The 72,089-nt window shown below is 42.5% G+C and overlaps 3 long non-coding RNA genes across 5 annotated transcripts; 1 reads left to right on the top strand and 2 right to left on the bottom strand.

Moving 5' to 3' along the window:
• The first annotated feature begins 27,158 nt into the window (after nt 1-27,158).
• On the top strand, nt 27,159-59,627 carry LOC139678203 (uncharacterized). 2 transcript variants are annotated; one of them, XR_011698983.1, is made up of 8 exons: nt 27,229-27,243; nt 37,667-37,736; nt 45,992-46,115; nt 46,671-46,819; nt 56,211-56,311; nt 57,816-58,006; nt 58,144-58,301; nt 58,406-59,627. It is a non-coding gene; the product is annotated as an uncharacterized lncRNA (long non-coding RNA). The 2 variants fall into 2 exon arrangements; XR_011698982.1 differs by lacking the exon at nt 37,667-37,736 and having other exon boundaries at nt 27,159-27,243.
• Nucleotides 37,054-40,013, bottom strand: LOC139678205 (uncharacterized). The gene is made up of 2 exons (XR_011698986.1): nt 39,771-40,013; nt 37,054-37,332 (listed from the first exon to the last, which is right to left on the bottom strand). It is a non-coding gene; the product is annotated as an uncharacterized lncRNA (long non-coding RNA).
• LOC139678204 (uncharacterized) lies at nt 50,944-57,935 on the bottom strand. Of its 2 annotated transcripts, none has more exons than XR_011698984.1 (3): nt 57,787-57,935; nt 57,186-57,234; nt 50,944-51,295 (listed from the first exon to the last, which is right to left on the bottom strand). It is a non-coding gene; the product is annotated as an uncharacterized lncRNA (long non-coding RNA). The 2 variants fall into 2 exon arrangements; XR_011698985.1 differs by lacking the exon at nt 50,944-51,295 and adding an exon at nt 55,143-55,515.
• Nucleotides 59,628-72,089: the final 12,462 nt, after the last annotated feature.

Below are 72,089 nucleotides of genomic sequence, written 5' to 3'. Positions count from 1 at the left end.
TATATAGAGCATCACTCAGAGGAGCAACACTAGAAATATTTAAATGTTCTGCAAAAGCTGAATTTTAGTACTGCGTTATTGTGTTTTTTGCTTTTTCTTTTTTTCTTAAACCCCATTTGGGGCCAGTCTCCTTGCTGGTGTGCATCTCTGGCTTTGTGAAGCTGCACTAATTGAGAACAGCAGAGGATCTGTCTCTCTTGTGCTACATTTAAAATATTCATACAATTAAACAGCGCTTTGAAGTGCTCTGGAGCAAGATGCACTCTGCTTTACTTTGGGTGGTCAGGAGATGAAAATGGAAATGTTTTAATTGGATTTGGTCCTAAGAAACTGTGCCATGTCCTTGTTGGAATTTCCTTGCTAAGCAATACTATACCTTCTCCTTGCAGCTCAGAGCAGTTGGCCCTGTGCTGAGGGGACCATGATAAATGGTTAATTTTAATCATCTCTACTTTGGAGTGAATTAGGAAGGAGGGGCATGTTTTATTCACTGAGCCGTATTACTCCTCAGAGAGGATTTGAACCAAGGAAAGGACTCAAATGCATCTTGGCTGTAGAACAGGTTTGGATTTGTTTGTTTGTTTTGGGGGTTTTATTTTTGTTCTGTTTTTTTACAGAGCAAAAAGCCCATTTGCTCCAACTTCTCGCAGCTACTGCATAATGAGGTGCCATTTTCTGTTATGCACTATCTAAAGGTCAGAGAAAGCCTTGCTGCTATAAAGTAATGGCTTTTATGCACTTCCAGAGTGTGTGTGCATAAGAATTTCCTCTCTTCAACCTGAGCTGCAGCCCAGGTGCAGCAGGAGCTGTGTGCAGGGAGCTGGGGCTACAGCACATCCCTGCCACGACTGCACCTCTCAAAAAAACTGCCAGCACTAGTGACATAGCGTTGAATTTTAAAATTCACTGTGCTTGTGGATGAGTCTTTTTGACATACTCATCTCATTTCAGATTAATTTACAAATCATTCAGTCTGTTTTCACAAAGCTTTCACTCAGTTATCACATTCCCAAGTTTTGTTGGGTAACATTTGTTGGCAATATACCTCCAGCACGGCAAGGAAATAGCAGATGAAACGTATGTAGATTTCCCTCTTTGACAACAGCAAACACTGATGCTTTTAACAAAAGGCTTTTTTCTTCTGGAGTCCAAAAAAATTACATCTCTGTGTGTATATGTTGAAATAGTATGTGTGTGTGTATACATAAGCAAAATTACATATTATGTGCATATATATATGTTAACCACTTGGTGATGTTTCTGAAAGGTTAGCGGAGACTGTAATCACAAGAAGTTTACTTCCTCAAAAGTTTAAACTGAAAATATGCAGGCAATATTAAATCCACTGACTTTAGTCACCAAATGAACTTGCCCCTTAAATGTCTATTTCTGTGACATTCTCCCCTTCCATTGCAGCTCTGTTTTCTGATTTTACTTCCATCTTTCATCTTCCAGCTGCTTATCTGTCCTTCCAGATTCATTACCTCTCCTTTCCTTTCTCCTTACTTCCTTTCTTCTCCTGCTCTGTTCCCATTTCTAATGATTTATTTTATGCTTTATTTTATAATGTTTATATCTGCAGAATGAACTGGTTTTATAACCCCCCCAAAATGAATACTATAATTTATTTTCCTTGCAAAGTTAGTGCTCATTGCTGCTGAGCAGCCTCTTGCTGGTAGTGATGCACACCCTGATACTGATGCCAGGTGACTCCACTGTGGTTCAAGCCACAGGTTTTGGCTGTATCAGAGTCAGGAGTGGATGTTGCCTGAGGCAAAGTGACCAGAGTGGGGGAGGAACTTAAATAATAGCTATTCTGAATCAGACTGGACAAGCTCTGTCCCCAGCTCGTCTCTTAAAGAAGATGCTTAAACAAGAGTATGAGCTGGGGAGCATGCAGAGCAGCACTTCACTAAGCATTCAGCTCTCTTCTTCTTGCTGTAGTTTACAGCAATCAGAATTTGGTGACTTCCTAAGCAGAAATTACGTCTTGATATCCAATTTAATAGCAGTTACTTGGTCCCGTCTTTCATAGATTTGTCTAATCTGTCCATGAATTTATTCATCTGATGATCTCCATAATCCCATGGCAGAGTCCCTGACTTAGGCATGGAAGGGGAAAAAATATTTCATCCTGTTTGTTGTAAACCTGGTCCTGATCATTTTGCTGGGTACCTCTAAGTTCTCAAAGTGTGGAATAAATCCAGGAACATGCAGAGCTGGGTTTTATAGTGGGTTATGAGTCTCAGTTCAATGTCAGGATTCTTTCTTCTCAAGGCAGAAACACCTCGCTGCCAGCCGAAAACTGAAGTCCATAAATGCATAAGCATTAGTGAGGGGGTGCATGAGGACTGCAGAAGGTGCATAAATCATTCAGAATATTTTTAAATAATAGCGTGTCTCACTACATTCATCTCCCCAGAGTTTATTCCTCAACCCCTCGGTACATTTTGACATTCAGAGTTAATCATACCTTCCAGTCAAAACACGCAGCACAGAACTGTCTTGGAAGAAAGCTGCAGCTCCCTGGAGCCCAGACTGTGGATCGATAGGGCCCAGGCAGAGCCAAGGCTGGGCTGATGTTGAAGATTATGGCACTTAAATGGTACCACCTTCGCAGCAACCCTGGGAAATCCCGGCAGCAACACGGCTGCTTGCCTGGTTATCCCTGCCCCTGATGGGACCAGCTTGATGCTGGCTGTGTGTTTCTGCTTTTCTCTCCCTCTGTTTCAGCACAGTTACTCTGGTCACTGAGCAGAGGATAGGAAGTGGGTGTGCATGGTGATCCAGTGGACTTGAGTGACCACTCCACCCTGACTACTGGCCTGGGATTTTTGGGATTGCTTTCTTAACTGGGTGTGTGCAGTGAGAACTGTTATCTAAATGCAAATGCAGAAACATTTAGAAGCCAGAAGGAAGGGATGCTGGATCCAGATACTGCCTTCAGGAACACCATGTGATTCCCAGTGGTCTTCACGTGGTTTTTATCAGAGGACAAGTTTACCCAGTTTGACCAGCCACCTCCCAGCCACTGTGACATGGTTTGATGGCAGAGGCATAATGTGCATCTCCCACTTGATTATCCATCAACACTGAGCTTTGCTGCCAGTGGCATGAAAGAGAGACAGTGGGAAGAGCAGCAGGAGGCAAACAGTGCACTCGTTTTCAATTTAGCCATAAAGAAGAAACAGAAAGAGAGGGATGATGAGGGGCCCTGCCGTGCTTTGTGGAAAGGAACATCTTTTTCAATTATCCATGTCTGTTTTGTGTAAAGTGTCAGGAGTCCCAGTACATGCTCCCCAATATCCCACTTATGTCATCAACATAGATCAGCTTAATGCACAGAAATGTTTCCTGATAGGAACAGCTTATTCAACACAGTAGATAATTGCTAGGTGCTCCATCCAACCCACAAACCAAACTCTGGGAAGTCTTAATACTTTGACTGTGACCCTTGGGAGTGATTTTAAAACTCAAAATCTCCTTTATCTCCTCCTACAATTTAGGAATAAGAATTACTTTCAGGAGTGATTATGGCTAGAGATCCACTCTGTGAAGAGACTTACAAGGAAAACACCAAAGGTGGATGACCACCTGAGAAATCTGAGATTACAAAAGAAAAAGCTGTGTGTGTGACAGCATTTAAAAACATTTTAATTAGAATTGCTCTCTGCCCTCTGTAGTCCTACTCTGACACAAACCTGCAGGTTTGACAGACAGCAATATCCTTCTGGCAAAGAAAGCCCTGCAGAGAAGAGCACGCTGAAAGCTTCATAATATAGCAGTCTCTGGCAGAGACAAACCCTTCTTTCCCAGTGTTGCCTCTCAATTATATTGGTATATACTGCAAAATAAGATAAAAAGTCCTCTTAGCATCAAGGACACTATCTCCCTAGCAATTCAGTACTTACCAGCCTGAGAAGCAAGACCAGATGTGCTTTGTTGCTCTTGAAGTACCAAAAAAAGCACTGACTGCAGGGTTATTAGCTTAGGAAAGTTGTCCATCCACTGAGAACCATAAATAATCCACGACAGCCTCTCTGCCTGACTCCACATCCGATCTTCCCTCCCTATGCTGATTCTCAGCCAGATGAGATTCTCCTCCTCACAGCTGTCCAGCAGATTATTTTGGGCAAAGATGTGATGAACTCAGCTGGAACCACCTGCTGCCTCTTTGGTCCTTGTTAGCTCCACACAGCTCTTGGAACAAGACTGGGCCATTGTTCCTGGGAGCAAGTAAGGTTGGAGGGACCTGATTATCGACAGAGAGTACTACCATCTTCCTGAGGATGACAGCCAGAGATGTGGGCACTGATGCATGTTGGTATAAGAGCTCAGCTTTGCATCAGTGTGGGTACAGGCTGGCTGTAGTTGTGAAGTTGCAGCAAATGGGGTAAATATCCCTAGGTATGTGTACTTTGGTACTCAGGAAGAAGTTCCTGCCAGCTGATGACTCAGGTTTTGGGTGGTTTTTCACTGCCTGGTGGGCCTGGAGATGGGCATCTCCCACCTGCTGCAGGAATATTGGTCCCACTCCATGCTGCATCTCCAGCTCTGGTTTCTGGGTGCTTACTTATTGAACTCAAAGAGGTGAATGATGCAGAAGGGGGAAAAAGGGAAATATCATGGTTTGATAAGAGGATGTACCCACATGAATTTCTGCTCAACTCTGGTAAAACTGTGATAACTAGAAATGGCCTGATTGTTTCTGTCTGGATTTCAATTCTTTTTTCATGCCTCATGCTCAGACCTGGCCTTTTCTTTCCTATATACATATGGATCTGTCCAGATGGCAGAAAGGCTGCTTGCATGTTAGCAACATGCCTGTTGCACTGGGAGAAAGTACCTCTTTACACTTAATTGCCTTCAATGAAGAGAACTGGCCAAATGGGTAGAAACAGCTTCAGCCTTTACTTCAGCCTTTGCTGTGTGTCCCTGATCTTCTACTTAATGTGAGAGACTTATAAAGATAGCTGTGTAAAGGAAGAAAATAATCTTTTCTTCTCTCCAGGATAAAGTAATGGCTTAAACTTCAGCAAGGAAGATTCAGAGTAAATAGGAGGTAAAACCTTCTAATGGCAAGGATGAGGGCTTCCTGGGGAGGCTGTAGGGATTCCACAGCTGGAGGCTTTCAAGAAGAGGCTGGATAAATATTTATCAAAAGTGCCATAGCCATGGTTGAGCTTTCACAAGAGAAAGAACTAGAGAGAGTAAATTGCTGAGATCCTAATGTTCTTTCGAGCCTTTTGATTTTATGAAGCAGATATTAAAATTGTCATTCTAATAAATAAATAAATAGAATCTTCCACTTCTGCTATTCATGCTGCTGCTGTAGGGTGCAGAGTCAGGATAGGAATTGCCTGTGCAAGGAAATGTGAACCGAGCAGAACAGAACAGGACAGAATATGCTTTTCCAGCTGGTAAAAGTCAGAGTTGTGATGTTACATGTTGGATCAGCTGCAGTTTCTTAATGTATTTACTGTCAGTTCTAAACCCAGCAATAGGACACTAAAAGGGAACAGAAGTTCTGATCTTTGTGTTTATGCATATCTTTTTCTGATGTTATCTTAACTTTCTGAGATGTTTAAAGCCATCCTGAGAAAACACAGTTGGCAGTTATTTATTGAATTTACCTTTTGCTGCTCTTTGCATTCAAAACCTCCTGCTTTGGTTATTTTAAGTCCTACATGCACCCCTTGGTCTGCTCACAATGTACTCGTCACCACTGCCCCATTTTTTATTTTGCATGGGCAGTTCATGTGCTTTGCCTGGCCAATAAATCTGAGGCTGATGACAGTATCAAAGGCACAAAACATTCTTCTGTTATCATCATGGAGAGATGGCTGCTAGCTGGAAACAAGAGAGGGGAACCCATTGAGCTGCCTCAGGAGCAGCCAGAGATGTACCCTTGACATCTCTGTCAGTCTCTCTGTTCTGTGAGGGCACAGCCTGCAGCTGGCCCAGCACATGTTTCTGGAGCTCTCTGAGACAGCTGGATCAACTGCAGCCTGTGGGGGAAGGAGATAAACCTCTGCTACTTACAGGGAGAGCAATCACCGGAGCAGGAGGGAGATAGTTATTTTCCTCCACAACCTGGTATCTGGCAGGATAACAATGCACCCCACAGTACAGGCAGCCCAAATTCCATACTCCCTGAGGACTTCTACCTATGAATATATGAGGTGTTTTATTTTTAGAGAGTTGGCACAAAAGGAGTCTGTGGAAATTCACTTAGCAATCAGCACTTGTTTTTGGCCATGGCTGTTACCATAGCAGGTGAGGCTGCTATGACCCTAAGACCATCCATCTTCTTGAACAGAGAGGGTGCTGTGAGCACAGGGTGAGGTAGAGTTTTTTTTCCATTATTTTCCCATGGTCCCAGCTGCTCACCAACGTTTGTCTCTCATCTCAGTTGATTTGGAGCCAACTGCCTCTCATCTGGATCTTATTTCACCTGGAGAATGGCACTTTCTGGGTAAATTTGTGTTACTCACAGGTCTGAGGAGAAGAGAGGAGCACTTTGTGGTCAGCAGAGTGCTGGAAACCTGTAAGGCTTTGCAAATTTTTCTTTAAACTGACAGACCACTCATGCAGATGCTGTCATTGCTGTAGGTCATGAATGGATCACGTTTCAGATTAGGTGTAAGTCTGCCAGGGATCCTGATTTGGGACTGAAATAAGGGTAGTTTTCTGGACTTGACTGTGTACCTGTGTGCAGAATACATCAACAGGGAAAAATTGGTTGTGCAAAATAATTGAGGGCAATGAACTGCTGCTTTCTGAGGAGAGACTGGAGCTCCCTGTTGGGAGAGAAGAGAGCATGGGGGAATACAACTGACTTACACAAAATAATAGATGCAGATGCTGGTGGACTTAGAACACTGATTCCCCACATTGTGCAGCATGAGGGAACAGTTGATGTGGAGATGGGTTCCAGGGAGATGTTCTCATGCTTTTGTGACCAGGAGTGGTAGTGCTGTGCTTGCCTGCACGGTGGCAGCCACTGAAGCTTTGCTGAGAGAGGGAAAGAAATTGCCTACTTTGTCAGTGAAACAGGAAAATCCCAAGTTGTACAGTACTGGCCCAGATGGGAACACTGGGCCAGCACCTGACAAAACCAGTATGGTTTGCACTGTGTGGATGTGGAAAAGAAAAAAAAAAGAGAGAACAAAAATTTCTAGGAGAGAAGCCTCCAAACTTTGTTGTGTTCATCTGATAGCTAGTGCTGGAGGATAAATGTGTATAAACATAATTAATGAGGTAGGTGGATGCCATACCTGATGTGACAGGAATGCAAGCTGAAACCTTTGACTGTGGCCATGTATGGTAAGTCTGTGCCAACATAGCCAGTGATCAGTGTTCATCAGTGTCCTGAATCTGTTCTTAATTTCACAGTGTAGACAGACAAGGAGACCATCAGCTTTCCTTCAGCACTCATCGAATTAATGTGCCACCAGTACCATATTACTGCCAGTGAATGAGTTCCACATAGGCAGCAGCACCATCACTTCAGTGGAAAAACCTACAGCTTCAGGGTGGGGATGTGTTGCATAGTTGTCCTGCTTTAATATTCACTCCCTGAATTGCTCTCTTGGTTGTGTTAATTCCACAAGCTTTTGTCTGCTGTTCTGCTTTCCTCTCACAAAGCCAGGAAAGAATAAATAGCAGTGTAATGCAATGTGAGACAGTATAAATGCCCTCCAAAGAACAACTGCTGAGACTGTTGACATGAGAGTTTGTAAAAGAAACAAAGGAAAATATGCTGATTCTGCTGGTTTGCTGCCTAACTCGTGCTGTGCCTGACTAAATGTTATGTCAGAGCTCCATTGCTCATGGTTTTTCAATGTTTTGCTGAGGAATAAGTGTCATTGTTTAAGTTATGCTGTTAAATCTCAGGTTGCAGGGTAGGAGGACTCACCCTCTTCTACCAACCATCTGTCTAAACACAGTTTTATGAAGTACAGGTATTAGGTGAGAAATCTTATTTTGTTTCACAATATTCTGTAATTATTAAGCAAAGGAGAGAGACACACAAACCACCCCTGACTGCAGCACAGGGGCACCACCACCCACCTGCCTGTCAGTCCTGCTCAGCTTCGCCTGGAGTGGGGGACTGGGAGGTGCTGCCAGCTGGGGACACCAGCAGAGCTGGATTGTCACCTGGTCAGAACTAGCCTGGGACCACTGAGAGCTGGTTCACAGCCAGGTCAAAATCCAAGAGGAGGTTGGTTTCAGAAAATAACATGAAGATACTTGACATTTATGGGGAGTTCTCTATCCTCCCAACCATCATCATCAAATGGATGAAATGGACGTACAGGAAGCTGTTCAATGTCACAGCGTAGGCTGGTATCGAGAACAAACTTGGAGCCAGGGTCTGAGCACGGCTTGCTAAAACAAAACAAGGATGCTCCCTAATTTCTCAAATACATAAGGAACCCATAATGTTACAGGGGTCCTTCTTGTCTGTCCTACTCACAATGGCTTGTTCATCCAGACTATTGCATTTCTCATTCCTATTGCACTGCAGAGGAAAAATAGCAGTGTCCTGAGTGCAAAATCCCAGATGACGTGTTTAAAAGATGGGCTGTTAGAAGGGTTAACTTATTAATCCACTTTAGAAGTGCACTCTAATGACAACCCTGACTTTTCTTGTCTCTGAACCAGTTCCTGTCTGGAGAGTTGGTGATATTCGATAAGTGTACTACAGCAGAAGAAATTCCCTTGCAATTAATGACAGAAGATTAATAAAGGCAAGGATTTTAAGGTGGTCGGCAATCCATGTTTTCAGCTCTGGTGACAGCCAGTGCCATAACATCTGGGAGTCTCTGTGGAAACTTGATCCTGGATGGACTGCAAGCAGCAGAAGATGTTCCTACAGGAATCCATGGAGAAGATGAGTCACCTCCACACTGAGCAGCAAATAGTAATTGAAGGTCAGTGACCAAGTCTTGGAGCCACCTTTCCTGTTTCAACCAGGTGTTTGCTTAAGACCCACAGTCTCTCTCATTACATTTTTTTATCTTCCCATGTAATTATCTAAGGCTTTAAAAAGTGGAGCAAGGCTTAACTCCAGAGACAGTGACGATAATAATAACTTAGCATTTATCCGGTAATGTCCCGTGGTGAGAAGAGCTGTGCTGATCCTTAGTGCTTATTGATACTGGTTTCCCTCATGTATCAATCTGGGCATTTATCAGTCTGAGAAAGCATTTGGTCAATAACCTCCATTTAAAACTACCAAGGAGCAGCACATTAATTGGATGCAGGCAGGCAGACCAAGGGTGTTTGGCAGAGCTAAACAGGGTCTGGACTGGCAATCTTACCAAAGCAGAGGGACACAAAGCAGCAGAAACTTCAGGTGAGTCAAACTGGCCCTGAAGATTTACTGCAGAAAGGATTTTGTAGTCTGTCTGCCCGGGAAGGTGTATCCAGTGGCATCTTTGCAAACCTGGATGCCTTTCTTTGAGTGGGATGTGCAGAGGTTTCATGTTACGTGATCTGAATCCACAGCAAAATGCTTGATGATGTGTTGTAAACTTTGAGTAACTCTCCAAGTAAGGCTGAGCATTACTGCCCTGGGACAGTTTTATCCCAGCCTCTGACTAGGAAAGGAAATTCTTCCAGCCTTTCGAGCAGCTGCTTTCCTTCCCTCAAACTGGTTGTTCTGGCCACAGTTCTTGGGGAAAAAAGGGAGCACTCCTTGTGTTTGGAAGTGGGCTGGGATTTAATTCCTATGTGGTCCATCTAGGGATTACCTTTGGCTGGGGAGGATTCTTGATCAGGCCTAAAATAGACCGATACAATCTGATCCACAACAGGCTTCCAAAGTCTCTGTGACAGCTGAATTAATTGCACAAAGCTGCTCACAACAGCAGCACCTGCACATATAAAACTGACTGGCAACTCCAGTTAACAGCATCTGGCAGTTTCAATAAAAGTGTCAACAATCCATGCAAAGGTTATTGGAATTAAAGGGAATTACAGAATTGGTTTTAAAAACTTAATAAGCTCATGGACTCCAAAGATGGGATACACAGGCCCTGGTTTTCAAACCTGTTCTAGTGCATCCTTCTAACAGAGGATATTTCTTCAACCATCTGTGAATGTCGAGCACAGAAATAAGGCTCTGGGTAAACTTTCCTTTCACTCTCTCCTAGAGTAACATTGTTCACAAACTTCATAGGAACAGAAGCAATTCATTAGAGAGAAAAAGGGTATAATTTGGTATGGGTGATGCAAAAGTCCAGATCCCTTCATTTTATAGGAAATTTGTCATCACTTTCAGACTTGAACACCATTTCATTTGTGTAGTCTGCTTATGAACACAGTGCAGCACAGCATCAGTAAAAAAGACATTTTCAATGGGTTCTGTTGGACTTTGGTTCAGGTCCTGGACAAGAAGCCTAGCACCCCTGAAATCAACGGAATTTTTACTGATGATATTAGTAGGTTTTCATCTACTGACCACTGCCTGGCTCTGAACTGGATTCTGCAAACTTTTTATCAGCCAAGCTCATTTTAGTGACAAAGGGACTGTCCTTCCTTCAGAGGATGTTTTCTTTAAGAGAGACAGCAGAGATGACTAAGGGCTAGTCACTGATGGAGAAATTCTCTGACTCTTCCTATCTCTGCTATATTACTCACCATGCAAAAGGTAATACCTTCAGAGGAAGTGTTGATGCTTCTGTGTAAATCAAGCTACTGAAGATTCACCAGCAGGGTAAATATGAAAAACATCCTTTCTAATGCAATGACAACAATGCATCCTCATACCTGTGCATCTCACCTCTGAGCCAGAATCCCTCTTCCTACTGAAAGTTCTGCTGTCTACTGCAAAACTGGACTGAATTACCTACAGTGTATTCACAGGCTTGAAGCCCGTGGAAATGAGAAACAACATTGTTCTCCAAAAACCTTCACAAACTGCAAACCTTTCTTAATTAGAAGCAGAAGAGATGCCAGTTCTATAGCAAGTTACTCCCTGGCAATGAAGGAGTGCATGTTCAGCCTCCTCCTCATCAGCTCATCAATCTCTCATATCTAAAGCTGCCATCCTAAGTGTTTCTATTTTTTATGTTAAACAAAGAACAGATTTATGGGTAAATAGGCAAAAATAAGTGAAAGGAATGGAAATGAATTGCCATCCTTCATTAGGCCACTCCCTTGGTCCTTCATGCAGACATGAAATATGCCAGTGCAAAGTCTTTGTTGTTTTGCATGTTTGCTTCAGGAAATGGCTTTCAAACATTCCCTTTAGTGTTTTTCTTCATAAACTGCATAACTGAAACTTAAATTAGTATTTCTAGCAGAGGCTGCAGACAAGGAAATGCCAGCTTCCTGGCCTGGGGAAGCAATGCCTCTTTCAACTGGGCAACAATGTTAAGTGAAGGGAGGGGAACACGGGCTGCTAGTTTCCACATGCACTTTGACACTCCTGGACTGTGTAGCTTTGGGCATGTCATTTAAACTTCCCATTTTGGTTTCTTCTTTTGTAAAGCTGCAGGAAGAATATCTGCCTTCCCTGCCTCTCTCTGCTGTCAGAGTTTTTTACAGCATAATAGAAATGGGTTCAATTTTATAGAAAAATGAGTTAAATACCCAGGCAGAATCACTCTCCTTTTAGCACTGAGTTATGTGTACATTGAGCACAGCTTTGGGCAACAAGGTGAATAAAGTAGTAATGTCATATTGCTTAGACACCTGGTAACTGCACCATTTGTAAAGTTTGCCCAGTATTAGCAGAGTGAGAGAGGAAGACAGGCAAAAAGTTTGGTATATCTGAAATTCATGTTTCAGCTGCTTTCATTGCAAATTCTTCCTAAAGCAGCTGAAGGTCAAGCTGGCCTTGAATATTAGGGGGAAAAGGGAAATCTGCTGCTTCCCTTTGATACATGTTTCTTCTCTGAAAAAGTGCAGGGACAAGACAAACATTTGGAATGTTCCTGTAATCTGTGTCTTTCCTCTCACCAACTGGCACCAGAAAAACTATATACACAACTGACAGTATTTAAATGAGTTTTTGAATTTTCAGAGTTGGAATAATGTCATCACTGTGTAACATTGCCAGATTCTCTGATCTCCACAAAAAACATAAACTGTATACATAATGGTAGAGAACATTTCTCATTTGCAAAAATTTGCATCCCTAAGATGTGCATTAGAAAGGCAGAAGCTGGTGTTCGGAGTGTGCTGCCCAATGCAAGGACGTGCTCATGAATGCTATATTCCTAAAGGAGAAGGGAACAAATAAGGGGAAAAATAGTTTCTAGAGACCCTTGGAGAAAATTTCAAGGACATGTCAGTGTTCAAGGGTGAGGTGGTTGTACAGTAGGTTCTTTGGGCCCCTGGAGGATGTCAGTGTAGAGTCATGACCAGCAGCAGGGATTTGCTGCCTGCTGGGTAACTTTGGGAGCTGCTGTGGATATGGAGCTCAGACTGTCTGAGGAAATGATCCCACCAGGACCAGCCTAGGAATGACATGGTGAGTCTTAGGCGTCATTGTCATCTTCTGCTATGAGTGATCCTCACTGACCCTCATCTGGCCCCAAAGCAGAGAGAGGAGACTGTTGTAGCTGGATGAAGAATAATTAGGCATTTTCTCTTGTTACCTCGACAGGAGCTGCTTGTCTCTGCTTTGGTGCATAAGGGCTGAGGGACACCTCTGGCCTGGGTCAGTGTTTTCATTCTGTACTCATGTTTTGAGGCTGTTGTGACACTGGGAAACTTATCTGGATTCCAGCTTGACATATCTCTAGCAAAAAATAAGTTTTCCAGCTGCACTGCTGCAAAATATGTGTCTTTTCTTTAAAGACAAGGCTAATAAATGCAAAGCAGATGGGAAGGTGTCCTCTTCACCCCAGAGAGGCAATTCCACCAGCTGCTGGCATGCACAGCAAGTCACAGCTTGAGTAGAAACACTGTTGTCCTCTCACACCTTTTGGGCTGGTGGGCAAGGACAAAAATCTTATTTATTTATTTATTTGTGGATAACAATTTAGGGATGAAAAAGTGCAAAGTAGTGTCTGAAATGAGTTGTAGTTATTCCATTCCCTAGGAAGAAACAAACTAATTTTACTTTCAGGCTCAGACTCTGCGCCTGTTTCTAGCATAGACAACAATTTTTAAGGAAACTTCTTGAAGATTTTAATGAGTTCTCAACACCATATCGCATCCCTTGGATTTGCATCATTTGAACCATATTTCCAGAGGTAATTTTTCAAAGTGTTGCACAGCACTTTATCTGCACGAATGCCTCTGCATGAGTGATTCATACTTCTAAGCTGTGGATGTACAAAAGGGGTCCAGGCATTTGAACAAAAAAGTATGGCAATTTTTGTCTGTTTCCAGCGGCTTATCCAAGGAAGGTCAGTTTATCATTTGTTCAGGAGAAAATTACACAGCTGTTTTCACCCTCCCCTGGGGCAAAGACTGTCTCAGACTGGAGTCTTGTGCCCTGCAAACAGTCAGGCTGGGGAGGCTGCAGCCCATATCTCTTGTCCATTCTGGAGAGCAATGCTCTGGGATTGCATGGCATCCATGCACTGATTTGCCTGATGAATCTGTAGCTAGTCAGATTCCCAGCTTGCACACTGCTCAGGGACAGTGGAGCTGCCTTAAAGGCATTCATTAAATTATTGCTTTGCAGGAGGTTATCAGAGAGTCTGGGGTTGCAGATCTGATCTTCCCTGTGCCTTCATCTCCCTTGTCTCTGGGGTATATCCACAAAATGGAGTTTGCTCTGACAGCTCCAAACAAAAGGGAAACCAAGGAGAGCACGGGAAAGTTTCATTCACTGATATAATCACGTCCTAGAAGAAAATAGCCCTCTTGTCCTGCAAATGGATCCATTAAATAACTCTCCAATGTTCTCAGCTCAGAGTTCAGCCTGAGCATTTAAACTCTTTAAAACAACTAGTAAAGCCATCTGATTTCACTGTGTCAGTAATGATGCCGCAGCTTTGAGAAATTAATTTCTTCCCCACTGCATGCTCTGTTTGAGAAATTATATCACATTGTGAGATACTGCAGCAAGCTTCACTGATCACATTGCATAACAGGATGCTGGCTAATGATCCAAGATAATAGAAGGCAAAGCTGAATACATTTTTAAAAATCATCACATGATACAAAATAATGCCAGTACTTGGTACTGTGCAGGAGAGGAGAAACTCTTCTAAATGTGCTGTCCAGATGCTCCATCAGAAAGAACATATTTTCATAATCTAAACTGGAATGATTCTATGATTTATTATTTTAATGGTAGAATAAATGAAACACCTGAGGCTGGATGCTTTGCAGGTGTAAATCAGTTGTGCTCCACTGGAGTTGATGGATCGTTATTTTCTGCTGCTGGAAGAGGAAACTAAGAATAGACACATTCAGCAGTTAAAAGTCCTCTCGTCCCAAGCAAGTGCCTGCAACTTTGGCATCATTAACATCAAGCAGGAACCTTCCCTCATTGTAGATTAATAGCAATATTCCCATCAAAGCTTTGGAACACCTACAGCAGGGGCCCCGTGTGGAATCCAGCCGGCATCACTTAGTGTTGGTGAAATCGAGCTGCTGGTGCTTATTAAGAAGGTTAAACTTCGCAACAAGGACACTGCAGCTTACGCAAGTGATGACTCGCCTCGCCTGACCTTGTGTTGCAGTGGGTGCTGCACGTGTCTCACCAACATCACTGACAAACTCCAGCCCAAATCCAAAATTACATGGAAATCATGGGATCTCCCACTTTGCAGAGCTTGGATCTCATTTTTACATGTGAACATGTGAAAATCAAGAGTAGAGGACAAGGAGAGGAGAAAAGAGAGAGGAGCGGAGCTGAATCATTCTTCCCAGTAAAGCAGCTCAGTCTGCTTTTTGGCCCCTTGCAGTCAATTACTCACAGCTCCTTGGGTGAATGGATTTTTTTTTCCTATTCAGAATAATTCTCAGATCTTCTATCAAAAAATCCAATCAAACAGGAGTTTGCTTGTTCAGTTTTCCCCTGGAAAAAATTCAGAGTAATTAGGAAGCAGAAAGAATACATATGGCCAGCCATATAGCTGGAATAATAATCAAGAGCAGCAGGGGGAGGGGGTCGGGAAAGAGTCAGACAGCACTGCCTGTGAGACAGCCTGGGCTGTTTGGAAACTCTGTGCCCAAACAGCATCTGGTCAATTATAAGAAATGCATCAAATGAAATTCAAACTCATTCAGAAATGAATTAAGACAAGATGAAAAGGGAAACATTTGCAAAGTATCTAATTGGGATGAATAATTTAGTCCTACCTTACTGCTCCAGATTGCTGTACAAATATTTACTCATTTCCCAGGCACGGAACTGTGGTGGTGCCCACCTCGCTGCTGCCACCATGGAAGGGTATGCTGGCCTTTGGCTCAGGGTTGTTCTTGCAACCTGATGCACTGTGTGCAGCAAAGTCCCTCACTCAGACTTAGTAGTTTGAGTATTAATACATATACAACATGCAACAGGAGGGAAACCTACCTTGCGGTCCTATGCAGGAAAAAATATCCTGTGATAATGATGACCAGTGCTGGAGGGTCTCACTGGTGGGATGCCCTCTGTGTTCCTGGGTTGGGATTACTGCTTGAGCATTCAATCCTGCTCGCTTTGGAAAGCTTCTCTCCATGAAAGCCCACAGGTGTTCATCACCTGCAATACCCATTAGATGTGATGGGTGGCATTTGTGTACTAAATGGGGTACTTGAGGTCAACAGAGAAAGAAATGCCTGGACAGTGACACTCTTCAGTGAGATTCTGACTCATATGACATAGACGCTTCTCTTTCTCCTACACCCCTTACAGTGTGTTGTTATTCAGGATGGTGCTTACCCATATATTTGGACCCTGCAAAACCAGCTTTATTTTAGACACATGCTTAAGTACCATTCTGAACCAGTTCTGTGCTGAGCAAAAGAGTGGTTATAGAACAAAGACACTCTGCAAACAAGTGTTTAGTTACAATATTTCCTCTAGTGCCTGTTTCTCTGTCCCTCCAGGGTCAGGCACAGAACCACATCTCCTGCACCGCAAGCTCATTAGACTTTTTTCATCTATTGAAGGGGTGGACGTGGATTCTGACATTTACCATGAAAGGCAGAACTTCAGCACCAATCAAGATTAATTGTTGACATTTCTCTTCCTTTTCCCCTTTGTTGTATGTGGAAAAAAATTAACATATATGTAGATTTAAAAAGAGGAGGGTGAGAGAAGAGCAGCCCAGAGAGAGGACAGCCTGGTGCTGCAGAGCAGAGGCCACCATGCTCCCCTGAGGTAGGAACAGTCTACTGATTGGTCCTAATGAGAGAGCAACAGCAGTGATGAGAGAGGTGAGATTCACAGAGCCTGACTGAATGGAGGAGGTGTCAGAAAAATCATTCAGCTTGCATTTCCCACCACTTCACTCCAGCATATGGCTCAGCTATCTAGAAGTCCTTGCACCAGCACTGCACACATGGAGCCAGCACAAACATGTGTTGCAAGTACAGCTTTCCTAAATGTTTGACGTTATTTTCTTGCCTCCTGATATTTTTCTGTAGGGCAAAAGGGAGCACCAGATCTCTTTAGGCTATTTTTGATGTTTGTATCAGGCTGGATGAGTGTTTGTGTGGTTTGGTAACAATAATTAACAGCAAATTGCTATTCAAAAACCAAAGAGCATCTAAAATGGTTTCATCACTTCAGTTACCTGCACAGTACTCAGGCAAGCAAAGGCAAAAGAAACTAATGAACAAACATAGCTTGAAATCCTGAACCTGCTGAAATCAGTAATAAACAACCTAATTTCAGTAGCTGCAGTATTTCCAAGGAAATAAGGTCCATCTGCCTGCTCAATGGCAGCTCCAGGACTCAAAGCCCTACCCCTGGAAGGCTGCGATGGGGCAGCACTCCTTCAGCCCTGAACCCAAGTGCCAAGTCAGGGTTCTGACATGGAACAGCTTTAAAGTCCTGTCTTGGTGCAGCGAATGAATACCTGAACCTGGGTTCCTAAAATTTTCTCCATTTTGGACCCTCCTCCAAGGTAGCAGAAGGAGAAAATGTATTGCTTTATTGTGGGTCCATCACTAAGATTTTTTCTTACTGCATGCCCTGCTGATTTTCCACCAGCAACAGTGATGTCAGAGCCTCTCCTTCCCTCTAGCCATAACTTCTTTCAGTATCAAAGCTGAACCTTTCCCAGGAAACATCAGATGTTTGCCAAGTGTGTCCTCCCAGAGCATCCCCCATCTGCCCATGAGTTGCTGCCCTGTGACAATGACAGCATGAAAGTCAAATGGTGCCTTCAAACACAGAATCACTCCCAGGCAAAACCTGCCCCATGCAGTAAAATCACACTAGGTGTGATCTTTTCCTGATAAAACACTGTGGGTAAGGATTTGATCTTCCCAGGAACAGGAAAATTCAAAAAGCTGCTAAAGGGACTAAGTATCTAAATCTTTTAATGAGGAAAAAATTTATCATTACTGTTACTGTAGCAGACGGGGAGACATTGCCAGACAGTAAATCTGTTGTGGTGGTTATTGCCATTTAATATTGAGTCAATATAAGTAATGTCTTGGAGTCTTTCCACATAAACTGATAAAGCAGCCAGGACATGGGCTGCTCTCCAAGTAGCAAGTAGTTTGAACTTGAGATTTCTGTAATAATTTTTCTCACTCTATGCTGAGGAAGAAAGGATAGACTTAAAGGCTAAGGCATTTGCTGGAGAACTGGATTGAAGTCTTGGCTTTGGCTTCCTATGTGACCTTGGGCAAGTCATTTAATCTCTCTGGATTGCTATACAAAGGACATGCTACTTCTGCCACCCTGAGTAACTTATTAAGAGTATCTCAGATACAAGTTGTCCCTTATCATAGTTTGTAATACCTCAGCTAGATCCAAGATCTGGTGTATTCTTGAATTTGGAAGATAGAAAACATCTGTGAAAAAGTACATATTCCATAACATTCAGTTCACAAGAATCTTTTAGCAGAGACTCTAAATTTTTAACTAATTCAGAAAAATCTGGTAGTAAACCTGGTAATATCATCGTTTTATTTAGTTATGCACACACTCTTGTGAAACTCATCAACATGCCTTGTCTTGGGTTCAAACTGTGTAGCACATCACTACTGAATGGCATTGTTCATGCTGCAGCTGTTAAAAGGACTTTTTGCTGTAAATAGTATTCTAAAGTAATTTCCAAGAAAAGACCATATGCAGAGATCACTTTGCCAGTGACTGTCCCAAGAGAATTAAGTAGAAGTATGTCTTCAAAGCATGAGGATGGAAGGAACCATGAGTGAGTCTGAGTATGGGTGTCAGGCACAAAGCCTAAATTTAGAAAATGATCCAAGGGACCAACTAAGACAGATAGTCAGTGATGACAAACAGGGCTTAAATACTGTAGCATGTGGTAATCCACATCCCCATCTTCACTCCCCTTCATTCCAGCAAAACCCATCTTGATGTTCCAAAGCCCCTGTGGCCATATTGATGTGGGGCACAGTCACCCTTCCTCCACTCTCCATATGTATATTTAGTTGACTACTTTGCTGTTTTCCCTTCACTTTTCCCAGCCATCTGCACCACTGTGGTTCTCTGTAGGTCTGGAGGGAGGGCAGACATTGTTTATTGCTAAAACCACTTGCCCTCAGCTGCCAAATTGCCCTCCTGTTCCCTGCTCATGCCTGTGACTGGTGGTCACTGAGCTGGGATGCTGCACTCAAGCCCAGCCACCTCCTGCAGCTCAGGCTGAGCAGTAACAGGGGCATGATTAGACTAAGATTTGTCTTTGTTGCCTTAAGAAATCTTTGCACTTTCCTCTGTTCAACATGTACACAAGCTTGACTCAGCCAAGAGCTCTAATGTGGTAAACTTGGCACTACACTTAGATAAAACTGTCCCAAAGGTAAAACAGCCTAAATCTTGCTAATATGAAAAAGCCTCAGTCAAAGGTTTTTGTCAAGATATTGAATTGATATAGCAGTTTAACCATTATTTAATATTTATATATTCATGTCTAGCATCCAAATAGGTCAGGAACCTATTGTGCTCCATAAGGCACAGACACATTCACATGCACCAAGTCTCCAGCATATTTCAAAAGCTTCACGGATACCTCCAGGCTGTTGCTGCATCCTCAGTACTTGCCTAATGGGAAAAATGGTTTTGAAGGTGTTTCTTAATGCAATGAAAACCCTTTGTGGAAGCATTCAGATTACCCAGACAATTGAGTTTTCTCTGTAATTTTATTTTTGAGAGCTTCATTCCAGACAAGGAAGTCTTCTAAATTGGTGGCTTTTAACTCCTGTCTCAGTGCAAGGATATTCTGTTGATTAAGGATCCAGCCATTCTGTAATGAGCTCTGGTTCAGGGTTGCTCCAGAATCCATGCAACAAAGTTTGGAAGAGTTTGCATTTCTCCTTTCCCTTCCTTCTGATTCTCTCTACTGCCAAACATGTGCTCAGGTTGTTTACATGCTCTTCTATGTGACTGCATGCAGGCACTCCTATATTTATATACAATGGATATATACATACATACATGATATAAATATATATAGGATGATTCTGAGTTCTGGCTAGCTTGATGTTAGAATTTCTGCATGTTTATTCAGCAGGCCAGATCCTTGTGACTCTTAAATTGGTGAAGATAGAATACACCCAAAAAGAGCTGTGAGTATTCAAAATCCTGGCAGAGGGGAAAGGGAAAAAGAAGGAAGACAAAGCATCTCTGGCCATGGCTCCCTTTTGACAGCAGCATGGCAGATGGCAGAGGGTTGCTAGACAGCAGTTTCTTGAGGCTTAGCATAAGCCAAGAAACAATAAAAGAGAGGGGGGAAAAAAGAAAATAGAAAAAGGAATTTAAACAGATTGTCGTGTCACTGTTCTATTCCTGCCACCTCAGCGGGAAATTAATCACATAATGTCACATAAAAAAGCTAGTCCTGAAGGTCCAGTGTGAAAATGGCTCTGCCTGAGGGCAGAAGTGAATCAAACCTCAGGGGAGGACAAGGGGAAATGGGAATGGGTGGGAGGGCAGCACAGGCTGTGCTGGGATGGGGGAGCAGCCCACACAGTCAAAACTCAGGCTCAGATAAGTCCCACTGATATGTCCACTGAGAAGTGGGAGAAAAGAGCTGCAAAGTCAGATAGGGGAGATGCAGCTGCCCTGTGAAAGACTTTTTTTTGCCCTGGGTGGATGTGGCAGGCTGTGGGGCTGCAGCAGGGCCGGGGGAAGGGACTTGTTGGCTGGAGGAACCAGCCACGATATAGCAGCGTCTCGGCATCATAGAGAAGTAAATGGACCATTCTCTTAATTGCAGATTTACAGCCAAGATGGATACTGAGGAGTCCATATTTCTTCAGAGGAGTTGGATGGCTGTGGAGAGAAGGTTCCCTGGAGAGATATCCAGGATATGGATGGACGTTATCCATAAATACAGTGAAATAAGTTTCCCATTAGACTTAAATCCAGTGAGGCAGCATGAATCACCTTAAACATGCATATAACTCTTCCTTATGTATCACTTCTGTTGAAGCATTAATTAACCCATAACACCCATTCCTAGACACTCTAAAAGATCTCATTCTTCACTCTATCCCAGCACAGCAGCTGGAGAAACAAAATGACGGTTTCTGAGTCAGACCACAACCCGTGTGTTTGGCACTGCAAAAAGCTGCCCTAAGTCCTCCACCCTTCATCTGGGAGGTAGCTAAGGACGCACGGGACTACATGACCCAGGTGAAGGACAGCATCTGAGGGATCTTCTTAGTTCTTTGAGGCACTCATATGCTCAGGAGCTTTGCCTGGATGATGCTACTTCTACTGGCAGAATGTGGTAAGCCTGAGACCTGCCTGGAACATGGTTATTTTCCTTCTTCATATACTGCCTTCATACAACTCTACCATAAAAAATCATGTTGGCTTGCATTAAGTTGCACAGATTGGTTTGAACTGGGCTTCCAATGACAGAGAGGCATTGGAAAGAGCAGAGCAAGGCAAATAAAGAAAAGGCAATAAGCAAATAAAAGGGCTGTTTAAGGTGGCTGCATTCCCAACTGGAGCTCCTAGTATTTGTGTTGGTGCCAAAAAGAGAAGCCAAAAACAGAGAAAGAAAGGGAACTAAGTGGAAAAAAGAAATTAATCCTCAAGTAACTGAGAACAGGTGCTTCATTTGGGCTCTTGGATGTGAATGTGCTGCAGTTGGTTGCTCTATTGACAGGGGAATTCAATAAGTGAGGCTGGTGCACTGATGACAGAGCTCAGAGAATAAAAACCCATGTAAATTAACTCCCTTCCACCAGACTGTGCTTTATTAAAAAGCACAAGTTGTCAAGGCAATACCTTGAAGGTCACAGCTCCAGCAGCTTGAGCAAAAAACCCTCAAACCTGAACCTCTTAAATGCCTTGTGTAACTAAAGGGACTTGGGTTGCAACCCTTTATTCCTCCCTCTGCTGACAGGAGACTTGTACCTGCCTGAGTTCCGTGCTGAGAATGTGCTTGCTCAGATTCCCAGGCCACAAAAAAGGAAGAGGGAAGGTCTGTACAGCTTCCCACACCACTGGGAGGGCAGCAGAGGAAAGCAAGTCCTTGCCTGGGGTGGTTTAGCTCCAGAGGCATATTGCTCAGGCCAGGACACCCAAACCACTGCTGGAAGTCTTGTAAGGAGCTGCTGGAATGGGCCAACAACAAATTGCTTCTTCTGCTCCCAGTGCAAGGAAGAAGGAGGGTGAGAATCACACCTTTCAGGGAGGTCTCCAAGCAGCAATCCTAAGGAGCATTTCTTTATTTAAGTTTAACTCTATTTGATGCAGGATAATGTTTCAGAAAAGAGTTAAGAGCATCATGTCAAATATAATTATGAGACAATAACAGCCTATTAGTTCCAGGACTAATTTTAAACCTCAGACTGTCTAAAACCCCTCAGTCTGCTTTTAGAAGAGCTGTCAGCTTCTCAAGTTATAAATAAGCAGCATAGAGAACAGATAATCCCCGTCGGTCTTAGGGTCAAAAACCATCTTCCAGAAAAGGTAAAATTTCTGTTTCATCATTTACTCATTGAGATTTTTATTTCTGGCTAAATGTGACCAATTTCCCTTGGGATGAGCAGGCTAAGACAGACTTTATCTTCTTTGACTCCGAGCCATCGCACTTCCTTGAAAAGGCAAAGGCATAGAAGAGAAGCACCATCCTCTGAGCAGCTCAGTCCATCCCTCTGCTATCCCAAATCTGATAAGTTCCTCTTTCCCTTGAAGCATCCCCTTTCTCCTCTCACCCCTCTGTGCACTCCTGCAGCCTGGTTCCCTGCACTCACCCCGACTCATGTTCTCTGGATTCAGACACAGATGAGACTGTTTGCTCTGGAACATCCTGGGTAATTTTCAGGTCAAATTATTTAAGGAAAAAAAGCTAATTGGTCATGTGGGCATGAGCTGATGGCAAGGTTCTTATTGTTTGAAAGTCTTTAGTTAATGAGATATATATGCAGATAAGACCTTTTAATTTTAGAACAGTGTTTGGGTAACTATAATAAATTGCTACACAAAATACACCCCCACCAGCCCTGTGATGTAGAGTTGGATATTGTATGTATGAATGATGCATCAAAAGTAGCCCATATACTGAGTCAGGATATCTTCCACTAATGAAGTCCCTAAAGAAATGCACCACAGACCTTCTGAGCTGAGATATTATGATGGCTTGGATATATCAAGAGATAGCTAAAATAGCATTAGATATAAGATCTTCCTAGTAAGATTCACCAAAGAAGCACATAAACATCAAAGAGTCTTAACTCATAACTGCTATGAAATATTCTTGTGTTTGGATTGATAAGAAAGTAGGGTAGTGCCCTAGATGCATAGCTATGAGGAGTAGTATGGCCTTAAACTGTTGTGACTTTGTCTTATAGAGTTACAAACATTTTGAAATTAATTTTTGCCTTACAAAAAATATCTTACTTTTTAATTTGCAAATCTACAGTGTATGGTCATAATATACTTGATTTTTCACCCTTGACCAAGTACAAACACTAATAATTCTCAAAGGTTGCACATTAAATTGATCGTAAAAGTGTCTGATGTTTGCTCTCAAAATAATCATGCTCATGTCAGTGAAACAAGCTAATTCTTTATCAGATCAGACCTTATCATTAGAAAATAGACCCTGTCGTAGACCATTCCACATGATGAAATCGTAAGTTCCTATCTTCATTTCTTATCATTAAATAATTAGAATATTTCATTTCTGTACACTGAGTCAAAAACAATGATAAAAAAACAGTAATTCAATTAGAAATCAGATTATTTTTTTAATGAGCAACTATGCATTGTGATATCAGTATTCAAGTAGAGTGTTAAAAAGTAAATGCTTGCAGGCTTGCTGGCAACTTCCCTGAGCTCTCTGGAAAATACTGACTTTTTGGTGCTCATCCTGGAATGTCTGTGGTTAGGCTGTGAGCCCCTGCTCTGCAGGGCACTCAAGGTTATATATGCAAGTCACATTTGGTAACTGAAAACCAGGTGCTTATGGAAACACATTTCAGTAGCTACTCTCTCTGTGCTTTCCCAAACCCTCCTCCATGCTGAAGGTGGTGAAAGCATTGGACACCTCCATACGTGCTCACAGGGAAGCACCTGAGAGGAGTTGAGCCTTGTCTTCTGCCTGCCCTGTGTCCCCTCCCCTGAGGAGCAATGCAACCTGTGCTCTTACATTGCTGCTCCAAGTACATCTTCCCTCCATAAACATCCCACACCTGCTGGGTGAACCTCTACAGGGAGGATTTTGCTGTCTCACTGCTGCAGAGATCCCGTCACTGTGCTTTAGCACATGGCACTTGAAAACAAAGTTATCAGAATGAAGCTTTTAGCTATAAATTGCAGGTATTAAAGATCCATGCGATAATTGTCTTATCTGGCTCCAAATGTGCTTATGATGCTGAGAGAGAACAAATTGGATTACGCCTGAAACAGGCTCTTCCATTTTCATAAATTACCTGTCAAAGCAGTGAGGGCTCAGAAATGCAGGCACCTTGCTTTTGAAAGGCTATGATTTTGCTGAAGGATCTTGTAGAAGGGAACAAGCAAACAAACAAACTGAGAAAGGTCTTTTTAGGAGGAAAGGATGGAGAGTTAAAAATCATGGCAAAAAGTTAAATAGAAGTAGTAAAGCTACAGCAGAACAATGTGGGGAATATTATACTAAATATTCCCAAATGAGGACAGTTTTTGGAGTTATGGACATCAAAGGAGAATCAATCTGTGTCCCCCAACTCCCATCATCTAGAACCTTCAGATCCAGCTATTTTTTCTCTCCCCATTCCTCTGCATTTTCCTGTTTGGCCTTGGAATGTGCAGAGAGGGGCAGCAGACTGTTCCAGTCTTCTGCTGCATGGGACCAGTGGGGACTGTTGCTTTTGCTCCAAGTCCCCTGAAAGTCACAGAAAACCAAATATTTCACTGAGTTTCTTCAGTCTGGAGTGAGTTAGTTCCTTTGCTAATGTTGGCTAAGTGATAACTGACAGCAGCCAATGTCCAGGAGGAGTACCATTAGCATTACTAATAATATTGGACCTCGTCTGTGCCTTGGTGGCACTGAGGAATTGCAGCGGGCATATGTTATTTTATGTATATTATTCTAGTTCATGAGAGGCAAATGGGAACAAAAGTGACAGAAGATCTGAATGGTGTTTTAAACTAGGGAAGCTCTTTTAAAATACAGTAGGGAATGCAAAATAGCTGTAATAAATATGAAAGCTTTTAGGGCTCTGGTATACATTAAATCTTGAAAGTGTTTGGTTAGTGATCTGCCATATTCCCAACAGAGATGATTTTTTCATTTCTCCATCTTTCTTACACTTTCAATCCCTCTTCTTAGAGAAGAAAGGCTAAAATATTTATCTCAGAACAGGCTTCTGAATTCATAAAATTTATTTTATTTCTCCACTTTTGTCAGCTCTTTGTAAAAACTGCTTGGTAAGCTCTTTGGAGATCCTAAGTGGATTTTCCTCTAGCTGGTTTGCTCACAGTGCTCATTCTTGAAAATTATTGATGTTAAAAAAACTCAAAAAACCCAAAACCCCCCAAAAACCTACACGCTTTGAGAAAGAGAAACTTAGAAGGGAAACTCAGACAGAACCAGGAAAGGGTTAGCATTAAGGAATATACTGAAAATGTAACAAGGCTCCAACAGCAGCAAGGCTGGATCTTCAAACGGGAAACCAGTTTTTTCAAGCTCACAGTGGCTGTGGGACAGAGCACTCTCAGGATTCCCCTGAGAGGCCAGAGATGACTGGCCTGACGCTCTTCCTTCTACTCACACTCCCACTTGTGCAAAGGGAAGCCAGGCTAATACATGATACTGATATTTTACTGTCTTCAAGGCTGTTCCATCTAAAGCCAACTGCTTTCATTTTTAGGGCAATAAATTGCTACCATCAGAGAATAAAGAGACTGAACTTTCTTTATTAGCTTGAATTTTCTTTATGGATCTGCCACAGGGCTGGTTTTTTTCCATTCAGTTCTGGCTCTCTTCATACTCCCTCCCTACTCTCTGCTGATTTTTTTTTGCCTGCAAACATAACTGAAGTCCTTAAAAATTAGTGTGGGGCTCATTCCTCCCTGTCACCTACCTGCTTAATCCAGTCATTGGCACCTGACAGCAGCATAATGGTCATTGAGCAGCTGAGCAAATACACAATTTATCATTAGTTGTTTCCAGTTAGGAGAGAATTGAACATTTGAGCCTCACACCTTCAAAGTAATGCTGTTTATGTATCAGGACTTTATAAAAAACCCACTAGTTTCACAGACAAGGAAAGCAAAGTAAGAAGTGCTGTTGCTATGCCCAGCACTCAAACTGACCCAGCAGTGGCCTTTGAAAACTTCCTTCCAGGCTTACCTGCAGCCTTGCTTGGGCCATCTTCTCAGTGGTGCATCTCTGCTCCTCTTTTTCTCGCACACAGAAAGCACCCCTTCCTCATCACAATACAAAAAACATTTGTTGAACTCCTTTTCCTACTTCATTCATGTTCTCAAGTGTCTTGGCACGTGCCCTTGTAGCAGTGTCTAGCTGTATTTTGACGAGGACTCCACATTGACCAGTTGCTCCCATTCAGTAGGAGAACAAGACCAAAGGAAATAGGCCATGGAGCTGAAGTGAAAAGTTAGAGACAAAACCAGCAAGGAGAGGGTGTGCTGGTTAAATCCTTGCACGTTTCCCTCATTCATTCCCCCTAAGGCAACATCTTTATTGTGGTCTTTTCTCCTACACAAGCCCACACATCATTATAGTTGTTTACATACCATCACTAGTAATAATAATAATAACTAAGTAATAATTCTTCATTTGAATGTGATGAACGGCTGCACGTCTCAGTAAAAATAAATACATGGGGAAAGGGAAAATACATCATTGTTACTAGCAAATGAGGCATAGTGCAAGAAATTAAAATATCTGGCTTATGGAAAAGCAGGGAAAAACAACTTTGTAAGGAAGTCTTAAACCAACAGGCATAAGGATCATTTATTGAACATAAGAGAAATTAATAGGGAAAAGGGATAATTAAGAGATATATAAATGTTTGCTGAAGTTCCATATAAGTGAGTACCAGCAGGCATAAAATTAGACCTCAAATAAGAACATAGATTACTGTTTCATACTTCAGCTGACACACTGAATTTGTGCAGTTTTTTTAAAAGTTTTCTGCATTTTCAAAGGATAAAATGCATGCCATCAGGAGAAACTCCCTAAGTTCGCAGTCACTCAAATGCCTAGCTCCATAATATAGCAGGTGAGGTTAAAATTCCCTTTCTGAGCAGCAGGAAGACTTATGCAGCTCTCTGCCCTGAGCACTGCGGGAGTCTCAGTCCTTCCAGTCTCCAAGGTCTGGGTCAGCACCCTCCCAACCCCTGCAAACATGCTCCATAGGACACCAGTCTTCCTCTACCAGCAATTTCTCTACCATTTGTGGAACAAGCAAAGAATACAGAGGAAAGCATCCCACCCCAGGAATGCTCCATGCTCTCCCTGTGTGCCTGGCTTTTGCAGCACTTCACCTGCTGAGCAGGCTTCCCTGTCTCACTCACAGTGTCCTTGGACAACCCTGCTGAGCCAGGCAAAGCCAAGGATTTCAGGGGTTAATACCCTGTTCAAGGTTCAAAGGCAGTTCAGGAAATGCTACCAGCTGAGAGCTAATAAGGCAAAGCTGAGCCTGGGCAAGCTCAAGGCTTTAGAAGGAAAGGAAGGAAAGGTAAGCGGGCTGTTTGCTTGAAACAGAGTGACATGGGGTAGGAAGAGAGAAGGTCTGTGATGGGTCATGTTATGTGCTGCTCTTATGCTTTTCAACACTCTGCTTTGGCACTTGCAGGATGGTCAGATCCGCACAGCAGGTACTATGGTCAGACTGGTCCTTCTCTGCTTTGGGCAGAGCTGTCTGTGCTCAGACCCTGCTGTAGGTTTGGTGACTCCTGCTCTAACCTCCCTGGACTCTGCTGATCTCCTCCTTTTTATCCTGCAGAAGCAACTGTGCTGCACTGGGGTCGGGACTGGTGCTGGGCAAGGGGGTATTGAACCACTAGGGCTCTTCAGTACTCCAGGCATCTAGAAAATCAAATTATTTTCTGGTGGGATCAGGCTCTAGTTTGCAGTCCTGGTTGGTTTGAGTTTTATTTGGTGGTGTGCCAGTGAGAATTTAGTTCTCTCTCTGAAACTAGAGTAGCTGGATTAATGACTTTGACAGAGCTTTCTGTACCAGCAAGGGGGGAAAGCAAATAGATTGGAAATATTCATTTAATAGCTCTCTAAAGCAGCTTGTCCACAAACCACTGCACATTCAGAATATGTAGCAGGGAGAGGGCATAATGTTTCAACCTTTTTTTTTTTAAATTGCTTACAAGCTCATGCTGAAAAACTCTCATGCTTGTACTCTCTAGTATAAATATGTCAATATTAAAATCATGCTGTTATTATACTTCTAAGTAATTTTCTATAAAGAGACTGCAGGATAACTCTGCCAGCATCTGTCTTGAATAGCTGAGTTTCAGCACAGCAGAAATCAAGGAACTAAGACCTGTTTCATCAAACAGAGTTTATATTTCTGTTTAATGTTTTTCTTTCTCTTCTGAACTGTTTACAAATGACAATTTAGCCTCTAGTCTTTGTCAACATGTTCCAGCCACAAAGTCTTCAAAGATGGCCAGAAGTGCTGCTTTCCTTTTGCTGTAAACACTAGAGATGAACTATATTGTTGAAAAACAAAAATTCAGGAATGAGTCAGAGGCATGAAAGCAAGTGATAACAATTAGGAACTGCTTCTCATCTTTGATGTTCAGGGAATTGTTTTAGGTATCTGTGTGACTACCCCAAGCTGTTTTTGTCCTGCATGTGGAGCTGGTCTGGAGGGAAGGCAGAACATCAACCTGTCTCAATTTGCAATGATGTGGAAAAATAAATTCAAGGGCTACTGAAGTGAAGTTTACATAAATGTTACAATAAGCTAACTTCTACAGACATATATGTTTATGCAAGAAAGCTAGAGATTTAGCTGTGTCTCTGGAACATGAGTCATTAGCTGCTTTACTATTGCTATTATCACATGTGTAAGTATATCCATGCTGGAAAAAGGCCAAGATTTCTGTGTAAGGAGTGGCAGGGTAAAAGAATCAACATCTATATTTAATGAAGCTACATCATATCCTTGTAACACTTTTTCTGAATTAAACTGCTTTAGCTTTAATTTTCCTTTACGTGACCGGACGAGAAGTCTCTTGGTATGCCCATAATTAATCATGAGCCCAAAGTAGGCTATTTCAGTTTGGCAGAGAGCTTAGCCATGCATATTCACTAAAACTTAGTTCAACCGTTACTTTTATTTCCTGATGATGGCACAGAGAACTGGGGAAAGGCCTCTTTACCTTGTAGTAATGGAAGGGTTGGATCAGGCTGTGATCTTCCTCTCCTGGCATCCTGTATCACCTACCAATTTCTGACTGAAAATGTTTTTACTAGAAAAACACATGAGAAACTGGGTACTGTGTGGTTTGTTTGTTTTTTTTTTGTTTGGGTTTTATTTTTGCTGTTTTTTTTTTCTTTTTAAGAAAGTGAAGGCATCAGCGCAGAAAGGTGAAGACTTCTTAATTTAACCATGAGAGAAAATATGGGGTACAGGAAGGCTAAGCTCTGCAATAAAAGCAGAGGAGCACAAAGGGCAGCAATTTTATTAAACACAAATAAAAACACATCTTCATCTTTCAGGGAGCAGAAAAGAATCATTCTAGGGGTGAATATGCCACAGGTGTCTTACAAAAAGAGATGGGACACACTACCAGGTGGGAAAACAGCACGTTGGCTCCAGTCTCTCACACACTGTGACACCAGCTGTCCCATGTAATGTGGGATTTCCTGTAGTACATTCACAGATCCTGCACCCCTTGTTAAAATGGTGTTACTTGGACAAAGGTTTTGGCAGAAACAATGTGCACAACTAGTCCCAGTCTGTTACATGTGGTGGCATTAGGTAATGTTACTCTCTAAAAGCCTCACTGGACTGCAGGACATGCAGGGCTCCTCTTCATCACCTCTGTGCCTCCTTGGTTCATGTGCCTTCCCGCCTGGGTCTCTCCCCTCCTTCCTAGCTCTCGTTGTGTCATGTTTATGAGTGGTCTGTCTCACATTCTAAAGGCTTCAAAGCTGGCAATCTTATGATTACTGCAGTTAGAGGAGACACAGAAACCCACCATTTCTACCACGTCTTTCTTTGGTCATTGTAACTCAAAAATATCCCATCATTTCCTCTATAGCATCATGTGGCAGAAATTGCTGTGAGATTAATGAAGACATTCAGCCTTAGTAAATAAGATGGTTCAGCCATCTTAATTTTCTCCAAGGACTTTATCACCTCAAATTTAAATCTGACTTAGAAAAGGCTGCAGCAGAGAGAAAACCTATGAGAGGAATGGGGTGGTTATTAAGAGCATGTAACTGGAATAATTCTTCAATTTCCATGCATGATGAAATGAATCTGTCCTGGCAGAGTTAGCCTGAGGAGATGATATGTTGCAGTACGTGCTTGTGAAATGTTTGTATCATCCAGGAGGAAAGACTAAACTATTTGTGTAGCAGCATGTTGGTAATACTTCCACATTTGATCTATTCCCTGAAAGTGGTTGGGTGTGTGGTTGTGCCAAGCTCCAGATGGTGGATTCACATACATATTAGGAAAAATTAGGTTTAGACCCTGATGAGGTGTTAATTTTTAAACAAATTCAAAATAGCTCAGAGCTAAGAATAATCTGCAATAGTGAGTCTTGCAGTAATCTAAGGTGAAAATATACAGATACTTCCATAAAACAGCTGCTCCATGACTGTGAGCCCTAATACTAAGTAAGTGCAGCAGACATCTGTTTTGGATCCTGCTGAAAAGTTGAAAAACAAAATCAGCTAAGAATGTGCAATCACACACTACAGAACAAAGTTTCTTGAGGAATGATGTAAGTGAAATTGGTCCCACCTTGGAGATAGATGAGAACCTCCAAGATATTCCCATTCCCACTTTCCTAAGGTGCACAAAGATGCTCAGAAATGGCATCTATTTGACCACTGGGTCTGGAGAACATTTAAAGGCAACTGTTTGCTCCTTTCTAATGTCCAGAGGCACAGAAACTCACAAGGCTCAAAGTTTGAGGGGGTGGTGGTGGTCAGAATGAATTGTCTTAAATAATTATCTTTTCTGGAATGGGTTCCACTGAGTTAAGGGAGTCTGGATCCTCCCTTCAGTGGTTGGCAGCAATAGGCTTCCCAGAGCTCTCAGTACTCAGCACTATTAGAACAAGTACTTTGGGGTTTCTTGCTGTTCTAAGATGACAACACATGACCAGTATTGGGTTATTTATTGCTTTGTTGTTGTTGTTTGTTTTTAATCTTTAATTTGAAACCTTTTGAATTTAACTTCTGAAATATGAAACTTTTCTGCTCATCGAGTCCAGGCTGTACCTGCTTTTATCACCTCGGAGAGTTCATTTGTATTCTTGTATGGTATTGTATCCCATTCTTATCAGTTGAAAGATTAGCTCTGGGAACTATTTGCCATTTGCCAGTGGATCCTAAAGCATATGATCCATTCAGTCAAGATCAAGAAGCTGTAATAAATGGGGCACTTTTTTCACTGACCCACTCTATCTACAAGGTTTGCTGAGGTGCTCAGAGATTAATGTAGACAGAAGGAAACACAGTGCAGGGACTGTGCCTTAACCACTCATTTTGATGTAGAGTATGTAGGAACAGTAGTTAGGGTGACAACCTGGGATTTAGGAAAGCTATGTTCAATTCCCTGTTTTGCCATGTGTGACATTACACCTCTGTGCCACAGCTCCAAGTCTATATAATGGGACAACTGTATTTTCCTGCTTCATGCAGCTCCTGGGAGAATGAATGTCTTTAAATCTGTAGTGTTCAGTTAACCTGACAATGAGATCATATGAGTGTATTGCATAGAGATGGTAGAATCCAATGAAGGTGGTTTTAAAATAATACTAACATCTATCTTCTTGAGCTTGATTCAATGAGGAGAGAATGTTCTTCATCTGTATTTCAGGCCATTCATCATCTTGCTGATCCATCCATCGTTCAAGATGTTCCTTGGCCCTGAAAACCCAAAAGAGCTTTGTCATGAACTGCATATTAGAAAAAAAATTCTTCCCTCTGACAAAACTTCTGGAGCTGACATTTTCTTAAGTATCTTATATTTTCTCCTAAACTAACACCAGTTAATAGAATACAGTGATGATTTCTACAAGGTGTCCTGTAACTCAGCCAAGTACTTTGCAGATTTTAATTTTGCTCGTCTTTCTAGACATCTTTCCTGGACTCTAGAGATAGGACAATTCCAATGATTAAGAAGTTCTGTTAGTATCAGCACTATTCAGAGTTTTGGCTGTTTTATCTCTGTCTTGCTTTTAGTCCCAGCTGAAATTAAGAAATAGAAAGGCATATTGAATGAGAGTGATTGTTATTAATTAAAAGAGAAAGTTATAAAGTTATTCAAAATTTTTGGTGTCTCAAAAAAACCCCTTTCAGGTATGTGATGTCTCAAGCTTCCTGAACAAGTGGATATCTATTCCTTCTTTATCTGAGTCCATTCAAGCATCCCACACAGTTGATATGGGCCCCATGTAGCTTTATCTGAATCAGTTTTCCCAAAGTCTTGAAGTATATAATTAAGCTCTTTAGTGACTGGGAAACTGCCACTAAATTTGAAACCTGTCATGGTAATTTCAAGGCTAAAAGAATTAAATTTAACAAGAGATATTATTCCTAATTATTACCCTATCTTCAGCTTTTTGCACTTCCCTACAGTCTTTAAAAGTTTTGTCCCTTTCATAGCCACCTGATCATCAGAATTTTAATTAAGGCTAATCAGGATGCCTGAACCATGACTGCCCATAGATCACTCTCTTTGGCTTAATAGTAGATGTTCATCTCAAAGACTCATTGTGTTTGTTACTTGGGGTGACACAGCTGTCATGGTTTCCAGTTTTGATATGGGTTTTCCTGAAGTTAGTTGAATTGAATGAGCTGAATTTAATTTGTAATTTCAGAGTGGATTACCATTTTCTATATTATGGCAGTCTTGCAACTGGCTAAACCCTTTTCGAAACATTTACTGTTGCCCTTGATGCCATATTTAGATGTAGAGTCTGACTTTTATCCCAGAGAAATATAGATGAACTGCTTATACTGGCTATTTTTTTGTTATTAATTTAGGTTATTGACTTCAGCAAATAACTTCATTGATTCCCCATAATTGCTGGTGTCATGTTTTTTAATGGTATGTAACAAACTCCTCTGAAGTTCTTAGTAGCATAGGTATTATTACAAAGGATAAATTCACGTATCTGGAGAAGGAGATCTATGCATGTCCTTCAAGGCGTGGATGTGCGTTAAATAACAGTGGTTGCACGTCCCAGCTCTCTCTGTGAATAGCAGAGGAAACGTTGGATGGGAGATATTTGTCACCAGTTTATTCCCATTTATGATATTGTTGTCTATCTCTAGTTTTCCTGTGGCAAATGTTTCACTTTAAAGCCATTGTTTTCTTTTTATTCCATTTTCAGTGGAGACACATAGTACTGCTCTTCAACAGCATAAAATACATTTTCTTGCCTGATCTTGTCCAGATGGGTTGTTGCAAGAGATCTAGTCCTGCAAAATGTTCATTCATAAAGATTTTTGAAGGCAGCATTGAAATTGGACTTGTTTTTGCAAAAGAGGGGTGTGTTGAGACACTCTGTGTAGTAAGACAGGATGGCAGGTCCCTGTCCTGGGTGACTTTCTCCCGAGGTTGAAATGAGCAGCTCAGTACTGGCTGCTCTTTGTCAGTGATACTTAAAGAAACACTAAACTTATCAGTAACACAATATATTATCTGAAGTTGAACAAGAAAGCAATTATGGTACCAGATTGCCATTAGCAGGTAGAAAAAAACAAGCCCAAGGCTTCTTTTGCATCTCAGCTTGTGGGCTGACATTCAGATAAGATAAAAACATCATAACTTCCAGTGATTAACTGTGAGACACTGGAAATGAGTGTTCACAAGTGAATTTGTCCTCGAATACAGCCTTAAATACTTTCATCTAGGCATTTCTTTTTGAATAGCACAGCCTTCTGTGACACCATGGAGCATTTTTATGGGCAGACTTAATTGAAACAGTCTTATTTATAGCAGTGAATATTCATTCTTGTTAAAGGTGATTCTGAGGGAGGCTAATAAATGTTCTCACTTTCCTTTGCATTAGCTAATGATCTGGAAAACAAATATACTGCCATTCCTTGGGAACCCAATCTTTCTATGCTGGATTATACTGGACGAAAGTTGTATTTCACCTTCTGTTTATTTATCATTCACATCTCTCCAATGCCTGAAGTTCTTGCCATGATACATCAGGCATAGCCCCAGTGTCCATGTCCCAGAGCTGGCAGTTTAACTCTGAGGTAGGCGACGACAGATGGAGCCAGAGAGACAAAGTAGTACAAGGAGGTATTTAGACTAAATCCATCAAAGCAACTGGCCATGGTTCTTGTGCACTAACATAGTGGGAAAGGATTGCAGCAGACGAGCGTTAAATGGGAGCCTTGTGGGATGCATGTGACATACTATGGTAAAATATTTCCTTTGATACTAAGAAAGACAATTTTAAGCAGTGAGTAAATTTTATCACTGATTAGTAATTGTTCTTTACAGTTCTCGGTTTAACTCTTCATGATTTGTCAGGTTAAAGATTGGCTTATCACATGTCAAAGGAGATATCAACCCCTTGTGCAGCTATAACACAATGTGGAGCTGCAGCTTTCCACAGGATGAGGCATCCCAGCATGGATGTGTGAGCTGTCCAAAGCTGCAAGCTGACTGTGCCTGGTTGTGTAAACTTTTCCTCCTGCAGTGATGATGTTTCATCATTTAAATTGCCACAACCAACCAGGAAACGGCAGTACCTTTTAACTCAGTTCTTTTACATAACTGAATGCAACATTGCACTTCAGTGAGGGATTTGGGGAATCTGAGCCTATCCTTGGCACTTACTGTCTTCTTTCTCAGCCAAGGAGAGAGGAGTGATACTGGCATAGGGAGTTGATGAATTCTGAGATTTCATGGACCAGTGCTTCCGTGAGCTGCCTGAAGACTTAAACTGTGTCCCCTGGAAAGTTTTTGCACTTGGGCTGCCCTTGCATGGGGGTCCCCAGCTCTTGTAAGGGAGGTCTCTCGGTAAAATGACTAACAAGAATGAAAAATTATCTCTAATGGTGCTTGGCAACTGATCTCAGTCTGCCTCATAGATGTGTACTGAACCCAGTCTCTATTCTCAACAAAAGCCTATAATAAATATTATCTAACCAGGAAAAGTGTAATGCAATGAAATTCATAGCTTAGTGCTGGGAAAGAGCTGTTGGCTTCCAAGATTTTTCAGGTACCCAATCTTGCCAACTCTTCTCTTAAAACGAGAGGTGCAAGACTTTCATTTATAGATGCCATTTTTTGCCTATGGTGAACTGTGCCCAGGTTAATTCAACTGAGACCACCTTCAGGGAGCACCAAAATGTGCTGCCTCTCCTTCAAAGCAGAGAGCTCATCTGAAAATCAGCCTGGTGTGAGGACTCCACAGCCACACAGTGGACATGTGGAATGCTATTCCTGATGTGTCCTGAGTAATGGCCAGGGTGTTACAAGTATTTATACACCCCAGCAATGTCTTACTTTTGGAAATCATACCAAGCTCTGGCAGAAGCAACTTTGGAAAGTCATGAACAGACCAGCAGTGGAATGAAAAGCCTCTTGCTCACACCATCCCTAATTCTTCTCTCTCCTTCCAAAAGTGCCTCCCTCTGTGAACTTTTGCAATTACCTGTCATTAGCCATTGACAATACAGGGAGAGAAAGCATAAATTGGAAACATGGATCATACACCAATTCAGCCTGTTTCTTCTGGCAATAAAAAAGTCTATGTTTCCCAGATACTCCTCTACATTTAGACTGAGAAGGAAGGCAGCAAAGGGAAAGTTGAACCATGAAGACTTTCACAATGAAGTGGTTTGTGTTTTCCTTTAAACAAGAGAATAATAAATTAGAAAATTTTCTTCTTAGAACTGTCTTATATCATGCATGTGTCTAAACCAGTTCTCCATACCCAAATGTGTGGAAGAAAGCTTGGTTTCTGGTGATGTGAGCACATCTGGCTGGCTGTGCAGCTCTAGTGCACATTGTGTGTGCTTGAGCAATCCTTATGTAATAGTTTGCATTTTACAGCTGAGGAAACAGCAATGGCCTGAGACAGTTTATGGAAAGGGCTGTATGAGACCATTGTAGTCACCTGTGTGACCTGCAAGATCCTTCCAGCCCTAAATTATTGAGCTCACAGGCTCAACAAGAGCTTTTATATTTTTTAGGGCTTCACATATTATAATGATGGATTAATTCGATGGAACAAAAGGACTTCTTTAAACAGACAGTAAGGATCTAAGAATCAAAACATCAGCTCCAAATATTCCATCCTTTTCACAATGCAGCAGAGGAGATGTGGATTAGCATTAGACTATACTGTCAGTTGAGCATTACAACAAAACCAACACTTGTGAGAACATGCAAGTATCTTTCAAAATCACATGAAAAACACCAGTCAGTGGTGATATCCTAGACCGAAATGAAGTAATCCAGGTAGGCTTGTAGGCACAGTGAAACAATACAAATTATTTCTTTTGAAAAAAATTTAAATTTTTTTCTGTTGCAGTGTTTCGTATAAGATTTTTATAGTGCTGTACTATAGTTGTAGTTTTTTCTGCATGAGATCCTTACAAGTACAACTTGATTAAGTTATGGAACTCTAAATTTAGTTTACAGAAAGTTTAAATAAGTCAAATGTATTTCACAGAAAGAATCGGATATCTGTGAAAACAAATGTGCAGTATCAACACACAGATTAAACATTGATGAATGCCCAAATTCCACATGGTAGTGAAACAACCTTTGGTACTCAGAATAACATCAAGGCCACATAGAAACAACTCAGCAAAAACTCAGGGAAGATCTGTTGCATCACAAATACTTTCAAATGAGCAAGATGTTACACTATTTATGTTATTGCATCTTTACAGGGGAGAAAAAGCAAGGCAGTTGATTGTGTGCTTTTGAAACTCTTTTCTCTTAAGCTGCTACTGATATGTTTGTAAAATAAGAAGCTCTCATCTGAGTTCCTGCTAAAATTGAGCCTCTGGAAAATGCATTGTGGTGCAACGCAATACATTGCAAATACCAAAGTCTCACAAGACTGGGAAGAAGGTAATGAATGTATGAAGTCACTGTCCCCTGTCTCTCTGGTGTAGCCAGCTGAGGTCTTGTCTGCCTGATGTGACTACAACAAAGCAGAATTTGCCCATAATAAGAAATGAAACAAACACAAATTCTAGGAAATAATTAACACTGACTTGTGAAAGTGTCTGTACTGCTCCCCACAGGCTAAAAAAGTCCCTCTCTTCCCAGAGTGACACAAATAGGCAAAATAAGGAAACTGGGTCTTAGGACAGCATTTTTTTTCCCTCCTTGAGTCTTCTCATATATTGAAAATACACGGAAGTGGAAGTAAGTTGAAAAGTACAGTTTCTGAGTATCGAAAGTCCAGTCCTGTCCTGGTGTTCTCCAGTTGTGTCACCACCAGCCAAAGACCCAGCTGCTCTTGAGGAAGTGAAGCTCTGTCACCTTGTCCACAGGGTTTTTCTCTTTGCTGGAAAACTTTCCTTGGACTGCATCTGTCTTTGGGTCAGACCTCCTTGGAGCCCCAAAGGCTCCTGGCAGCTTGGAAAGGAAATAACAGGAATGAGCTTTTTTCACTTCACAACTGACAGAAGAGTCCCTTGGTAATGGCAGGGTAATAACAAGCAGAACAGTTCAGATCAGAGGTCCACAAATCCGCTTGACTAACACAACTCAGGCCAGCAGCGACAGATAATGAAAGTTATTCGAAATAACAGCCCTTATTTTAGTAGTTAATACTTGTCTTCATTTCCTATAAGTTCTTTCTGTGAAAACTGTAAATACTCCATCCTTCCCAGAGTCTTTCCAGGGCTGCTGGAGGGAGTCTATAATATGGTGGTATTTAAGATTTTTTTTTCAATTCTATACTCAAAAGGTTGAATCCTCAGCTCTAATCTTCTAATGCCTGCTGCTTCTGGAGGAGAGACCATGCAATGTGCTTTGAGGTGAGACACCTGAAAAAGCTCTCTGGATATCTGAATAATGAAATACTGCCACTGATTGCCAAGGGGGATTTTTAGGACATAGCTTGAGAAATTTTTGTTGGAGTAGTGTTGGTGGAGTTGCCTCTGCCATGGTGCAGCCTGCTGGACTAAGGGACCTCAAGGGAGCTCCACCCTCCTTTCCATCATTCACCTTTACTTTCCTGCCTTGGTCACGGTGGCTTAGTGTTTTCTGCTTCCCATCCATGCCAGGTTTTAGAAATTAATATCTGATCCCACAGTGTCTTTGGGACCCACCCCTTCCTTCAGGCATGTTACTGCAGCCCTTCATATCAGGCAGGCACATGGATCATCCTGACCTGGAGAAGAACCTGTCCTCTTCACAACTGAGAGGGAATGTGTAAGATGAGGCCGTGAAACAAATCACATGTTTCTCTCTTTTCTACTTAGGAATTGTACAGGAATTCCCATGCTATCTTATTAACAGATAAAAGCTGATATTATCACTTGTCATGAGAAAGGAGGAGGAGGAGGACTGGAACATGATCTCCTGGGAAACACAATATAAGAACCTGCATCGCGCGAGCGGTTAGACAGGTGGATCCAACAGACTAAGATAATTTCCTTTTTTATGAATTTCAAGGGATAGCTAAATTAAACCCCATAGTGAGATCCCTGCTGAAGGCAGCTGTTTACAGATCTTTCAGAGTTACTGATTTCAGCCTTAACTTGTATTGAAGCCTCTCTTAAAGCAGAGATTGCTGCTGCTGGAAGTGCTACAGAAACTTGCCTCAGGCAGGTGCTATCTCTTCCAGTCCTTGGCAACTGCCACAGCTTGCTGCAGCTCCCTCATCTGAAGTGTGAAAGGACAAATTTGACTGGCTGGAGAACATCCATCCACAAAAAAAGGGAGTTTAATATTCACTGAGTGCCATCCATCAACACAGAAGTTCCCACTTTCAGACACGAATTGATTTATTCCTTCCGTTGTCCAGGACAAGCGTGGCAGATACCTTGCTCTCTCTAGGCTGCACAGCTCATCCAGGAGGCACTGACAAGCTAACAGGGTTTTATTTATCACTGTCCCACACTAGATAAGCTTCAGCCAGCTGGGACGATGTCCTGGGAATGGAGTGAGGGTGGGAACCCACAGCAAGCACAAACCCTTGACTTGAGAGACAGCTGCAGGGATAAGGAAGCTAGAAGCTTCCTGTGGATATGCTGACACAGCAGAGATGTGGAAACTTCTGTATCATCCATAGAAGTGAAAAGTTTTCCTTTCCTAGCCTGTTCCTGCCTACATTCATGTGATAGAAGGGGACAACCCCCAACAGTCCACAGCAAAATAGGCAAGAATAAGATCACTATTAAAAAAAAGTCAAGGAAAAAACCAAACACAAAACAGTAATGACTTGGCCAGTGCTGTTGTGGACAAGTGTTGGTTGGAATGTTTTTTTCTCCACAAGCACTTGGGGGGTATCCATTTGCTGCAAAGCATTTTCTCCTGAACACTCAAGATTTTTTGAAATGCTTTCAGGAAGGCAGCCAATTCCCACCTTCAGTTCCTCTCTGCCTTGTCCTTTCCCTGTGGGCTGTCCTTCAGCAAATAAATGCAAAGAGAGGGGAAGCTGGTCCTGCTGCCTCTGAAGGTCACAGACATCAAGGGGGTCATGACAGATCCCTGGGACAGTCTCTGAGCATGAGTTCCAGCAGCATCTCCCACTTGCTGCACCCATTGACAAAACACACGTATGTCAGCACTTCTGGAGAAAAATATTAATATTTGCATGTTCCACCAGAATGATCAGGCATCAAACACTCAGGAGGCACAATAAATGAGAGAAGACAAAAAATTGACTCAGAGACCTGAAAACAGTGAATCTTTTCTTCTTTGGGACAGCATGGCTCATATTAATCTCTCTCTCAGGCTAGACTCATATGGATGGGCTTTAAACTACCAATATGGAAGAAGCTTTAAACCAGCTTCATAGGTAACATGACCAGCTTGTACTCCAGTCAGACAGAAGTTCTACTCACCTTTTGGAGGAGGATGCATGTGGTAATGAGAAAATCATAGGTACCATAATTCCTTAGCAGCTTTTCAAACCAAGGCCATTTAAAGTAGCCTGATGGATGCTTCATTTTGTATCAGTGGCAGATTTGGCCTTTGGCCCATGGCAGAATCAGAAAGAGTGGAAACTGTCTCTGCTTATCTTTGTCTTCCTCCAATAGCTACACCAAACATCTCTCTGCTCTTAAATCTGATTTCCTCAGTGCTATTTCTGGTATAAAAGCACAGGGTCATTGAAGTTACACTGATTGCAAAAACAATGTAAAAGTGAGGAAAACAAGGTCTGTTCTTCCGTTAGCCAGTGTGTAATTTTTAACTGGAGTGAGCACATTGCCACAAACCTGTCAGTGAACAAAATGTACGGCGATCAGAAATACCTGGGGAGGATGTGCTTACTGAAGTGTGAAATGCCTCGGCTGCCACTCGAGCGGTCCTCGGTCCTCACAGCTCCAAGGACAAACAACCAGCATCTGTGGTAATGTTCTTTGCAGCATTCAGTGCAAGGGGCTGAATTTCAGGAGGCTGGTTGTGGAGTGAGCCCTTGCCGCTCTCACATCAGCTGTGGTTTTGTCTCGTGTGGGGCACGTCTCTGCCTTTGGGAAGGTTTCAGCACAGTTGTTTTCCCCCTTCACCCAACACCATCTCAGCCCAAGTAAATCTCAGTCTGTGAGGGACACAATTTTGGCTGCTGTAAACCAAAGTTAGATATTTCACACTGTAATCAGAACTGGCAACTTCAGTGAGCTTCTTTACTACTTAAAAGCAGAATTGATTGTATAGTAGCAAGGCTGAGATCATGAAGGAGCAATTCCTCTTGCACAGACCCATCAGGGGTAGTTACATGATCTGCTCTGCGAGATGTAATTTTAAAACAGTGGGACAGACAGCTAAGCATGCAACTAAACCTTGAAGGGATTTCTAGGATCCTCCCAAAGCCCCCCCAGTACACAATAAAAAGACCCATTGCTTGTGGATTTCTGGATGTACAGTTCTGGCACTTGGAGCTTTGCCTGTGCAGACAGCAGATGTTGTTCGTTGTTTGCAGTCTGCATTCATCTGTTTCTACTCCTTTCTGCTCATCTATAATCAAGTTCTTGAGCTACAAATCTGTTAATCGACAACCCACAGCCTTATGTTCATATCATAACCCATTAATCCTGGGCATGCTGTGTGTGGGGTTCCTATTTCTAGAACAGCGGAGAGGGGGTTAATAGCTGCTGCACACACAGTTTTAACACAAACATCTTGTGTTAAAGCTGGTCAAAATCACATCACTCAAGGTATTATGGGTAGCAATCAGCTATGGTCATAAGCAAATATGGACCTGTTGGACTATATCGCAACACATAACATTTGGTTATCCATTTCTTGAAATAACTATTAATTGTTCATTTGCCCTTTATAAAGTATTTTATACTCATCTTTCATATAAATCATGACTGTAATGTTAATGTCTAGTATTTCACCTTTAAATACAACCAATCACAAAAATAAGTAAAAAACATGTTTTTGGAGCATTCACGTCACTTTGGCTGAAAGTGCTCAAGATCCACACTAAGCCCGAGATTCATTTGGATTGGGGGACTTTCTCTGTCTAAACATTGTATGTCTTTCCAAGTTGTTTTCCTGAGCTCCATCTTCTGGTTGAGGAGACACCATGGGACTATCAGAGCAAAATGGATTGAATCCATTTATTTCAGATTCAGGCTTAGAATGAGTTAAATCAGTCTTTGCCTCTGGAGATGGGTAACCTGGAGAGCTCCAAAGAGCTGGGGTGAAGTGAGAATATCCCCACCCTTGCTGTCACGGAAGGCTGCTCTGATTCTACAAACAGTTGAGGATATGCTATGGAGCTGTAGCATTTAGACAGGGCAGGGGAGATACACCACTCTGTGCAAGTGAGAATTGTGAAGGGAGCAATGTGGTTTGAAGGGCATCTAAGCGCACAGAGAAGCTGAGGGTATTTAAGTGTCCATACATGGAGTGAGTACCTTTGATACCAGTGTATTACAGTCCTCTTTTTCACATCAAGATGTCAGATGAACTCTAGAAATTTAACAAGGACATTCAGTTCTGAGGCACATTTGTTGACAGATCTTTTATCTTTGACTGCAGTAACTTTCTCTCTCTCTCTCTCTCTCTGGTTCTTAGAACTAATAACAGCAAAGCTAGATAATGCTTATGAAAATACTTTGTACCACTTCCAAGCTGGGCACTGCTCTCCTTCTGGTATGTTTATACTCTAGTCATCCTCCTTCATCATTTCCATGTCCTACCTCATCAGGCAGCAACGTGTCACAGAATTACACATCATGAATTAAACCTCATAACAAGTTGTTCTGAACTGAAAAAGTACAAGAAATACATTTTGGCAAATCATATGAGAAGCAGAGGAGAATAGCAGATGTTTCCAACAGGCAAACATTTCCAGTTTGGCCATGTGTCTGTACTTCAGACCAGTCTCTAGATAACATCCTCCAGCATCATGCCAAGGGGAACAATGGCTCTTTTGATCCCAGTGCTGTCTTGGTATCTGAAAACTCTGGAAGAGCTGACTCATATTCCTTCCAAACTCATCTTTATCCAAAGACACCCAAGAATTTCTATATTCTCTCTCCCTGGCTCTCTATGACTATAATCCAGCACCTGCATTTGAGCCACTGGAGGCAAAGGTCCAGAATATTCACACAGGCAATGGAGTAGTGAGAAGGCGAAAGACAATCTGCCGTGATATGAGGTGGATAATTCCCTATCCATGCCTGAGCAAACACACAGACACTGTGGCAGGGAGCCTGACAGACAGTTAGAGCAGAGCAAAGGGCTTTTATTCACCCAGACATGGCCGCCTTCTATTCCACTTGGAAACAAAAATGTAACCCAGTTATCATTTCTCTGCTCATTCAGTTAATGGGGCTCACGTACAGTGGGTGGATGTACACATGGGGTGCACTGAAATCAGGCAGGTTCACACTGATTCTTTCTCTACATCCAAAAATGCCAGTCCCTGTGCCCATCCTGAGTGACTTGCTTTTCCAGTCCACCATCCCCTTTGGTGGTGGCACCATGAGCCCAGAGCTCAGGCCAAGGGCAGCTCATTTGCCAAGGACTCAGCTGCTGTGCCTGGGCATGGCACCACTGCCTGACTGCAGCCTGGCTTGGACAGTAACAGGGCTTATGTTCCCTTTGAGGGTGCCTTTGCTATCCTTGGATGCTGTCCTGTGAGGGGATGCCATAGCCTTTTAATCCAGGGTAGGAGAGCACCTGCCTCTGAGCAGGGAGACAGCACTGGGGATGGATAGGGAAGAGGGTTGCAATTCTCTCCTTGTCTGGGTAAATCTCCAAGGGTGCAGCCTCAGGCAGCCCCCTGGGGCAGAGGCAGGCAGCCCTGCAGCATCACTCTGAACCATGCTCCACAGGCAGAAAATACTTTGAATGCTTTTCATTTGCTCATTTGCTCTTTTGTTTCATCAAGCCATCAGTGCAGGCAGCCGACCTCTGATGGAGCCTTTCAAGTGATTTCCCCCGCCACTTTCACAAACACGAGTTTATCCCTCCTAGAGAGGTGAACCGGGGATAAGTTTAATATGAAAAGAGAGAGGCGAGGTAATCAAACACCTGCTCCCACTAAAACAAAGCCTTTTCCTCTTCACAGGCTGTTGAGCACTGATGAGGGAAGGCAAAGGCACACACCAGCCCTTGCCCAGCACAAGGTCCAGCCTTTACAGTGGGCAAATCTGGGTCGTAAAGGCAGAAATCTGAACTGCACTGCATGCTCAGGTCTCAGCTCCTCTGCACAGGTTGGAGAAGGTTTTGCAAACATTTTTAGTTGAAAACTGCAGGTGCTTTCCCAGCCACCTGTTCCCATTTTGAGAGGGGAAAGCACAAGTGTTTAAGTGGACAAATTTAAGAAAAATTGCCCTGTTATTCTTGCTGGATAGGCCCTGGGGCTGATCTACACAGGCATTGACCCTCCATATGTCCCACCAACTCTGGCCACACATGGCCATGCTTGGTCTTTTCCCTCAGGGCTTTGTGCTGTGAGTCCTGGGGTCACTGGGCTGTGGTAGACACAGGTCTGTGCTGAGAGCTGGCCTTAGCACCTCCAGCTGGGCAATCCCAAATTCTGACATGGAAAAGCTGGCAGTGTCCAAAAGCTGTTTGCTCCTGGTTGCAAAAGCATAGACAGATGAGTGTGATCCTCCTTGGATCCCACCATCACTCCTGCACCTTCCAGGACTATGCATCTCTGGGTGCACAGCAGATATACCACAACCTAGAAGGACATCGGTAGGGATGGGCAGAGGGAGAGTGACCATATTCCCACCTTTCTCCCTCCAGAGCATTCTTTTTTTCTCTTGCTCCCTTCATAGCATGTATCCCTGGCTCCCCAGCTTCCAGACAAACCCACGAGATGGGCATTTCTTGCTTCCGTGAAGGACTTGTTTCATGCAGGCTCTCAGAAATTCACATGTAGCTACCCTGAGGCTTCAGGTGATTTGGATGCTCCTGGAGAATGATGCTGTACAGTTCTCAGGGGGAAAAAAGGACAGGGCCAGAGGGAAGAAGAAAAACAACCCCCCCACCAAAAGCCAGGAGGATTTCTATACCCCACCTTTGCTGCCTTTCATGTAGCAATGGAACTATGAAAACAGCTAATAGTTTGGCTGATCCTAATACTTCATCAGGTGCCCTTTATCTTCCTGGTGAAAGGCAGCAGAGCCCTCACAAATGTCAGAATATCTTCACTAATATCTCTGGTCACCCCTGAATTTCAGGTGGTTTCTCATTACCTCTAATGGTTGATGTGTAGTAGTGGGAGGGTGATGCAGATGATCCCCATCAGCAATCAGGCATCTCGTATTTCTCTTCTGACACAGTTCTTCATGCAGGATGGTAATTTTCTCTGGCTAGGGCCACAAGCCCCCTGGCCCTTTGGCTGTTGCCTTCATCATGTCTGCAACTTGAAAGAACAACTTTCTGCACATCAGACACCTGTTGGGAGTGACTGCCAGGGAAAGAAGCACATATATCATGTGGAGTCAGTGACATCAGCCCTAGAGAGCTCTTTCCCAGAGCAGGTGCCTAAAAAACCCCATCTTGATGTTGACTGCTCTGAAAGACTTGAGATTCAGAGGCAGGTATTTCAGACAAGCAGCCCAAAACAAATCTGTACAACTCTCTACAGACTGCACCGGTGCTTGAATTGTAACCAGAAGGAAATAGGCTGCCATAATATAGCTGGGCTCAGGGATGTTATACACAATGCTGTTTTATATACTTACCTGCACAGTGAGCACTGTACACCACCCATTGTACTGTTCTCCTTCCAGCCCATATTTCATTACAGGTTTGCCATTTCTCAGTGTGTAGAAATAGGATGTACTGGCACGGTTTAAATGGTGCAAAGAGCACTGTGGAGAGGCACAGTGATAGCTGCGAGGGAAACGAGGAAACAGGGGAGTTCTCCCAAGCAAAGGGCAATATCCAGAAAATGCTGAACTGACAACCTCTGCTGCTGAAACCAAAATGCCCTGGCAGAAAGCCATCACCACACATATATACATATATACAGCAGCCAGCAGCTCTGAAGACAGCACATCTGAAATGCACTCAGCAAATAAAGCCCCAGCTGTGTGGTGCACTGCAGACAGGATAATCCTGCTATTTTACCCATCTGAGGAAAGTTGGGTTTGGATTTTGAAGGCAGCTTGCCATGAATTTCCACCTTGTAAATTCAAAGGCAAATGGCAATATGCTGATGCAGGTCTCACACCTCCCTTGTGTCCAGGATGGTTCAAGATAACTGAGAGGGAAGTCTCCAGGGCTCGTTTCTGGATGCATTGTGGTTTTGCCCTGCTGCAGCATGGTGCAGTGTTCTGTGCCACCCAAAACACTCAATTTTGACCACCAGTCCATCCCACACAAGGGGTGCTCCTGGTGTACTTTCATTTGACACTGGGGCTGGTCTACCCCACCTCATGACGTGGTGTTCAGGGAACTGAGACCTTCTGCTCTCAGTGGGTGCCCTGATGGAATAAAGATTGTGTGAGGCCAGAGAAAAAAATGAGGAGAAAATTGGTTGGAGGTGATTTTGGAGACTTCTTTGCCAGGATTTAATATGTTTTGGATAACTGACAGCTGGCCTTCCATAGTCACAATTTTGTCTCAATTCTTTTTATTTCCTCAGGCAACATTTACCTCTGCTTTTTAAACAAAATACGGTCAGAAGCAGACTATCACAGTGCAGACTGATTGACTGCTTTCAGACAGCTCTCCAAGCCTCCTAAACACTTTAAGCCACCCTCTTCCTGGTGAGTAGCTCCCAGACATTTCAGTATGAATAAGAAAGCAGCTCTGCCAGGAAGCATTAGTGAAAACATGATCATTCACAAGAGTCACTCAGTATTTCTGGACTGAAATTATCCACAGCAATATTTTTATAATTCTGGTTTTAATATCTAGCAGTGGGCACAAGAGTCACTCCTTCAGCTGCATAGATAGCTTTTCTCATTATCTAACACGGTAATAGGTTTTTCCCAGTATTAAGGGCCAGTTAATGATTGGTATTTTGTTTTCTTTATCCTGAAATGAAATTCAACTTTTTAGAGAAAGAATCATATTTATGATTCAGAGTAAAATGTTGTAGACTGTTTTGCATGTAAAGCCAAATCTCATGTACAAATATTAAGGAATAAAAAGACAGAGTTTAGCTAAGATGTTTAAGCTAAGGTAGTGATGGAGCAGAGAGGCTTTTATGGATGAAAACATATATGTGTGGAATATCTAAAAATTTTCAAATCTAGTGAGTAGGAGATAATTTTTGTCCCTTTTTCTTCCATGATATTCAAATCACTGCATCTGGATAGGAAAGAGGACTTTGAGAGGCCAGTTAGCAACAAACCCCAAAATCTCTGGATCTGCTGAACCTGCTATAAATGTGATGAACTCATAAAGAAGAGATCCAGACATGAAGCACTTTGCTGTCAGCCTGGGGAATCCAGTACGACACAGTCCAGTAAGCTCATCCATAGTTGCTCTGCACTTCCCGGTGCTATTCTCATTCCTCATCCAAAGCACAGGAGATTTAGGTTGTAACTAAATCTCAGCATCACAAAAACAAGTTGCCAGGGCTGGTACATGGTCAGTGAGTCTCTGGTACATATAGATACTCACTGCTATATAAGCTTTTTTTCTACTGCCAAAGTCCTCAGCAGCTGCACATGCTGGATTTATCAGAGTTTATGAGATATGGCACCACAGAAATTGGTCTGAGACCGCCAGACTATTTACTACCACTCTACCAGAATAATTCATATGTTTATTCCCCATTCTGAATACATCCAAAACTAAACCTCCCAGTGAAGTTGCACTGATTTAAAGCTAACCATAAATCTGTTGACCCTTGGTAAACCATGCCTTTGCTTTTTCTTTTTGTTTTCTTTTTTTTTTTTAATCTGGTGATGAGAAAAGAAAGCAATTTTCCAACCATATGCCCCAAGCAAATCTCCAGATCCTTTGCATTATGCTGTCCATTCTTTCTCCTGTTTCCCATTTGTTTTTATCTCCCAGAATTTTCTACAGTCTCTCCTGCCATTCCTGAAATTTTCTCTCCCCTAGCCTCTTGCATAGGGAAAGCCAAGGATGGAAACGTGCTGGGTTTACTTGTCCCCTCTAAGCAGGGAGAGCAAACAAAATAAAGCACAGTCCCTACGTGTGCTGTATATCAAAGCCTTTCATCAGTGCACGAGATTCACACACTGTCCTTGACCCAGAGCTCTGCAGGAGGAGGCAACCCCTGGGTGCTGAACTGCTAGCAGAAAATGTTTTATTATGGAGCTGCTATTTTCCCCCTTTGGCAAATAGGGTTGATTTTAGCAAGGGAGAAATTTTTCCCTAGCCTAATGGCTAGATTTTGGAAAGGTTCCCTACTTAGGACAGCCTGAGTCATTTCCAGCTTGTTTTCAGCTCCTATTGTTGTCCCATTAAGCTTTTAAGTAGTTCGATTCCATGAATATAAGCCTGTGTCATCCCACCGGCTTCTCTGTTCCTTCATCCCTTCCAGACTCTTGGCCACTTTCTGCACTTAGGACAAGAAAAGGAATAGGTCTTTGGTAACCAAGGTTTGAAGAAATCTCTGCATTCATTTACTGGTTTATTACAATGGAAAAAAGATGTTCATACTGTGCATGCATTAATGTATTCTGATTAGCCTTGAACAGTGGTAGGAGGAGATAAGATAAGCTCTCAACATCTTTCAGAAGTAAACAGCAAAGTGTTAAATTGGTTTAACAGCTTTTGGATGAGTTTAAATGAGGCGTCTTTTTCTTTAAATGACATATTTGGAAAAAAATTAGCCCTTTGGTTCTTTAATGACACATTCACTTATATCACTTAATGTTGCGTGCTCCTTCTTTTACAGACTTTGCTGTGGAAGTGCTGGCACTGTTGCAATCCAAAGGAAAGAACTACTTCCTTAGCTATTCTGCTGATTAGCTGATTTTAAAAGTGCAGAGTTTCTTCATGAAACTCTCAGCTGGATATGATGGCATCAACAGCAGTCTTTTGTGCAGCTTCTCCAAGAGTAGTGATAATAATGAATTTGGATGGTCCAGAACAAAGAAGTTTTACTCAAACTGTATCATTTTTTTACGGAAAATGGGTCTGATTAAAACACTTCTCCCCACCCACCATGTGTTTTCTCCACAGCTTCGAACATTCTCTGTAGACAGCAGATAAAAGGATTTTGTCCATTTTGTCAACACCAAGCAGTTATCAGTCTGCATTCTGCCTAAATGTCCCATATACCCTGGGGCTGGGCAAGCAGTCCTGCGCTGCTGGAAAATGTATGGAGACATTTGATAATGCCAAAAGAGAAGGTTGGAGGCAGGACTTGGTTTTTTGTCACGGCTGTTCCGTTGTGAGGGTCCCACACCTGGTGAGAAGAGGTTGGTGGGTGGCAGCTCTGGTACTGACTGCTCCTGACTGGCCTGTGATCTTGGGAACAGGCACAGGGACATGCTGCCGCTGGACTGCATCCTGCAGTGTGCAATAAACAAAAGAAACCTCAAAGCCCCATAGACTAATTAGGTCAGAAATGTTGTCCCCTATGTGAGGGAGAACATGTTGGGTTCTGAGAACTGCCAAGGTTACAAAAACCAGATCTCCCACAGGGAGTTACAAAGTCTGAACAAATTTCTCCTCCATCATAATTTTAACAAGAAAGTATCAGTTGGTATTTTTAAGGAATACTGAGGATAGGAGAAAGTAATCCCTTTTTTATTTTTTATTTATTTTGGGGTTATAGATTTATAAAAAAGCAATTGGATAAATTGGATGAATAACTGTATCATCTGTATTTTTCCCTGTTTGCTTTAAAATGTCAATAAGAAGATGGGAGTTTTTTCCATGCCTTTTAGGAGATTATTTCACAGAGATTTTGTACTATTTCTTAGCTCAGACTTTCCTTTCTGTCATTTTTATTTTGCTCTCCTTAGCATCACATTTTTGTACACACACACTAATTCTTTTCTGTCTGCCATATGAGCATAACATTAGTCATTACTCAGTGAAGGTGTGTATGTTTAGTTCATCATCTTTTCTCATAAATCAATCTTTTCAACCCCAAAATCATTTTAGCTGCTCTTTGAATTGTCTGCAATTTGTTTTTTTCCTGGTAATGAGGTGGCCCAGAACTGAATGCTGCATTCACGGCAGGCTGCCACCAAAGTAATGGGAACCAGGATGATTTCCATTATCTGCTGTTTGACACAAACCTTCATGTGAATACGTTGCAAGAAAAGGTCTGTTCTTGCAAATGTAATAGGGCTGGAAAGATATATAATCTTTATGCTCTGCATTTAATGTTGGAGCTTCCAGGCATCTACATTTCCTGGATTACTTTATTTTTCAGTCACGAAGCTTTGCTCATCAAAACAAACAAGCAAAAAAACCTGGGGGAATTTGGCCTTTTGATCCCAGTTCCAGATGTCAGTGTCCAGGTAGCTGAGGACTGAAATATGATCCACTGTCCCCTCATTTGGAAGCATCAGCTTTGCACTCTAGATGAGCTGGTTTGTTATTCATATGAAGGAATGAGTAGATAAAGTAAGAACAAAATCAGAAACTGATTTTCTTAATGTTTCCTCCAGCTCTCCTGACCTGATCACACCAGGCAGACGAGACAAGGATCTCTTTATGTCCGTGCATGGTTTTAGCTACAAGGACTTGAGTAGCCAGGAGGGCTCCAGTGTCCCACAACTGGCACATCACAGGCTACCAGGTGCATCACAGGTCTTCCTTCAAGAAGGTCCTCTTTGCGGCAGAACAACTCATGGAGAAAGACACCCATCCACATTCAAACATTTCCAGTGGTGAGGTCCCACTGCAGTCCTTAACCAAGCAGTACACAATTACTGACTAAATAGTGAGAAATGAGTGCCCTTTGAGCTGGCAGCTGAAGACAGTGATAAGCTGCATCCCCCAGAAATGCATCAGGCCCTTCTTTTGGCAGTGCTTGACCAGCAGAGGACACACTGGATGAAAATTAGTCTTCCTGGTACAAAAGGCAGCACAGATTTTTCTGTAATTCAGGTTTATATAAAAGACAAAGGCCAAAATCAGACACGTAGCAGGTGTGTACCTACCCCACACTCTTCCCCCTGTCTAACATGGTGCTGTCACTGCTTGCCAGGCAAGGACATGCTGTTGGATTGCAGTGAGGGGATGGCACTCATGGTTGCAACACTTATCTGGAAAGCTCAAGGTCTGGCTTTTCGCTTCTGGCCTGGCTTCCTTCTGGCCAGACAGGGAAAAACACCACAGGGCTGAATCCTCCTCCAGGTACTGCCCGAAAGTACCGTTCCACAGTAGCACTTCTGTACCAATGGCTCTGATTAGGAGTGCCAAGGTCCAGGAGGTTATACCCTCTTTACTCCTTAATCTTGCCCTGTGCAGTGTGCACTTCCTTGACTGCACTGGGACATCCAGACAAGGCAGTGAGCTGGTTCACAGGAGGAGATGGGCTCTGACTAGCTCTGCTGCTGAAGGACTCTGGGTGCAGTACCTTAGGGATAACCTCTCAGGGATAATTTCCTGCCTGGAAACTGCTAGACAAAGTCATGTCCTATTTTCTGTGGTGTGTTCTCAGTGAGACTGAGATCAGCAGAGAACTGAAGTTGCAATATATACATAAAAAGTGAGCAACATTCTGGATTTACCTTGGGTCCCTTCACGGAAAGAAGGTTGAACTGAGCCTTGCTCCTGACACCTTGTAGGTCTCAAGCTGCCTTTTGCATTATCCAGAAGTCCTGTTCCTCCTTGTCCAGCTTCTGAAATCCTTCCTCAGCTCCAACTCATCTCAGGTCGCTCAGCTCAAGCCAAGCTCTCAGTTTGAAGCATTTACTGATCCATTTTTATGGTACAGCCGTCACATAAATACAGCACAAAGTTCTCCTTATGGCCATCTGGGGACTTGGTAGCCAGTCTAACAACCCTGTTATTTTGATGTTAAATAGAGCAGTAAGAGTAGAGCAAAAAACCAAAAACTAAAACCCAAACAAAACAAAGAACCCCAACTGTACACAGGATTTCTGAAAATTACTTCCTTCACCCATGTTGCTGGCACGACAACAGTCACTCCCCATCCATCCCTGTTCCTCGCATCAGTGATGGCATAGACCAAAAATCAATAGCAGGAAAGGAGGATCAATGCAAACAGAAATGGCAAGTTTTGTTTTAAAAGATTTTGGCAGAGAGGTTTTAAAAAATGATGCCATCTGTGGTATTTCTCTACATCGACAGCATGTGCTGTGGATAATGCCGGTCCCACATCAATAACATCTGCTAATGCTGCTTTCCGAGCAGTGTAATCAATCCTGCCCAGCAGGCCCCGGGGTAGAAAAGTAAGCTCACAAACTGTGTCTGCCATCTGCACCCCACCCTCCCTCACCCGAAATCTGGCAGCCCTTCCCCAGAGCACCCAGTGAGGCCATTGCTCAAGGCATGGGGCGCTGGGGCTCTGGGCAGGGCAAGTCAGAGAGGGGTTACCCTACAATGATGACAAAACCCACCATTTACTTTGTTTTGAGCTTTTCAGTCTTGAGCAGAACCAGCAGTTTCCCACAAGCATCCAGCTGGCACAATGTGAGTCCTGTGCCATGGCAAACCCCACATGCCACCATGAGGATGGTCATCCAGGGACTCTGGCATGCCATAGGGCAGAGTTGAGCTGTCCAGCTGTCAGTCTTACCCATCATAAAATACCCATTCTTGTGCTAGAACATTTTGTTTGCATTACCTGGGTCTGCAGCAGGAGTGCTGGGAGCGCAGTGCCTTTCACACTGCACAGCAATCCCCACGTTCCCAAATCCAGCCTCTCCAAATATATTTACAAAATATTGCAATTATGGGTGATTCCTTTGAATCTGGTAGTAAATGTCCTTGGACAGTAGCAGGAAGGAGGTGGGGCAGGAGCAGATGCATTTTCTCCTGGGACTGGCTGGGCTTGTAGCCTTCAGCATGCAGCCCTTTAAAGCATCCATAAGGGCTTGTGAAAGTAATGGGGATTACGGTAAGTCAAAGAAAAGTGAGTAAAACACACATATTTGAAAAAAATAAATCCTAATATATGGAGGAACTGGCTTCCTTCTAGTCTCATTTAATATCCCTTTCTACAGAAAAACTGGGCTGAGGTGCTGGGGGAGGTTGAAACCATAAAGTCCTCAATTTGAATGGAACATTTCACCCAAATTAAAAGGAAAGGCTTTTCCCCAGAGTCCGCATGTGTTTGACAAATAGCATAATTTTATGAAAAAGGTTTTAGATTCTTTAGACCTGAAAATAGGGAGTTCACTTTGACATCTATTTTTAGCCAGATTGTGAGCATTTATTGCCTTTTCTCCACATACAGATAAAGCAAATGCTCCCCTCAGAGTTGTTTGCTTTCAATAGCACAGAGCCAAGCAGTTGTTTTAATTAGAAGGTTTTCTATAGACAAGGACATTTTCCTAATACTTTTCCTGCATCAAAACTGAACAGAATGGGAAACTTGGTGCAAAAATTGCTGAGGGTTATCCAAGACAACAAATACAAAATAAAGGGAAGCCTGGCAAGTACCCAACCCAGAGGCAGAGCATCACTGCTGTTCATCAGCACTATCCTAAATGGAAACCTTTGTCAGTCCAGCAAGAAATTCAGTGTTCACAGTGTCACTGAGTCCCTCTGCCTATCTCTGGTAGCAGCATCGTTGCAGTGTTGGTAATGCACAACCTTAACAGTTGTGTCACTGCACAAGCACCATTTTGGCACTTGCAGGAAACTAGCTGGAAAAATGGAGCAAAAAGAAGGAGAATGACATGGTGAGCATAGTTAGATAAAATTTCATTTGTCAAAGGACGGTTGAGGAAAAAGGCTGATGTATTCCAGGCTGTTGTATAGTGCATTACAGAAGCAATCTATTTTTGTTCTGCTATTATGCCATGGAGAATTCAACTCTCTGCAACAGTAGAAGTGATAAAGAAAAAAATTGGCCCTTTTCCTGTAAATTGACTCCAGTACTTTGGGGTGGGTTGTACTTGCTCTCTCTATAGCTGAATGCAAGCCTGTGTATTTTCAAGGGAACAGTGGACGCCAAGGTGCTCTTGAAGATCAAGCGCAAAAACTCAATGACCTGGGACAAGAGAAGAAGTCTTGAAAATAATCAGTCTGAGCTGACATCTGAACTGCAAAGTAAATCAAACACCTGGAGGTTTGAAAAGTTCAAAAGGCTTTAGGAAAGATAAAATCACTTGCCAATGAGCTTCTTATTCACCATCTTGTTGTTTGGGATTTTTTTTTTAATATGAAGAAATATTTCCAGGAAAATGATACAAATTCAATGTCATTGTTTGGAACAAGAAAAGGCCATAATTCTCCATCTGAGAGGATGACTGAATCTTTAGGTGGAGAACATGATGCCTTTGATGACAGCCAAAAGAAGAGCATCTGATGCATTCCATATCAGAGGCACTGCCTTGTATACTGAGGGGTAGCTCTTTTAAGAATGGTCTGGAAATTAAAAACAGCAAAAGCAAGCATTTTCATTCAAGGTATTTGTGTAGTCATATCAGAATCCACCCTAGAGCCACAAATGAAAAAAGAGGTTTACAACACATAGGTTTTTCCCTTCTCCTTTCCATCCCTGGAATGGTTCTCAGCCATAGGCATGGATCCCACTGTATGATGCACTGACTCAGGGTGGCCAAGGGGCTTTATCCTGAAAGATAGGTACAGATGAATCTGTTGTTGCCCAGAAGCTTCAAGATGTACATCCTGGACCTCGGGGAGACATAAAGAACAGCTCTTTATCAAGAAATGCTAGGACAGATTCACTAGTCTCCTCCTGGGGAAGAGATGATGGAGTTTTGTTTTCTGCCAGTAAGGAGGAGAGGAAGCCATCCTAGAAGTCTGACCCTCTTATGTCCATTGGGAGAGTCATTCCCAGCAGTGAGGGTCAGCAGTATCTCTGAACCTGATGCTCTGGGGCTGCACAGGATGAGGTGACCCTTGGAAGGCTTTGGGAAACAAGAAAAACCCCAAAAGCAAAGGAAGAAAAAAGAGAGTAAGAAATCTGAAGGAAGAAAACAAAAAATAGAAAGGGCAAATAGTATGATAACAGAGCATAGGCTGTATCCATCCCCACTGTCTCTGATGGGACAAGAGAAGGGACAGGGGATGAGAATGTGGGAGATGAGTGTGGTGGGAAGGGAGCTGTTGTTGCTCCTCTGACTGAGTGGACCTGCCACGTGTGTCCCCTGGGAGCTGCTGAGCTGGCAGTGGCAGCCTCGTTTCACTGAACAAAGGGGAAAAATCAGGGAAAGCAGCCAAGGAAGGAGAAGCATGGAGGGAGCAAGGCTCTGAAGCAATGAGCAGGGAGAAGACCCACCAGTCCCTGCCTGACCTCTGCTCTTCCCCGAGGCACCCACAAAAGCCACTGCTTCAGTCACACAAGGGTTACAGTGAGGTACCGTGTGGGAAACATCCTCTGCGGAGAAGGATGGTGCTGTTCCCATGATTTATAGAAAGATAAGGTGATTTATAATAAGGAATTATGAATTCCTACACATGTTAACTGGAGCACAAACCTGACATCCACAAGAGCAGAGTGCTTGCTTCAGCTCCATCTCCACACATCCTTTTCCCAGTATTGCCCTGTCAGTGCCTTTGGTAATGTTTAGTATTTATGCAGCACAGGGTTCCAGGAGAGCATTCACATCAGGGCTGCTGCAGCCCATGAGGTGCCATGAGCCCAGCCTCCCACCTCATGCACCTCCATAGTCTTCTGCACTTGTTCCACAAGGCATGCAAGCACCCCAGCAGCCTCCTTCCTATCATTTTCATGATGTTTTTTATTTACTGATGTTGGCAATGTCGGTACTGCAGAGGGGTCAAAATGACTGTGACATTGCTCCCATGACACTCAGCTGGACAGGCCATGGCAAGTGGGAGGTACTTGGAAACACCAACAGCCCTTTGATTCTTCCCATGGGGCATGAGTATCCCAGGGATGGCACAGCTACTTAACTGTCTTGGAGTCCCATTATGATGGTGATGATGGTGATGCTCAGATGCAAGTCCCACACCTTGAGTTTGAAGAACAGGGAGAAACCTCTCCAAAGAGCTGCGACCCATGGTTCTTCATGGACTGAATATTTATTGAGTGTTGATAATTCAATTCTTGTGTGGATGAAAGGGAAAAATAACCAAAAAATGAAGGGTTTTGGAAGAGAGACAGGTTCTCACATTCTGGCCTTCCTGTTAACAGCCTGGAAGATGGTTTAAGTGAGAGCTGCTGGAGCCTGAGGCTGTTTCTTAAATCTCAGGAGATATTTTCAAATATTTTTCCAAGTCAACTGGGTTGTTGCATCCTGATTTACATTGCAGACATTTACATTTCTGCCCCATGTTTTCGAGTTTTTCCTCGCAAACATTGTGTGGAATGAAATCAGGGATTTTTAGCTGCACTAATTTTAATCTAATTTCAGACAGGTTGGTAAGGTAAGGTCAGCATTCTGTCAATGAGAAATTTAATGAAAATGAAGGTCCAGACACCAAAAGGTTATGGAACTGGATAAGGCTTTTTGATTGCTGTCATTACAATTGATAGTTCTATTCAGTCACTTGAAATTTTATTGATATTTTTTTATCCCAAGCACTCCACCTTAAACTTATTTTTCATTTCAAGAAATCGATAGTATGGATCCTTTGACACAAGGCATGCAGCATTCTGCCACAATATGTATTTCATGATGGAAGGAGCTGGGTTTTTTTCTCTGCTCACCTCTTTCATCATGAAAATAAACTGAAAATCTCAGTTGCTTATAAAAATACAAATCTGGGGAAAACTTCCTGCCCTTGATTCTCCGCACTAGATCACCTGTGCTGCTGTGTGCTGTGAAGATGTTTTTCCTGAAGCCCTGCTGCTGGCGGAAGGCAGTTATGAATGTGCGATGAGGTTTGCCTAACAGCTTTGGTAAGTGGAAATTTTTTCTTCTATCTGCTTTTTTGTCTTGCTTTTTTATTTTTTTTCCCCCTCAGTTCTGCTTTCCTGGGCACAGGTGGAAAATCTTGCTTTGCAATTTCATCAGTAGGATGAAAAAACCCAGGTTCTGCATGGGCAAAGGCTCTAGGCTGGAGCTCCAGGCTACATCCCTGCTGTGAAGGCAGATGAACTCTGGGTCGGTGCACAGCATGAGTAAAAACTATGTGGGGCAATGAAGTGTTATCGGTCTATGTGGAGCTGCCTGATGAGATGGGTGAGACTGGAGGTGGGTGAGGAGACTGGCCCACTGGAGACACCAGTTTGTGGACTGTAGGGATCAGTCTCCCTCCCCTCCCTCTCCAAAACCACACCTTCATGCCTGTATCCCACAGCTCTGGGCTGGCCCTTCAACATCCACCCATCCACGCCGTACTGAGACCACGGACAGGCTACATCATCTGAGCTCTGGTGGCTCAGAGCCAGGAAAGTCTGTGGGTTTGGGCAAAATACAAGCAGCAGCAGAAGGTGATACCTAGCCCTGAGTGGCTCTTTGCATTTGATGGACAAAGGACAGATATCCAGTTCCCAACTTTCCCATCATGTCTATGTGCTATATTTTCCTTAGTAAATGTGTAATTTTCAAAGTTTTATCCAGGCTTGCATAACACCCACCGCTTTCCTCTGTTAGGAAGCTCTAGGGAACAGAAAGCAGCAGATGACCCCTCTGGTCAGCTGAGGCCCTTAGAAACACCCTGTACTGCAGATCCAGCCATCCTTTTGACTGATGAATAATTTAATTCTGGGTGTTATGAATCCCTGGCTTTTTATGAGTATAGAAATTTATTACAAGTACAGAAAGTCTTACCTTTATCAATAATTAAAGTTGGTTACACACAATGACTTCATAGAATGATCTGAAATTTAAGTGAAAAAAAGGAGTATTTGTTGTTGTTGGAGTTTTTTTCAGAAAAAAAAAAAAGAGAAAAGAGTGTTGTGGAAGTGATAACAATGTAAGAGCATATAGTGGTGAGTGGACTACATTTTTCTTCTAAGTATCTCTCTGACCTGATGGATTTGTGAGTACAGCTCTGTAATTTTGAGGTAAATTAATTCAATTCAGAGAGAAGAAAGAGAGGAGGAGGGAAGTCTGCCATCAGCATTCACATAGGTGCAACAGGTATAAAAACCCAGTATCCTGCATCCATATCATATTACATCCACCACTAAACCAGAATGCTATTAGCAGTCATGGCACAACAGAGAACAGGAGGGGAGATAAAGAAAGAAAAGAAATCAGGATTGATGTTCTCTTCCTGTATTTGTTATCTTACAGAAACCACCAGCAGAATACAAATCAATCCACCCCATGAACAGGAGGGTGGGATCCTTCGAGACTCTTGTTTTATGGATGAAATAAATTCAGTTCTTGGGGGATGAAAGGCTCTAAAAGTGTAAAAAACTCTCACCTTTTGCATATCTTTTTCCTCCGGTCAAGATCTTCCAGAAAGTGGTGTGAAGGGAAATGCCAACAGTGACCCAGCTAAGGATGGTCAAAATTTTCCCCTTACCAGAAGAAATGTTCCCATAGGTTTCTTCTACTCCTTTCATGGCAATTCCTTTCTGGAGATGAAAGTGAAATAGCACTCAAGGGAACAAGAAGCCAAGGGAAAAAAGATATTTTAGAAGGTAAATGACCTGGGTAGGGAAAAGTCTGTGAGCAAAAGTGGAAAAATGTGTTCCTCATGTTTCACCAGAAATTGACAGCCTGTTTCTTTCCAGTTTGCAGTTTTCTGCCTGAAAACACAAGTTTATATGTTTTACAGACCAAAACAGGAATTGGTACACTATGAAGGAGTCTACATTTTCCTGAGAATGTAAAAACACAGCAAGCACCAGGCTGGCAAAGTGATCCCAAGTCACCACCATCTCTTGTTCTGCACTGGCAGCATTGCAGTTATTTCCCACTTTATACATCACCTTGGTAAGCAAGAGAGATTTCACAGTCTTTAGACTGGGCATAGTAGCAAGAGCTGAAGTTGGACTGAAAAACTACCTAATATACTCTCTTATTTGTATCTCTTGTAGATTAATATGGACATGTCAATCTACAACTTTTCAGGCTTCTGACCCTTGCTGGAATATACTGATTTACAAAGTGGAGTCAAGAAATTGGTTGTTACAATAATATTTCCTCATAAGCACATAGCTCTTAAATTTCCATCACAGCAATTATCCCAGAGGTAGCGGGATTCTTGGAGTTCCAAATACATCATGTCCAGAAAATCAAACCACATTCAAAACCAAAGGGCATTTTTAGATTGGTGATGAAATTCTTAATTATGCCACACCAACTGCAGCAATGCTAGGGAGAGGCAAATTCTCTTACAAATTATGCACATACATCAAAACCACCCTCTGTTTCAGAGACAAATACCCAATCAATCCGATCTATTTTGCCATCTACAGCAGATGCTGCATCAGGCTATTTTATAAGTATAAATTTTAATATGTCTTTCCTCACTACAGTCAGTCAGCTTGTGATTAGCCAGACTTGGGGAGGGAGTTGAATTAATGCAAATAAAGTGAAGCACAGTCAAACAAAACTGATGTAAATCCGATTTTAGAAATAAATGTTTTATTTTCTATATTAATCTTAGCAAAAACTGGAGTGACGATGTAGAAAAAGGTCAACGACAGGAATAAAATTGTTTTATTTTTGGAGTACCAGGCTTCATTTGCAACTGGATAATTTGCCCACATATAATTAAAAGTTGACAGTGGCTGTATGGCAAGCTAGGAGAGGGATTCAAGAAAAAGGCAAAGCTGATTTTGTTTGAGTCTTTCCTAGGACTTTGCTCCTTGGTCCAAGTGATGAATTAAGACAGAGCTGGGATACAATTTACAGCTCTGTCCCCTGGGCAGACTTTTCAGAGAAAGGAGAACAGTGATGGAACAAGCGTAATCCTGATCACTTGGCAAAATGTAACCTGCTTTCAAAACACAGGGGGCAGGGCCACAGACAGGGGTTTAAATAAAACCAGCTTTTGAGAGAGAGATCTACAGCTAAGCTGAAGCTGCAGCCAGTGCCTGGCTGGGTGGGGAAGATGGACCAAACGCAATGGATTCCTCAGGAGAAGTGGATCGAAGTGACCATCATACAGCTCCTCTGGTGCTATGATGTGCACATACAGGAGAGGCAGATAACAGTTGGAGGAAATTCTGTACATTCAATAATCTTCCTTATGGGGATTTGATTTCCTATTACATTGTTCTGAATCGTATTAGAGATAGCACACAGAATAAGGATTGGGCTTCCTCATTCTTTTATGCCTTGGAACGCAGACAGAATGCTGGAAAACAATAAAGCTCCTTTCCTTTTTTTTTTTTTCCTTCCCTCTTTACTTAAAGGAAAAGGTACTTAATAGTAATTTTAAGATTAAGAAAGAAAATGAATATTTAAAAAAGAAACATATTCCTCTTGGGTCACCCTGAAAAGCTGCTTCATTATTGCCTAGAACCAGTGGAAATAAAGCCAGCATGTCATCAAATCCTTAATATAGCATTAGATCTAATTGAATCTTTTGCATCTATTTTTAATGAGCAGCTTGTTTGTTTAATGTGATGGCTACATAATTATGAGTATGAGTTTGTTCTCTACTTGGGACATATTGGTTCTAATGCAATGATATTTAATTACTACCTCTCAAGGAATTATAAGAAACAAGCTACCAAGCTTGAAAATGCAGCAAATTATTCCTTGTTCATTGGACTGAAGAGCCCATACCCCACTACCTGTGAGGTGTCCCCGAGGGGATTGAGCCCTTCATCTTGAGTTTCTCCACCAGCATTTAGCACTGGAGTTGTGTATGGAAACCAGCCCAAAACCAACATATGCAGATGCATTACAGGGTGAGACTTGCCATAAAATGAATTAAAGTCCTCATATTAAATGTGCAGTAGCTTAGTACAGCAATAGTGAGTGATAGCAATGAGGATGCAATCCAGCTGTTGAGGCAGAAACAAGAGCACGCATTGGGAATGCACATCTGTTTTCAAAGAAACAGCATCATCTGTTTTCCTTGCAGACATGTGACCCTATTTCTGCCTACTCCAGAGCTTTAAAAAGCCAGCAAGACTCCTGCTGGGATCTGTCTGTCCCCATTTCTGTCCCCCAGACCTGTGACTCGACATGCTGTCCCTGCCACATGTCACTGCTCAGCATCTCCTCTGCTCTGCTCCAGCAGTTGGTTGTTACTGAGGGAGGTGACAGGCGTGGAAGTGAGGGAATTATTGCTGGTAATAACATCCAAAGCCAATCTAGCCTTCTTGCCACGCTTTTTTTTAACCAAACTTGTGCTGTACAAAGGGATCAATCACTTGTAAACTCCCCCAGTGCTCAAGTTGAAGAGTAGCTTCCAGAGACCCTGTGCCTAGCTCATAGTGGTGAGTTTTGATTCTTATCACTTCAATCATAGGTGCCTGTTACCCAATAAAATTAATAAAACTGCTTAAAGATGCAACTAACAAATCTTTTTCCCTTCATCCAACTCCACTTCAGAGGAAACAGTCTGCACCCCTTGACTTTGCTTTTTAACTACTATCAGTATTTATATTTTCACTAAAAATGGCTTTTCCCATATTTTTGCTGAAAGGTTGCGTGCTGTGCCTTTACCATTCCAGCCAGCCCCGAGCTGCCAGCGCTCCACACAGCAGGGCTGAACACACGTCATTTCTCAACCAGCCAATTTGCCATTCTCTCTCTTTATGCCATTACTCTTTCCTTTGGTGTAAGCCTCCCTCACACGTGATCCCATCAATAACGTAAGCTGAGCTCAGAGCTTCCTTCCAAAAAAATAGCTATGGATCCTCACTGCTAGTGCTTACCCAGACCTTGCTTAAACAGGGTGACTTTTGGGGGCTGCTGGCCAAAATGCCGAGTTTTCCATAATGATGAGTCCTGCCTACTTCATTTCTGGGATGTGGCAGTGGCAGAAGTTATTTGGAGAGCGACTGGGGAATATCATCACTCCACTGACACGAATAACTGCAGAATTGCCATTATTTCCAGCAGAGTTATAGTGCAGTCCCCACAAATAACTGTACAATTGACCCTGTTATTGTTCTTCAAATATTTTCTAGATAATGGGAGCCATCATTGTGAGGGATTTCAGAGGCATGCATTAACAAAATTAAGGATTTAGGGTTGAGCCAAAGCCAGAAATCCCAAATCACACCTTGCTACTTTATTCATGTGAGATAAACCCCAGGTAACTCCTGCAACACTTTTGCCCACAGGAGGTAAGAAGGATTTAGCCTGTAAAACACCACTGGATATTCACAGCTTCAGCTTTCTTACAGACTGTGCACAAATTGTAACTCAAGGGACATCTGGAGCAGCAGCTCTGCATTTTTGGATAGAACTAGTAGATCACTCCAAGCTAGGAAAAATCTATATGGGCTAGGGATGCAAGTGTCTGGAGGAAAACAGGGCTGACAAAAGCCAGTTCTATCATTTCCATGATTTGTTCCAGCTTAGAACACCACGGCAAGGGACTTTTTTAAATTTAGGTTTTTTTTAAAGTTGCACATTTTGTCCTTCCAGCTGGAAGAAAGGCAGAGGACAGGAGGAGGAGAAGGGACAGCATGGACTAAAACACCAGCTAGGACTGGCAGTGAAATATCACACTCAAATGCCTGAATAACCCACAGTGAAGAGAAGATTAGACAAATGAACAATAAAACTGACTGTTCCATCTTGTCCTCATTGGATGGGAAAGTAATGAAAATCTCATGAAAGATAAATGGTAAAATTAGTTTAAAAAGCATTTAATGAAAGTAAAAGAGGATGAGTGCTCATTCCAGGCTGCTGATTTATATTTTTTGTATTTTAGTCTTCATAACCAAGTTCTGTCTTGTTAGCCATTAGAACTCTAATATAGGGTTACACGTTCACTCAAAATCCAAGTACTTTGAAGGAGCACAATGCTGCATTGCATTTTGAAAGATTTAGCAAGGGTGTCCTTGGCTGGGTCCTTGCATATTAAAAAGTGAAGTTCAAACCTGGGTTTTTCTTCTGGAATGGGGATGGGGAATAATTCAAAGCATCACTCCTTTTTTTTTCCCATTGAACTTAGTATAATGTAAAATTACACCAAACTTGCAACAAAAGGGGTAAAGGTTTACAAAGAATTAGCTAGAAAATGAGTGGCTCTTGTGAAGATGAAACATGCTCCAAAATTAGCTGAGGGAGTGTTTTTTTTTTTAATTCTATGTTCATTGTCTTTCAGCTGCTTGCATTTTAGAAAGAATGAGCTAATTTTTCCCACTTCTTCTCCTCAATATTTTTCCACAGTATAAATAATACATAACAATAACAATGTTGGTTTTATTTGGAAAAAGTGGAATCTGTCTTGGTGTCAGAGCTGGGCTGGAGGCAGCCACAATGTGGATGGAGGTTATGCACCATGATGAAACCCTCATGTTAAGCAGTGAGAACCACAATCAAACTCATCCTTGGCTAGATGTGCTGGATGAGCGTCCATAAAGTGAAGCATAGGGATGTGTGAACTTTAGATGAGGAAAAATAAGCAAAAGTCCTTTATAAAGCAGGAGGCACAATACAAAACTCAGCCCCAGGCTGCCCAAATGGCTTTGCCAGTTACTCAGCACCAAAACTGAGCCTCTCCTAGACTCGACCAGATAGCAGTTCCTCTAACTCATCCCAAAATAACAGCAAGGCTGCCAATATGCAAGTGGGCTGTTGAGACCAACTCACCCATTCCCTGTGGGAAAGTCAGCAACTTCATGTGGCCAGCACTGATCTGGGCTGAACACAGATCTGGGAGTCAGTGGGTGGTCATTTCTGCAGGGGCACAGGCAAGATGGGGCTGCTGCAATGGCTCGGGGCTAATTAGCCAATATGCTAACAATTAATAGAAATTGGCTAATTAGGTAATAAGAAATCTACAGCACTGAAGTCCCTATCAGCTTCCTGGCTGCAGTGACAGGGTATGGATCCAAATGTCTGCAGTTGGACAGCAATGTTCTTGTTCTATTTAGCTATATAAATACATAGACAAATAAACTTCACGCATGTGCTTTTCTTCAGAAATGAATGGGAATTTTCCACAGGCAGACAAGGAGCTACACTCTGCTCAAAGCTTCTTCCCATGCATGTCTCCAGGACTCCCATGTAACACAGGATCCTGCTTCATCCTCTGCTTGTATCTCTGAATCTCTGCTGCCATAGAGCAGCTGCTAGTGCTAAGTGACTTTCTGCACCAGCAGTCCTCTCTTGAGCAACACTGATTTTTCTTCCCTTAGCAATTGAAGATGCAGGGTCTGCCTGCAGTCAATTGATTTTGATGAGGATCACATCCACTCGCACAGGGAGGAATTGGATGCACCGTGAGTGTCTCAGTCCCTGAATGAACAGTTGTACAAACAGCAAGGACGCAAAGGCAACACATCCCGGGCTCTTGCAGGTAGCAGTAACAGTCAATCACCTGCAGGAAATAACTGTGTTACAGTAAATCCTCCCACTCAGTGGAGTGAAACTATCCTGTTCCTGGCCTCTTTGAAGTCAAAGAAGCAACTCATTACTTGATGAAACTCAGCTGGGCTTCAGTTTCCCACGGGAACATGTTACATGGTGACTTCACAATCCGTGACCAAAATGAGGGAATGCTACCTTGGCAAAGTGAGTGCTTTTAGAAGTAAATTCTCCTGCTGCCTGCTCACTGTTGTCAACTCTTATTCAGATGCATCAGTATTTATAAACCACAAGCTGTTTTTGCTGGGTCTATATTTCCATAGTGGCTTGACCTCACAGCCAAGACTTCAGTCCCATTCCCAAAAAGCAGCCGCACCATCACATCCCATACAGTGAAGGTGGCCCATGTCCTATGACAGTCATGCCATGCTGTGAAGGGGTTGCCCAGGCACAGCCCCATCCCAGCGGATAAACAGATACGAAGAATTTGACCATCAGTGTCATACTGCCCTATGATGGGTTTCTTGATACTTTTGACCCTAAAACCACAGTGGCTGTAACCAGAGGACTCTCAAATATCACAAGTATGGCACCCAGTTGTGTTCCCTCTTCTCCATCCCCTACAAGCACTGTGGGTTTTCTTCCCTGGTGCAGGAGGAGCAAATATATTACTCACCACAGCAAATGCCAGACAGATAAACACAGGCACTTCTCAGGCCCTGGTGAGTAGGACACATCTCTCCCCAGAGAATAATCTCCCAGGGATCGACACATAACACTGAAAGACAAATGAGAATGAAAAAGCCTCTCAAATTTAATAGCCTCCATGAATTACACTGCCTTTCGTCTACATGGACTGTCACTCTTTCCATTAAAGAGTCACTGACATCAGTAATCCATTTTAAGATTTATAGACATGGAGATTTATAGACTTACTGTTCTTATCTGCCTTTTTCCCCCCATGCATCTCCATGGCCCCCAAAAGGTGGGATTCTATCCAAAACCTGTGCCCTGCATCTGAAAATATGAACTTGTGATGGGATGGCAGGGTTTTGAATTGGATGACAACTAAAGTAATAATGCTGATAAGGATAGCAAGGATGATAACATGGAGTGGGGGAGGTGAGAACAACGACAAGGACAAGAAAGGATAAAAGATGAGCATGAGAAATAAGAGAGGGATAATCCAGATTTTAATTTATATTTCACTATTCTCACTCTATAAATCCCATAATTCCTTGAAAGAAAGAAAATAATTAGGTTAGTTTTCCTCTTTAATATTTTCTTTTACTGAAGAGGGGAAAAAAAAGCTTGCATCCTTGAAGTGAAATATATTCACATCTCATTTTTGCATCCAGGAAGGCCACTTTACAATGCTCACAATAAAGCATACGCTCAGGTGGGAGTATGCTGGCATTACAAAGCCTGTTCAAACAGCTAGAGGAATCTTAGTATAAATGGGCCTCAAGCTACCTGCTTTGCATATTTTTATCTGATTCTAGTGCAGTTGCACAGTTTGTTCTGATAGTAATTGAATGTGGACTAATACCTCCAGCACAAAAGAATTTGAGTATGTTTGTGCTGCTTGAAACTAGTCTGTTTGCATGTGCAACTTGATACTGGGTAAAACTGCAAACACTTATGTGACTTAGAAATCAAAGTACTATTCAAAAGCTTCTAATTCATTGTGAGTCTGGTTTTGGGATGTGTGTGAGAGAAACAGATCTACTTATCCCCACTCCATTATTCTACACATTACTCTGACAGTAGGTAGTTTGAGGCAATGCTGAAAGGAAGCATTGGACTAAATTCCTTAGGTAACCTCAAAAATCTCTCTTCTTTCTAAGTACTGCTTTGTATATTTCTATGTGCTTGTTTGTAAGGAGAACTAGGACAAATCTTTTTCTGAGTTTTGTTGCTGTGTTGAAGAATGTTGCAATATTTAATGAGCTACCATGGAAAATGCTTTGGTACAAAGGTCTGTGGTGTAAATCAATGGAAGTCTGGAGGCCGCACTATCCATGTATATCAAAAATAAGGCTCTCTTCCCAAATTCAAATTTACTCAACGAACAGTGAACTGTGGGGACTAAGTGTGTAATGCATTCTAATTAGCTGCCACTTAACCATAACCATTACCACAGGCTATCGTCATATTGGAAGCTGTGTCTATGATGATTCTTTACACCATGCATATGTGACAGCTGCCAAAGTAATTATCAGCACAAATTTTACTTTCTATTTGTATTTTCCAGCTCCACAGAGAGAAACTAGTGGTGGATTCATTTTGCTGTGCTCTTGGGGAAAGGCAGTGCTAGGACTCATTTTACATTGATCCTTCTCAAGCTCTTCAGCAGACAGGGCTATGACCCATGAATTCAAGAGCTGGCTTTCTGTGCTCTTATGTGCTACACAGGAAGGAAATAATGAAGCCAAAGTTTTTAAGAGTCTCCTCCTTGAACAAATAGTTTCCTAAGTAAGGGCTCTAGGCTCATTGCCTTTAATAATCCCTAGGCTGCATGCCATTAATATGCGTGTATTTGTCTCCCAACAACATTATTCTCTTGCAAAACAATTCCTATACTGGATCTTCTATGTACACCACCTTTTGCATGGCACAAAATCTATCTGAGAAATAAAATTCAATAGTGCAGGGTTCTAAGTGATGGGAGTTTAATGTACTTACACTACTCTTGACGCATCTTTAAGGTGACACCAAACAGAGGTCACTTCATGGAGCAACAGCACTGGGGAGACCTTGGAAAGAAGCAGGATGCTCAGCTGCAGCCAAGTTCTTCCTCTCTTGGAGGTGCATTACTGTATTTTAAGCACCAAGAGGATGTTTATGCTGTTCTGCAGGTTAAGAAAATGGGAAAATAGTGTAGAACTTGCTCACCTTTTCCAACTGTCCTGCAGCAGGAGGAGGGCTGTCTGTTGGCCTCCTCCTCCACCTGAAGACAGCTGTTTGAAAGTGCACGAACTGGCACTTTGGGAAGCTTCCCGAAACCACGGAGATGCTAGTTTGACAAATGGCTTCTTTCCTTCCCCATCTCCCTTGATCCAAATCCCCATGTAGGGCCATTTGTGCCAGAAACCTGAGGCTGAGAGAGGCTCATTGGAGGCAGCAGCCTCTGTGCCTGTGTGAGAGCTCGCAGAAGATCATGTAGGATCAGTTATTAAATACACTCATAAGCAAAGCAGATGATGGAAAATGCCATTTTACAGCTTCCTGGCAGCAGCTGCCATGCTAACAGGGAGCAATGTGGCATCAGACAGGGGCAGAGTCCGAAACTCCTTTTTTACACACACATCCCCCCTACTTTGGGAGTGATTAAGAGATCAGAAAAAGCACTTGACAGTTTAATATTTAAACAACTTGTTTCATATTTAGACCACCATGTTAATAATCTGCATGTCACAACAATAATCAAGTGGGATAGAAGCTTGCTTGCAATTAGCCCCTTATCCTGTCACACTCTACAGCATATCAGGCCCATAGCTTCTAATTTTAGACAAATGCTTGCTTTAAAATCTAATTTACATTCTGTTTTCCCCCAAAAAATCCACAAATACCTGTGTTCTCAGGGCTCCGTGTAAAGTCTCCCAATTGACAGGAGATGAGTCTGTGACAGCCCCCAGTGAAGAGCTGGCCCCTTTCCTCCTCCTTGGCCATTCAACCTTTCTGCTCCTCATTTCCCCTGTGATGCTCAGATGGCTGCAGTCCTCTAACTGCTGTCCTGAGAGGAAAATATTTCATTTCTTGCCATGATAAGCAAGACAACTGCTGTGCCTCTTATTGCTTCCATCCATGCACCATAGAATACCCTACAAATGTTGAAGGAGGACTCTGATATTCCAAAAATTTGGGCACCCATCAGGGAAAACAGAGGCATAGCCACATTATATATCCAGGATGCATTTGAACTATTCAAGTGGTAAGAAAATAACCTGGCTGGTCTTGCTGCTGCTCCACAGCCATTATGCAAAACCAGATGTAAGCTTCCTGCACTAAAATCCCCTCCTCTTAACCTCTCTATTCTTGCTCTTGAATAATCTGCATTGTGCTGGGACTAATCCCAGTCAGAGGCCTGTTGTGCTGTAGATTGTGCTTACAATGTGAAGACCAGTGTCCTACAGAGCTTTAAACCTCGCTTTAATTTTGTTTCAAATTATGTAAAAACAAAGTGTTTGCAGCACTGTTCAACAAGCTGGAGAATTTCATTGGGAATTTGTGTTATTTTGAAAGATGGAGATAGACTCCTTTTCTTCCTTTAAATAAAACAAGAACCTCACCACCAACATTAACCTGCATCATTTTCAAAGCAGCAAAGAGTTTTTGACTGATTGTCCTGTGCGTATCAAATCTCAGCTGTGCTGTGGTGGAGCCCTGAGTAACAACATCCACAGCAACGCGCCGCCTGTGCCTCTTCAACATCTTTATTAATGATGTACAGCCGAGCCCCTGCTGCTCACTGGCACTTACCACCAGATTTATGGCCAACTTCCAGGGCCTTTCGCAGTGCTCTTAATTTATTATAACAACAGTGTTCATACATGAGCATCTTGTGTTAGGGAGACAGCAGCGTGTCTGGTAGAATTAAAGCAGATGAGGTCTATTAAAGTCCTACCAGTTCAGGTAGAAGTCCCAGGGAAGTAAGGCTCTCCCAGATAACGAGCTGCAAAGTTGACTTTTCAGCCTTTATAAAGTGGGAAGTTGCTTTACAGCCTTCGCAAAGTGTTTATCACAGTTGTAAAAGAGCAGTTTGCATCTGGCCACTGACTCTTGCAAGTTGTCCTCAGGAGGGTGGCTGCAAAACTGCTGAAGTCTGAGCTAAGCCCTTTCATCTCCCACTAAGTCATTGCAATTCAGTTCTCAGAGAATAATCTCTTTTTCCCTTTTTTCAGCATGACTTGCTTGTATCTAAACCTCCCTAAACTTCCACCTCAGCTGCATCTTCCTGTTAAATTTACCTATTTTCTCTTGCTATACTTTTCACTTTTGCCCCAATCTGTATTAAAGGGCTGGTGGGTTCCAAGAGCGATGTTCCCAGAGGACCATGGACCTTTTCCACTCCAGAAATTATGCAAACAGTTATGTGATGGTTCAAGGCTGTCTTGGGCACAGCGATCAGGAAATGATACTTTTCTGTCCTTGTAAGGAGAGGGGTCAGCAGAACAGCTGCCTTGGACTTCTGGAGGGCAGACTTCAGCTTGTTTAGGAGCCTGTTTGACAGAGTCCCTTGGGAGGCAGTCCTGAAGGGCAGAGGAGTCTCAGAAGGTTCCTCTTTCTTCAAGAAAGAAATTCTTAAGGTGCAGAAAGAGGCCATTCCCATGTGCTGAAAGATGAGCCAGCAGGGAAGACCAGCCTGGCTGAACTACAGCGATGTTGTGAGCGTACACAGAGAGAAAATTAGAAGGGTCAAAGCCCAGCTGGAACTTAATCTGGCTATTGCCACAGAAGATGCTAAAAAATGTTTCTACAAATGCATTACAACAAAAAGAGGGCTAAGAAGAATCTCTATCCTTTATTGGACATGGCAGGAAGCTTAGTGACAGAGGATGAGGAAAAGGCTGGGATACTCAATAGTATCTTTGCCTCAGTCTCTAATAGTGAGACCAGTTGATCTTTGGGTACTCAGCCCCTGAGCTGAAACACAGGGATAAGGAGCAGAATAAATTCCCCACAATTCAAGGGGAAATGGTCAGTGATCTGCTACACCACTTAGATACACATAATGTGTGGGGGACATGGTTTAGTGGGGGACTTGGCAGTGCTGGATTAATGGTTGGACCTGATAATATAAAGGTCTTTTCCAACCTAAACAATTATACAATTCTACAAAAACCTCTAACTTTGCAAGTTTCCTCTTCTGTTGTCATCTCTGCCTGATGTGCCATAAGACTCGGGGGTCTCCCAGAGAAAAGTTTCCCACCTCTCTCTGTGAAGGCTGCAGGTAGAAAGCAGCCAACTCTCCTGGTGAAGGAAAGCCCTCACAGCCAGGAAAGTCTGGCAACCTTGTTCTTCACCATCAGTGCACCTGAAGCACTATCAGCTAATATGACTTGAAGGTCATTTGCTCAGTCAGATGAGACCTCTGGGCCGACTCCCTCAAGCAGCATGTCAGAGATGCTGCCTGTGTGGTCAGACGTGCTGCCTGCCTTCCCTATCCTCATTAGACCCTGTGTTATCCCTCTCCAGCCAAAGTATATACATGAGACTGTCTCAATCCTGCCTTATCCCACCTGGATCAGTCTCAGGCAGTCTCTAGCTCTGCTCTGACTTGTCCTGGACATGCAGGATGGCAGGGACTCAAAAGCAGCCAGGGAACCTCGATCATGGGCAAGGCAACAACAGCCAAGGCCCTGCACAGTTTTATCTGTTAATTACATTTTCCAGCTGCATTCAGAATGAAAAAGTCATATACATTTTAATACAGTCTAGTAACAATCACTCTGTGAATCTAAACTATTTAGTAGGAAATGATCCTTTCCAGTAATTTTTTTACCCATTCTAATAGAACTTCTTTATTAGTAATATTTTATTAAATTTGACAAGATGATAACAAAAGGCTATAGAAAAGCATTCAGCTTTATTATAGCCTATAGTACTTTTCCATAAAGGTTAATATGGACTCACCACTCCTAGTAATTAAATGGCAATACTTCCAATGTGAATATTCAAAGCTTATAGCCCTGCCCTTTCAAGAAGAATCCTTTGTTTTACATTATGTCCTGATGCACTCTTCTGTGGTTTTCCCCCTCAATAAGGTACCTTTGCAGAAATTTAGGGATATTTTCCCTTTTCTCTCTGAGTACTACTGGATACTCTGCAATAAAATACAAAGTAAAATCTACTGATCAAGACAATTCAAAAGATGTGAACGTATTTTTTCCTCTAACTATATATCCAAATCATCTCCAAAATATTGTAGTCTTCTCTTGGAGCTGATAAGCCATTTAAAATGCATTATTCTGGTGACAGACAAGCTGGCATTTGCTACAAGCATTTTTATGATTCAGTAGTTTTCAGAGAGACTAGAAAACTAAGTAGCAGATTTACAGTATAACAAAATAAAGGCAGAAATCTCATCTGCCTGATGAAGGACTAAAGCAGCTTTCATCTCCACATTTTCAGATAGTTTGCCTGAAGGTGGAGAACTTATTGTTTAGGATGTGATAATGGTACCCTCAAGCTACAATCACATGGCATCTTCTGAAGACTGTACACAGAGGGGATAAAGGGATTTTTAACTGTAGGGTTGTTTCCATCTAAGCAAGATATGTAAGTGCAATAAATTTGAGAGAAAAAGGAGACCCAAGGTAAAGAAGTGTACTATAGGTATGTAAATGGTCCCCAGTAGCTGTGCCTGGCTGGCTGCTCTTTGGTAATAATGCCAGAGCAGATGTGGGGCTTTTCAGAAATAAATTCAAGGGCAACTGCAGGTGAAAGGCCATGACACACATAGAATTTGGCATCAACAGGCAGGCAGATAGATATTCCTGGCTGCCTTATTCCTCAGCAAACAAATATTAGACAATGCCTCCTCCTTGGCCAAGCAATGAGTCAGTGGTTGAGATGAACGGGAAGCTCTGGTCTCTTGACTTCCAGTCTCCGTCTCTGACCAGAGGTCACACCAGCTGTTTTCACCCACATATTTGAAAAGGACACAACCCCTAATAGCATGAGTACATGTCTCTTGGCACCAAGGACCACACTTGGCCCATCTTCCACTAAGGCTTAACCAGGAGGTTTTTGAGCTTAAAACAGCCTAGATGGTGAAAGAGTGATGGAAAATTTATACCATCCCAGGATCCTCTTATTCTGTCTCTCCATTACCTCTAATCTTTCATCTCCCTCTGCTAGGGCTTAGAATCATAGACTCGTAGAATCGTTAAGGTTGGAAAAAACCTTTAAGATCATTAAATCCAGCCAGTTTCCTCTGTACCCTATAAAAAGCCCACGAATGTCAGTTCCTCCCCACAAAGCAAATGGCCATGAAGCACTGTCAGATCTGGACTACCTACTAAGCCTTTCAAGGCCAGTAGGAGTACTGGACAAAACCAACAATTGCATTTTCTATGCACAGACTTTTTGGTGCTTTCCATAAGATTTTTAAACCATGAGCAATGTCAGCTGTCAAAGATTTGTCCTATATTTGAACCTTGCTCACAGTCACCCGCTTGCTTAGCTGTGAACATGATTTTAACAAAGCCATTTCAACCTCTTAGTTAATTTGTTTCTGAGGCCTTTCTCTTCCACACTGTGTAATTAACTAAA

The sequence above is a fragment of the Pithys albifrons genome, chromosome 13 (genome assembly GCF_047495875.1).
Source record: "Pithys albifrons albifrons isolate INPA30051 chromosome 13, PitAlb_v1, whole genome shotgun sequence".
Lineage (NCBI taxonomy): Eukaryota > Metazoa > Chordata > Aves > Passeriformes > Thamnophilidae > Pithys > Pithys albifrons.
The sequence above is the reverse complement of the archived record's forward strand: the minus strand, read 5'-3'. Positions and strand labels throughout refer to the sequence as shown.